This window comes from Thalia democratica, chromosome 1 (assembly GCF_965202585.1).
Source record: "Thalia democratica chromosome 1, ktThaDemo2.hap1.1, whole genome shotgun sequence".
NCBI lineage: Eukaryota > Metazoa > Chordata > Thaliacea > Salpida > Salpidae > Thalia > Thalia democratica.
This window is the reverse complement of record NC_139165.1, coordinates 90,456,020-90,528,108: the sequence shown is the minus strand read 5'-3', so window position 1 is coordinate 90,528,108 and position 72,089 is coordinate 90,456,020. Positions and strand designations below refer to the sequence as shown.

Genomic DNA, 72,089 nt, shown 5'->3' with positions numbered 1-72,089 from the left:
AATTTCAACCTATGCAAAATTGTTTTAGTGCAAAAGTGTCCATTCGTGCAAAGTTGACACCTATCTAGTTTAATAAGAACTTACACTTAGGTTGTTCGTTAAATAATTAGTAATTAGTAGTCATTTACTTTTATACATTTTTACTTTTTAATTTAAAAATTATTTTCAGTTTATTACCAGAAATGTAATAATTGCGGTCCGCAAGCAATTTTCAATATATAGTTTTTTGTAACTTTCAATTTATATCAACAAAATTAACAACTCTCTGTTTTAACAAACTTAGATCTTTTTCAAAGTACACAATAAACACATCAATTTCTAGAACAAGTATTTTTTAATTTCACTTAATATATAAAGGGCTGGTTTCGTTTCATTCAAACTAAAAGTATTTCTTTTTAATAAAAAATACGCTTCTTAATTCTTAAACAGTAGTTTATTCTGTTCAGTTTAGTTTCAAACCGTATTTCTAACTTTAACTTTTTCTTAATAAAATACCAGTATAATAAGCACAAATAACAAATAAATGTAACAAGTAATTTTACTAGTTGGTTGACAAATTTTGTTTTAATGCACACAACTCATCATAACATATTTATCAGAATTTCTAGAATTTCAGTATGGCATAAATCTAGCTGTTTTAAATGTTATTGTATTTTTGTAATGTTCGACCTTTAAGCGTAAAGAATTTTCAAGAATTAGCAGGCAAACTAATGACGAAAATCAATGAGTTGTAAAACAGCTAGATTTAGTGGCACTTTATCTATAACGTCACTGCTTGGATTAAAAATCTTAAAAATAAGGTCAAACGTACTGAAAACATTGCGTTGTTGGAGTGGAGTATGATAGTATTATAAAACATTATACACATTGTAGACCAAATGTGTTTTTTTTTTGATGTAAACATAATTTGTTTAAAAAGCAGAACACATGTAATTTAAATTGAGACATATATTTGAACCATATAAGGTCTATACCTAGTTAAGCAGCTAAAACGTTACAAAAGTTCTGAATAAATCATCACCATGTACAGATTATTAAAGTAGTAACTGAATAGGGAAATTTTTTAAAAGCTACATCAGTTATAGTAAAATGTTTAAACAAGTATGATTCAATTAGAACAGAGTTATCTAAACTGGACCAAGTTGCTCCCTAACTATCATAATCAAAGTAAAATATCTGAAAGATAACTTTCTGAAACAAATACTTTGTAATTTCACAGTATAAATAAAGAGCTAGTTTCGTTTTTTTTTATCTTAAAATTCATTAAAAAAAACATGCTTATCACTTAAACCGTAGTATATTTTATTCGGTTTAGCTTTAAACATCATGCTTTAGTTGATTTGACAATTTATTGTTTGAAAAATTAAGTTTGTTTTTAAATAACAACTAGTAGACACCTAATGACTCATAAACTAATAACCTTTGCGTTTTAAGTTCTATGAATATAATGGTTTACTTAACATAATCAGATAAACTGTTAACAAAAAGATTTAAAATATCAAATAATATTTGTTAAAGCTTAACTTTATAAAGTGTTTAACCTAGTTGAAAACATACTACAAAACTAAATTTTACAAACTTTTACAAAACTAATTACTACAAAACACTTTAAATTATAATTAATTTATTTATGGCTTTACTGATAAAATAAAAACTGTTTAATTTTGTTATACTTTTGTGTGTTAGTAGAAATGTTTAATATTCAAATAAAGTTTTCTACAAAATTTAATTTTAAGGTATTTTCAATTAACTTTAACTTAATATTTTGTTCAATAACTCGAAATTGTGACTAGGTTTTAAAAATTATGTCTCAGTGGTTTAATGGTATCCCTTCAGTTTTGTATGAAAATCGTTATTGTGATCAGAATGAGTTTGATATTATAATTAATGATCAACGTAAAGATTCTAAAAACAGTATTATTAAAATAGAAAGTGCCGATGTCAAAAGTAATCTGGTTTTGATTCCAATATCAGCCGATCGTTCTTATGCAAACACAGCTGTAATTGGTTCTGACATATTTTTTCTTGATGGATCTTACTTACAAGTAAGAAAAACTTCTTGTGTTAATATTAGTTCGAAAAGCACTTGGAAAAATTTGACGTTTATGCCTGACTCCAGAACGTATTTTTCTGTTTGTTCATTTATGAAAAGTATTTATTTAATAGGCGGGTACTTAGACTAATGTAGTTGTTCTAAAATATGTTATAAGTATGAGGTAAACCATAATAAATGGACTAAAATAGCAGATTTGAACATTGATAGAATATTTTCAGCTAATGCAATTTTCAAAGGTAAAATTGTTGCTACTGGCGGGCACAGGTACAGCGGAAGAATGAAATCTGGGTATCTTACGATCACCATGAAAACAAATGGAGCAATCTACCAGATATGATTAGTTCGAGATCTGATCATTCTTCATTCAGCATGGGTAACAAATTTTTTGTTATTGGTGGTTATAGCAATGTTGATGCTAAAGTATTTGACAGTACTTCAAGAAAATTTACTTTGCTCAATCTCAAGCTACCATGTAAATTTTCATGCAATTGTAAAACAGTAAGTATTTATAGAAAAATATTTGTTGTGTGTATCTGCGCCATAGATAGGAAACCGAAATTACATGTCTACAATTTAGACGAAAAAAATGGGTTTCTATAGCAACTGTTATAAATGTTCGTTTTAGAAAACCCATTGCTCTAAAAGTTCCAAAACAATAAAACTTTTTTTGAAAAATTTGTTTTTAATGTTGTCAGAGCAACAATCGAAACTGTTATTTTGCAGTTTGTCTTGAATTGTTATGAAAATGACTTATTTTTTATCTTCTTATAAACTTAGTTTTCTAATATTACTTGAAACTTAGTTATAACTGAACTGTATTATAAACTTGTATTTTATTGTAAAAAAATTTAAATATTCCTTAGCTACGTGTATGTATTTTATATATTGTACAAAATAGTTTTTGTCGAAAGTATAACAAACTATTTTGTATTATAACTAAAAATACAATAAGTATCAAAAACTATTAAATATGCCATTCTTTATTTAAATTCAAACAATTATTCATAGCATATTGATCATGATATTTACAATTTAAAAATGGTGTATATCTAAATGTTTTAAAAGTAATATTTTCTTAAAATTATATATTCAAGCGTCAAGTATTGACAAAATAATGACTAAAATAAAGTTGTTTTACTACTAGTTTTAGCGGAAATTTATCTATAACATCTCTGCTTGGATAAAAAGCTAAAATATTAGTAAAAAACATACTGTAAACATTGTATTGTGGGAATTATTATGATATTATAAAGTATTTTACATATTGTTGTTAAAATGTATATTTTATTGTAAACATAATTTTATTAATAGATAGAAAAAAAGGAATTTAAATTAAAAAATAAATTTTAGTTTGCAAACAAGATCATAAGCAAAGAACAATCTTGTACACACACTTTTATGATTTTAAAAAGCCATAAGACATAATTGTTAAAATGAATTGCTTTATATCCGTTCTGTATTTTTTTAACTACTTTTCATAACACAATCGGTAGTTATAAAGTTTTATCAAATCTAGCCTTTTTAAAACTTTACTTTTTTGTCAATAATTATTCGGAACCAGTTGCTTAACGATTAACGTTGTAGAAAGAATTGCATTTGTTACCACTGGACTGAAATTATACTCAAACTCTGGTAAAAGTAGCTTTAAATAATGTTATAACTATCATAGTTCTAAAAAAAAGTCAAAACAACTTATGAAAATATTTGCTTATTTTATAAGACTTGTATCCTTTGTTAGTTGTGTGTAAGTATAAAGGAAATCGCTGAAAAATCAAGATAATAATTATTGTGATCAGAATGATTTTGATATTATCATTAATGATGAAGGTAAAAAAAGCATAGATTATACAAACAGTGTTATTGAAACAGACAATGCTGATGTTAAATTAAATGTGGTTTTGGTTCCAATTTTATCTAACCGTTATTTTGCCAAAACAGCTGTAATTGGTTCTGATACATTTGTTTAACAAAAAATAGTTGAAAAACTTCCTGTGTTAATATTAGTTCAAGAAGCAAATGAACAAAGTCTGTTAATATTTGACAATTATGGCTGACTTCAGAATGTATTTCTCTGTTAGTTTATGAAAAGTATATATTTAATCGGCGGGTACTTAGACGACTATGGTACTTACTAAAAATGTTATAATATGAGACAAGCCATAACAAATGTACCAAAATAGCAGATTTGAACATTGATAGGTGTGATTCAGGTTGTACAGATTTTGTAAAATTGTTTTTACTGGAGGCGATAAGTACAGTGGAAAAACAAAAACCGCATCATCTTATGATCACCATGGAAACACATGGAGCAATCTACCTGATATAATTAGTTCGAGATATACTCACTGTTCATTTAGCATGGGTAACAAGATTTTTGTTATTGGTGGTTGTAGCAATGCTGACGCTGAAGTTTTTGACAGAACTTCAGGAAAATTTACTTTGTTTAATCTCAAGCTATCATGTAAAAAAAATCTTTATGCGATTGTGAACAGTAAACGTTTATAGAAAAATGTTTGTTTTTTGTTCCTACTCCACAAATAGGCAAAGTTACATGTATACAATATAAACGAAAAAAGATGGATTTATGAAGAAATTGTTAAAATTGTTTGTTTTAGAAAATCCCATATTCAAAAAGTTCAAAAACAATGAAATCTTTCACAAAAATGTGTTTTTTTGAATGTGTTATTGTTAAAGCAACAATTGAAAACTTAAAACAGTTACTTAGGAGGTTTTTTTAACTTTATTATCTTATTTTCTAAGGTTTTATATACTTTCTTGAAATTTTGTTACAACTAAGCTTAATTTTAAATTAGTTTTTCGTTGAGATTAGATAAAAACGTATTTATTTTGACAACAAAACATTTAGTTCTCCAACTTTTTAGTTTTATACAGACTATACAAATTTTTAAACTTCTTAGTTTAACTAAAGACGTCATACTGAAATGTTGAATAAAGTTTACAATAATTAAAGTTAAATTAACTAAAATGCATTATTTGCTTAGAAGTCAACAAAAAAAGTACTAAAGTAGTTCCTTAATGAAAAAGTAATGGTTTAGAATTCAGCATACATAAGTCATACACCTTGTAATCTAAACTTGTTTTTATCAAAAAAGACTAAATTCCTGTTTTTTTTTTGAGGGATTTCGAATATATACAATGACAATTTTGATAAAACATCATGGGTAATTTTTTAATTATAAACAGGTAAGATAAAAAAAGCGTTATCCATTTAAAAAGTGTTAATTAAGTGAAATAAAAATATTTTTTCTACAGTGACCGTTAGAAAAATGAAGGTTTTTTGGAATTAAATTTTGGCATATACGTACATATTATTTAAAACTAGAAATTAAAAAAAAATAAACACCTACCCTTAAAAAACAAAGCAAAGTAAATTAAAAAATAATAAAATTCTGGCTAAAATATCTGTTGGAGTATAAAAATGTCCAAAAAACATTTTGTTTTTAAGGGGCTCCACTCAAAAAGTCAAACCCTAATTCAACGGATTTTTTAAAACTGAAGTCAAAAAAGCGTTCTCTAGAAAAAATATTTTTAGCTTTTAAGATAAGGAAAATAATTGGTTCTAAAGTTTTTACATTTTTAAAAGTTTCAAAAAAGATGCTAATCGAGCTAAGTTAACGCTCAAATTTTTGCTTCGATATACCTGCTAACAGCACGAGCGTTAACTTGGCTTTCACGGCTTTTTTTTTGTAATTTTAGTTTTTAATCAAATTTTTAAATAAATTTTCTTATTTCTTTAATGCTAACTTGGAATTTTTTCTTTAATTCTAAAGAACGTTTTTTTGCTTAGCTTTTTACAATAATTTTCATTGAATTGGGGTTCTAGTTTTGTAGTGGGGCCCCTTTAAAAATTTAGTGTTTTTTAACATTTTTTACTTTGCAACGTTTTCTCCGAACTTATTTTTTTCCAAATTTTTATTATTATTATCATACTTAGTAAATTGAGTTTTAAGACGATATTAATTTTTCTTCAAAAGACTTTTATTTTTATTACATATGCTTTAATAAATATTTTAGAAAAATTCCACGGTTTTGGTTCATTTTTTACATGGTTTTACAGCAAAATGAATTTATTTTTGAAATAGTTTTTATCCTTAACAGACTTATATAATCAAGTTTTATAGCGTAATTATATATTTTACCAACTTACTATTATTTTTCAAATATGTGACCCGTTTAAGTTTTACCTAAACTCTTAGTAATTGATCAAGAAATCCCTCAAATTACGTAAACAAAAAATTCAGGTAAAACTTGTATAAGTCAAATATTTGTAAAATAATAATAAGCTTTTAAAAAACTTAATAACTTGATAAAACTTAATTATATAAGTCTGTTAAAATAAAAATTATTTAGAAAATAATTTACTTGTGCTATAAAACAATGTAAAGTATAAACCAAAGACGGGGATATTTGGAATTAAAAAAAAAATATATTTAAGCATATGTTATAAACAAAAAATTATTAAAAAAAAATAAGTAACGTTATTAAACTCAATTTAATAAGTATGATAATTATTTAAAAAATTATAAAAAAAAATTTTTGGAGAAAAATATTGCAAAGTAAAAAATGCTAAGAATATTAAACTTAAATCCATTACAAAACTAAGCCCCAATTCGATGAAAATTATTGTGAAAAATTAGCAAAAGAGCGTTCTTTAGAATTAAAAAAAAAGTTCCAAGTCAGCATTAAAGAAATAAAAAATAATTTGATTTAAAGTTTGATTGAAAAATAAAGAAAAATAAATTAAAATAAAATTATATTGAAGACAAATTAACGCTCGTAAATGTATTTACTGCTTAGAAGTTAACAAAATAAGTACTAAAGTAGTTTTTTTAGTATTTAGGTTTGTATCTAAGATCAAAAGCGATGAAGAAAAATATTTAAACATACATAAATAATTTTGAACAGTCATAAGACATAATTGCTAAAACGACTTGTTCTGTTCTGTCATTTTTTCCTATCTATTTTTTAAACACAACCCTTAGAAACAAAGCTCTATTTAATCTAGTTGTTTAAAAAGCTTTACCTTTCCGACAACAAATTAACAGTACTACTATACTTGTTTCTTAACGATTTGAGTTATAAAAATCATTTAATTTATAAATGCTAAACTTCAACTATACTCAATTTTGAAAAAAATATTTAAAAAATGTTATAGTTATCGTTATGCCTTTAACGCTACCATGGTAAAAGGCACCGCTTTGTTTACTCGAGTGAGAAATTACAAAGTTTTAAGTTTAAACTTTAAACAAACCAGAGTTTTAATGCTTCAGTGCTTAATCACCATAGTAACTATTATTAATTAAGTATTCGTTATCAGAAGTTGTCTTAATCAGGGTTTGTTCTAACGAAGGTTTACATGTTATAGTCTAAATTTGTTTTATTTACCGTTAACATAATTTTTTTTAAATGTAGTAAATAACGAACTTATATAAAAAAAGACATTTTAGTTCGCAAAGAAGATTAAAAACAAAGAACATTGTGGTAATACAAACTTGTATTATTTGGAAATGCCATATGACATATTTGCCAAAACAAATTGTTTTTAATCCATTCTGTCATTTTTTCTAACTCTTTTACAAAAAACAACCATTAAAAGAGTTACAATAAATCTATCTCTTTCAAAAGTTTAAGTTTTTTCACAATAACTTAGCAGTATTAGACTCTTAAAGATTTAAGTTATAAAAATCATTTCATTTCTTACTTCTAAATTTAAACTATATTCAAATTTTGGAAATAATTTTATTTAATGCTTTACTTAATACTGATTCAAAAGGGGGACAGGTGAAATCTGCACGATGACGATTTTTCATGAAAAGCCAAATTTGTACAAGGGCATTTTATCAAAAAGAGTCAATTTTGCACGAAAGGCCCTTTTTACGGTGACAGTTTTGCACAAAAGTATATAATGAACTAAAGATTAAAGAATTAATAAAAATAGTTACCGACTCAAAGTAAATGTTCGGGTTATAAGTGGTAGTGAAAAAAATGATAAAAATATATTTGATATAATATATTATTAAATAGAAAAAAGTTAATATTTAAGGGTAGAGGACAGGAGGGTCACATAAATAGTTTGAAAATAAAGTAAAACAAAAAAAATACTAAAGAAAAAATATGCAAAAGTAAGAAAGTTACCGACAAAAAGTAAAGGTTTGAGGTATCAATGATAATAGCAAAAATAAAGAATTAATAATAATAAATTAAAGTTTAAACAAAATATAATTTTTTAACCCGAGACAAAATAACTCTTCATGAAAAAATGACGTATTGCAAAATTTCCCTTCCTGTATATTTGTCACCAAGCCGTTCACAAGACAAAGACCAGAAGCGAGTAGAACAACTTAAAAAAAAATTCTTGGTTGAATTTATTACCAATGCTCATATTATTAATGTAGTAACTAAATAGGAAAGTTCTATAAAAACAACTACAGTACAAATTTCAAAGAAGTATGATACGTCTGAAAACATTTATAAGTTTTTTTTAACGTAGTGGTTTCCTAATAATTATAATTAAAGTAAAAACTTGACAAAATAAATTTCAAACAAGTATTTTGTATCACTGTTTATATAATGAACCAGTCTCGTTTTATTTAAACTAAAAAAAGTTTTTAATTGAAAAGAAGCTTACTTCTTGAACAATAATATATTATGTTTAGATATATTTCAAATTAAATTGCTTTAAAAATTTGTTATTCGAAAGCTCAAGATTCATTTTTATCAACAATTAGTAAAATACTAATTCTAAGTGCTCATAAACAAATAAGCCTTGTGTTGTGGATTGTATTAATTAACATTATTATTTGTGAGTTAACAAATTGACTTTAAATATCTTATAAGCGTTTAATTTAATTCTAACATTAAGAAATTTTAACTTCAAATGGCGCTTAAATATAAACAAATTGTTTCAATTTTAACAAATGCCTATACAACAATTGATTTTTTTAACATAATTGTTTTATAAATAGCTTCACTCTTAAAATTTTAACTAAAAATTTTTGTTATACATTTGAATGTTATTAGAATCGCTTATCATTTTTGAAAGCATTTAAAAAAAATATATTTGTGGTGTTTTTAAACTAACTAAATATTATGTTCAATTACTTATAATCGTAAACAGGTTTAAAAAAGTATGTCACAGCAGTTTCATGTTAGACCTTCAGTTTTGTATGAAAACCGTTATTGTGATCAGACTGACTTTGATGTTATCATTAATGATGAAGGTAAAGATCCTACAAACAGTTTTATTAAAGTAGAAAGTGCCGATGTCAAGTGTAATCTAGTTTTGATTCCAATGTTAGCCAATCATTATTATGCAAACACAGCTGTAATTGGTTCTGACATATTTCTTTTTAATGGGTCTAACAAAAAAGTAAGAAAAACTTCCCGTGTTAATATTAGTTCAAGAAGCACTTGGAAAAATTTGACGTTTATGCCTGACTCACGACTACATATCTGTGTTTGTTCATTTATGAAAAGTATATATTTAATAGGCGGGTACTTTTTAGAAGATTCTATCGATTCTAGAAGATGTTACAAGTATGAGATAAACCATAACAGATGGATTAAAATAGAAAATTTAAAAATTGATAGATGTGAATCAGCTTGTGCAGTTTTCGAAGGTAAAATTGTTGCAACTGGAGGCCACAAGCACAGTGGAAGATTAAAATCAACAGAATCTTATGATCACCATGAAAACGAATGGAGCAATCTGCCTGACATGATTGGTTGGAGAGATGGTCACTCTTCATTTAGCATGGGTAACAAGCTATTTGTTATTGGTGGTTGTTGCAATACTGACGCTGAAGTTTTTGACAGCACTTCAAGAAAATTTACTTTGTTAAATCTCAAAATACCTTGTAAAAAAAATATTTCATGTGATTGTAAAACAGTGAGTATTTGTAGTAAAATGTTTAATTTTTGTTCATGCTATAAGAAACCAAAGATTCATGTGTTTAATGTTTTCGAAAAAAGATGGGTACAACAAGAAATCGTTGAAAGTGTTTGTTTTAGAAGACCTATCATTCACAATGTTCCAAATCAATGAAATTTTTATTGAAAACATTTTTGTATGTATTAGAGCATAAATCAAATAGACAATTTCAATTTTCGTTTTGAATTTATAAATAAGTTACTTAGTTTTATTCCTTTAAATTGTCATATAGTTACTTGTAAATTTGTTATAACCAAGTTTAATTTTAATCTCGTATTATGTTGTAATAAAATAAAAATTACTTATAACTGTATATATTTTAACAATGAAGACTTCTAGTTCTTCAACTGTTAATTATTCTAAAAATGAAAGAATTTTTAAACTTCGAAGTATATTATTGTGTTCAAACTTCAAGTTGCTATTTAATTAAAAGATAATGATTTTTTATTATCTTCTAACTTCAAAAAAAACTTCATATAATATTTATTATAATTATAAAACTTCACGACTATAAACTTCGTTGTTTTTTAACTTAAAGATAATGATGTCTTTATTATCTTCTTTATTTAACAAAAAAACTATAAAATTCTTCATAGTTTTACTTCTTTGTTTTTTCTGTAAAAATAAACAATGTTACAGAATTTAAAAAACAGAAGTATAAAAAATTTATTTCTTTCATAAAAATTATTTTAGTCTTTTTGATACTAAACAAATACCAAAGTAGTTCTTTTATTTAAAAAAAAAGGTCTAAAATTCATTTTACATAAGTCATACAACTTCTGATCTACATTCATTTTGTCAGTCAAATAGACTTTATTGTTATTTGGTGGATTATAATATTAATGTTGTAGAAGCTAAAAGAATGTAGTTCAGTAGGTTTAGCTTAAATACTGTTTGATGTTATATATTTTAGCCAACTTTGTTTTTTAATGTCTACTTATAACAAGTCGGTTCTTAAATGTTAAAGTTATTTAAATACTTACAATTAAAATTGCTCTACTTATTTTTTCATGCACTTTAAGTATTTAAGGTTTTCTAAAACTGTAAATAATATTACATAAACGAGATTAATTTTTTGGTCAAAATTTTAAAACTATGTTAATGGATGTTTTTAAACGTAAAGAAAAACAGGCACTGCAAAACTGACTTAAAAAATGTTTTTTTTTATTACTATTTCTACTTATGGTTTACTTAGCATTCTATAAAGCAGAAATAGTTAAATATGTTTCTAAAAAGTGTAAAAATAATTTTATCATAGAATTAAGCTGTATTTTTGACCACGTCTATCAATTAAGTTGTTACGTATAGGTTTTTATTATAAAAAAATGAAAATGTACTTAATAAATAGAGCTAACAAATTATAATTACGTTATTTCAGACAAAGTACCCTTAATTCCATTTTTAGAAAACCAAACAGTCAATGAGTTCAGAAATAGGCGAACTATGGTTTAAGGGACAAACGCTTCCCACATATTTTGGATAAAGTAAAACAGGCACGTTAACAAATTTTCACGAATGGTCAATTATGCACGAAGGGTCAATGTTGCACGAGAAGCTACTTTTGTACGAAGTAAAATAAAATTCAAAATTATGAGTAAAACTTAACTTTATAAAATACCATAATAAAAAAAAGCTGACCAAGGGTAAGGGTTAAGAGCAAGAACAATAAAAGAAAAATAATTAAATAACATTAAAACAAAGAAACTAAGTTACCGACCCAAGGTAAGGGTTAAAAGTAACGGTGCTAGTTTACAAAAAAAGTAGGTAAAAAAGTTGAATCAGAAATTGATGAAAAAATATAAAAAAAGAAAAAACCTTCCCGGCTAAGGGTATAAGTTAGGGTTAACAATGATAGTAAAAATAAAAAAAAAATAATAACATTTTAACCTGTGCAAATGTGTCGTCGTGCAAAAGTGTCCTTTCGTGCATAGTTGACACATACCTAGTTTTAAAAGAACTTACACTTAGGTTATTTATTGAATATTTAGTAATTAGTAGTCATTAACTTTTCATACATTTTTACTTTTTTGTCTAAAAAATATTTTTTGTTTATTATTAGAAATAAAATAATCGCGGTTCGCATTTAATTTTTAATATGTAGTTTTTTCTAAATTTCAATTCATATCAACAAAATTGACAACTCTCTGTTGTAACAAATAAAGATCTTTTTCAAAGTAAACACATAAAAAGATAAATTTCTAAAAGAAGTATATTTTAACTTCACTATTTATATAAAGAACTAGTTTTGTTTTATTTAAACTGAAAATATTTCTTTTTAATAATAAAACGCTTACTTCATAAATAGTAGTTTATTTTATTCAGTTTAGTATCTAACTTTAACTTTTTGTTAACAAAACTAAGTAAAATAAGCACAAATAACAAATAAATGTAACAAGTAATTATACTAATTGGTTGACAAATTTTGTTTTAATGCACACAACTCTTCATAACATATTTATTAGGATTTCTAGAATTTCAGTATGGCATTAATCTAGCTGTTTTAAAAACTATTGTTTTTTTTAAAGTTCGCCCTTGAAGCGTTAAGAATTGTCTAGTATTGGCAGGCAAACAAATAAAAAAAAATCAAAACGGCTAGATTTAATGGATTTTTATCTATATCGTCACTGCTTAAATTAAAAACTATAAATATAAAGTCAAATGACATAACATGTACTGAAAATTGCGTTGTTGGAGTATGATGGTATTATAAAACATTATACACATTGTAGTCCAAATGTGTATTTTTTACAGTATTTTTACTGTAAATATTACCTTTTGAGTAAGCTAAACACATACAACTTAAATTAAAACGTATATTTGATTTTGTACATAAGATCAAAAGCAAGTTAGGTTAAAATTTATATACCCTAATATGATTTTAAACTCTCATAAGACAAAATTGCAAAAACTACAGGTTTACATGTATTTTTAACGGAAAATGTATTTTTATGTATGTGGTTTTATTAAATTATAATTAACTTATTTATATCTATACTAAAAAAATAAAAACTATTTAGTTTTGTTATAGTTTACTGTGTTAGTAGAAATGTTTAGTATTTAAATAAAGTTTTCTACAAAACTTAGTTTTGAGGTATTTCCAATTTAATTTTAACTTAATATTTTGCCGAACAACCCTGGAATTGTAAACAGGTTTAAAAAAGTACGTCTCAGCGGTTTAATGGTAGACCTTCAGTTTTGTATGAAAATCGTTATTGTGATCAGAATGAATTTGATATTATTATTAATGATTAAATTAAAGAAAGCGAGGATTCTACAAACAGTGTTATTAAAAAAGAAAGTGCTGATGTTAAGTTGAATGTGGTTTTGATTCCAATGTTAGCCAACCGTTGTTATGCCAAAACAGCTGTAATTGGTTCTGACATAATTCCTATTGGTACAACTGATAAAGAAATAAGAAAAACTTCCTGTGTTAATATTAGTTCGTAAAGCACCTGGAAAAATTTGAAGCCAATCCCTGACTCCATAGTATATTTCTCTGTTTGTTCATTTATGAAAAGTATAAATTTAAATGGCGGGTACTTTAACGACTGTGGTTATTCTAAAAGATATTATAAGTATGAGACAAACTATAACAATTGGTCCAAAGTAGCAGATTTAAACATTGCTAGAAGTAAATCAACTTGTGCAGTTTTTGAAGGTAAAATTGTTGCTACTGGAGGCTATAGGTACAGTTGTATGAATAGATTAAAATCTGGGTATCTTACGATCACCATGGAAATAAATGGAGCAATCTGCCTGATATGATTAGTTCGAGATCTGATTATTCTTCATTCAGCATGGGTAACAAATTTTTTTGTTATTGGTGGTTGTAGCAATGTTTACGCTGAAGTTTTTGACAGTTTTTAAGAAAATTTTCTTTGTTTAATTTTAAGTTACTATGTAAAAAGATATTTTCATGTGATTGTAAAACAGTGAATATTCGTAGTTAGTTTATTGTTCCTGCTACATAAATAGGCATTCGAATTTACATTAGTACATTGTAGACGAAAAAAGATGGGTTTCTGAAGAAATTGTTAGAAGTGTTAAATTTTCAAAAACTATCATTCTTAAAGTTCCAAAATACTAAAAACTTTAACGGAAAATGTGTTTTGATGTATGTGTATTTGTTAGAGCAACAGTCGAAAGTTCGAAACAGTTATTTTGAAAATTGTTTTTGAACTTCTGAGAAAATGACTTATTTAATCATCTTATGTTCCTAGTTTTAATTTATTTACCTAAATTTTGTTACAACAAAGCTTAATTTTAAACTTGTAAATTCCAGAGGCGTTGCGTGGGTTGTTGCACTGCCGCAATTGCACCACCTTAAAATTTTGTAAGAAAAAATTAAGAATCTATAACGTTTTCGTTATTTTTTAGAACAAAATCTCTTATTAAACTCCAATTTAGAAAACGACCATTTTGCTCACTTCACTGCCGCAAACTCTTAACTGACTGCCGCAAATGAACTCAAAATAGCAAAATTTCTTTAAGAATTACCGCAAAATCAATGTCTTGCAGTAAGTAAGCTAAGTTGAAAATTCCCTGAAACAGTAGAGGTTTAAGTATCATTCCACAAGTTATTGTAAACAAAAAATGAAAACAAATCTAAGCAGATCACAGGCAATTCAAGCAGAGGAAATTCGTGCAAAAGCATTTCAAGCAGAGGCAACTCGAAAAGAAGCAACTCGAGCAAAAGCATCTCAAGCAGAGGCAACTCGAGAAGAGGCAACTCGCGAAGGGGCAACTAGAGAAGAAGCAACTTGAGAAGAAGCAACTCGAGCAAAAGCATCTTAAGCAGAAGCAACTCGAGAAGAGGCAACTCGAGCAGAAGCAACTCGAGAAGAGGCAACTCGAGCAGAGGCCCCTTAAACAGTAACAACTCAAGTAGGGACAAATCGATCACTTTCAACTCGGATTTTTTTCTACACCACCTAAGAAAAATACCACGCGACGCCACTTGTACATACTATGTTGCAATAAAAAAAAAACTTATTTATTTCAACAACTCAGCATTTAGTTGTTTGACTGTTTAATTATAATTCTATACAAAGTGAACAATTTTTAAACTTCTAGTTTTAACCAAAGACGTCATAATGAATTGTTGAAAAACGTAAACAGTATAAATATTTTAGTAAAAATAACAACATGTTTAAATAACTAAAATGTTTTTACTGCTTAAAAGTAAAAAAAAATAAGTACCAAACTAATTCTTTAACTATTAAGAAATGGTTTATAATTCACCAACTTTGAATCCAAGTTTGTTTTTTTATTATTGAGTGTAATATAACACTATTAATATAGAAGCTTAAATAATGTAGTTTGCTATATTTAACTTAAATACTTCTCTAATGTTTTACATTTTAATCATTATGTTTTTTGATATTGCTTTACATTAAGTCGATCTTTAAGTTCTCAAAAACTTATTTCATAGCTTACAAATTTGTAGCTGAAACATTCTTCTTAATAAGTAGTGAATTTTTACTATTTAAATATTATTAAAAACAGTTAATATTATTACAAAAAAGAGATAATTTATTAAGTCAAGTTTTAATAGTTAAGTTAATCGATGTTTCTTACGTCTGGTTGATTAAGATTCCTATAAAGCAGAAGTAGTTAAATATGGTTTTATAATATGCATTAATCATTTCATTACAAAATGATTTTTATATCAATTCATTTAGCTAGTTAAATACAGGCAAGTTATTAATAAAAAAAAAATGCACATGATAAACAAAAAAAATAAATTTTACAAAGCTGTTACAGAAAAAGTACCCTTATTTTACAATATTCAATAATATTTGAGTAATAAAATTTGTTAATAAAAATAAGTACAATTACTAATAAGTATCAATAAAAAATAAATGAAGCAAATTATTTTATTATTTAGTCCACAAACATTTTTTTCAATGCTCACTACTCTTCATAACGGAAAACGGTAATGATCATGATAAGCCAATGAGAGAGTAACATTTGGATGTTTGAACTTATGTTCAAAGAAAATATACCATTTAAGTCTTTAATCGCTGCAACATTTTAATAACGAGGCTTGGCAGAATTCTTTTTTTATCGGTCAGTTAAAATGTGGAACAAACTCACAAATAAATTAGTTTCTTGCAAGTATTTAAAAAAATTCCGATTAAAGTTAAAAACGTTTCATCAGAACTATAATTGTGTTAGTAAAATTAATAAGTAATTTTTATCAACCGTTGATTTAATTTTGATAAGTTTAATTTAGCTTAGTTTATAATTCAATTTTGTTAGCAGCACTTTAACTCTATTAATAATGAGTCCTTTTTCAATGTATTTAATGATTATTCATCTGGTCAGTCTATTGTTAATGTCCTCGGAGCGTTAGATTTTTGTTTTTGTTGTTAGTCAATGCATTTAAACATTTAACGTTGATCGTTCTACATCAAAGCCTAAATAAGTATAAGTTTGTGGTTAAAATGTTGATTTTTATGTTAACCTATGAATTTTATATTAAATTATGTTTTTATCTTTGTTTTAAAAAAATAAACTTTTTGTGTTAATTTCATCTTTCTTTTTGTGTCTTTCAGTTTAAGTGGTCTAGGTTTTGATGTATAAGTCCATCATATGGGCAATAAACTTGTAACCGTATAATAAAATATATAAAAAGACATAGGTCTTGATTAATATATTAAAGTTTAAAATAAACTAGAACAATTTACTTACACTTAAAGTATATTTCTATCTTATTTTCTAAATAAATAAAATTTTTGTCCCTGGTATGAATCTTTTATAAATAATTTTATTTTATCTTTCCTTAGTTTGTTTTTAACATTAACTTTAACTGTTTAAGACTTAAAATCTTTCATTTTTTGCTTTTAATATAAGTATGTTATAAAGTTTTAGTTTTTAGTTTCTTTTTATGTTAAAAATTTGGTACTAGCTAATTTTTTTTTACCAAAACGCGAAATTGATGTTCCGTGGGAAAAAGTCATCGTGCCAAAATGTCGCTGTGCAAAAATTTCATCTTAAAAATTAGACGTTATGCAAAAGTATCGTTGTGCAACAATGCTACCGTAAAAAAATGTCGCCATGCAAAAATGACCCTGCGTGCAAAAGTGTCGCCGTGCTGAAGTGATCCTTTGTTCTAAAGTGTCATTTCGTGCTAAAGTGACGCTCGTGGAAAAGAGTCGCCGTGCAAAAGTGACCCTTCGTGCTGAAGTGATCCTTTGTTCTAAAGTGTCATTTTGTGCTAAAGTGACGCTCGTGCAAAAGAGTCGCCGTGCAAAATTGACCCTTCGTGCAAAAGTGACGCTCGTACAAAAGTGTCCGCTCGTGCAAAACTGACGCTCGTGCAAAAGTGACACCCACCCCTTTATAACATATTGATCACGATTGATCAACATAGAGGTTTAGTGGAACTTTATCTAAAACGTCTCTGCTATGATAGAAAAGCTAAAGGATAAAGTCAAAACGAACTGAAAACATTGCCTTGTGGAAAGTATGATGATATTATAAAACCTAATACATAATGTACTCAAAATTTGTTTCACTATTCTAAATATACTTTGAAAAAACAACGTAAAAACTTTTAAAAGATATATATTTTGTTTTGCAAACAAGATTAAAAGCAAAGAACGATGTTGTACACACACACTTGTATTATTTTAAAAGGCTATAAGACATGTTTGCCAAAACGAATTGTTTTTAATCCATTCTGTAATTTTTTCCTAACTCTTTTTCAAAACACAACCAAAGCAAAACAGAATTACATTGATCTATCTGTTTAAAAAGTTCACGTTTTTCGACAAAAATTTGAAGTAGTACTATCGGCTTAACGATTTAATTTATAAAAACGTTGCATTTGCTACCACTGGACTTAAACTATACTCAAATTTTGAAATTTATTTCATTAACAGCTGTACATACAACTAATCCATTTAGGAACACATTTATAGACAAAAATCAATTAAACTTTACCTAATAATGTTATCATAATACTGTTTATATAAGGAAAATACTGTGAAAATTAAAAGTATATGTATTGCTTTAGTAAAAATATCTGAAATAGCCGCTTATATGTACACAAGGGAAACTGGTCAAATGTGTACAAAGACACTTTTGCATAAAGGATGAAATATACACAAAAGCTTTTTATCATAAAGGATCAATTGTGCACGATGAAACTTTTGCACGAGAGTAAAAAATGAAAAAAAAAAAATTAACTTAGGGTTAAGGGTAACAGTGGTAGCAAAAACAAAGAGAAATAAAATTATAAAGCATATATATTTAAGATAAAAAGGTAATAAACTAAGCTAATAACTAAGGGTAAAGGTTAGGAGGGGTAACAGTACTAGTTAAAAAATATAATAAAATTAAAAATAAATTTCAAAATAATATCAAGAAAAATAATAATAAAAATAAAAAACTACCGACTAACAGAAGTGTTAGAGGTATTAGTTCTACAAATAGAATAAAAATAAGATAAAATAAGAATAATAACATAAATTAAAAGTATAAATTTGCACCCGTGAAAAACAACCTTTTTAAAAAAAACGTCGCGCAAAATTTCCCCTTGTCTAATTTTGTCACCTAGTTGTTGATAAGATTTTGACAAAAAGCGAATAAAACAATTAAAACTTTAAGAAAACTTTTGGTTGAACTATCACCAATGCTCATATTATTCATGTTTTAACTAAATAGGTAAGTTCTATAAAAGCTACTTTAGCTATAGTATAAATTTCAAAAAAATATGATAAATCTATGACAGGGTTTCAAAAACTAGGCAAAATGGTCATTTAAATATCATGTTCAAAGTAAAAACTTGACAAGATAATTTTCTAAAACAAGTATTTTGAAATTTTTCTGTTTGTTTAACGAGCAAGTCTCGTTTTATTTAAACTATTTTTTTTTTACAAAAAAAGAAGCTTACCTCGAAAACAATAATATAATTTATTTAGATAATTTTTAAACTGTATTGCTTTAAAAATTTGTTAATTGAAAGCTCAAGTTTATTTTCTATCACTAATAGGTAAAATACAAAGTACTCATAAATAAATAAGCTTTGTGTTGTTGGGTATATTAATAAACAAAGGTTTTAAATTAAAATTAATATTTAGTTACTTATCAAATTGACTTTTAAGATTAATGAAGTTTAATTTTATAAACTGTTTAATTAAATTTAAAACGTTAAAAATTTTTATTTTAAATGGTGCTCAAACAAAAACAAGTTGTTTCCATTTTTACAATGTCTATACAACAATTAAAATTATTAAATTCGGTTGCTTTATTAATACCTTTACTTATGATATAAAAACTAAAAGTTTTTGTTTTATTTTTGTGTGTTATTATAATCGCCCATCATTTTATAAAGTTTTTAAAAAATTCTATTTGAGGTGTTTTAAAATTAAATAAATATTTTGTTCAATAACTTGAAATCGTAAACAGGTTTTAAAGATATGTCTCAGCTGTTTGATGGTAAACATTCAGTTCTGTATGAAAATCGTTATTGTGATCAGAATGAGTTTGATATTATCATAATTGATGAAGGTAAAGATTCTACAAACAGTAATATTAACATAAAAAGTGCCGATGTCAAATGTAATATGGTTTTTAATCCAATGTTAGCTAATTGTTATTATGCGAAAACTGCTGTAATTAGTTCTGACATATTTCTTCTTAGTGGGTCTGACATAAGAGTAAGAAAAACTTCCTATGTTGATGTTAGTTCAAGAAGCACCTGGAAAAAATTGACGTATATGCCTGACTCAAGAAAAAGTTTCTCTATTTGTTCATTTATAAAAAGTATATACTTAGTAGGTGGGTACTTAGGCGATCACAATTATTCTAAAAGATGTTATAAGTATGAAACAAACTATAATAAGTGGACTAAAATAGCAGATTCAAACATTGGTAAAATACATTCAGCTACTGCAGTTATCGAAGGTAAAATTGTTGTTACTGGAGGCTACAGGTATATTGAAAGAACAAAATCTGCGGAATATTACGACCACCATGAAAACAAATGGAGAAATATGCCTGACATGATTGGTTCGAGAGCTGATCATTCTTTATTTAGTATGGGTAACAAGCTTTTGTTATTGGTGGTTATAGCAAAGTTAATGGTGAAGTTTTCAACAGTACTTCAAGAAAATTTACGTTGTTAAATCTCAAGCTACCATGTAAATTTTCATGCAATTGTGAAACAGTGAGTATTTGTTGAAAAATGTTTGTTTTGAGTAGCTGCTCTACACCGAAATTACATGTGTACACTGTAGACGAAAAAAGATGGGTTTCTATAGCAACTGTTATAAATGTTCGTTTTAGCGAACCAATTGCTCTAAAAGTTCCAAAACAATGAAACTTTTTATGAAAAAATTGTTTTTGATATTGTCAGAACAACAGTTGAAACTGTTATTTTGCAGTTTGTCTTGAACTTTTATAAAAATGTCTTAGTTTTATTATCTAACGAACTCAGTTTTTCTGTTATTACTCGAAATCTGGTTATAACCAAGCTGTATTTTACACTTGTATTATGTTGTATCAGAACTAATTTTTTTTTATTTACGTATTTTAAAAAATAATTATATATTTTTCAATTTTTTTTACGTGCAAATTAATGAATTTTTGTAAACTTCTCAGCCAAGAACATCGTAGTGTTTTGTAATAATATTTTATTAATGTTAAAAATCTTAAAATAAAAACAAAAGTTTTTTTATTGCATAATAATTAACAAAATAAATATAAAATAGTCGGTTATATAAAAAATGAATACTATTCATAAGTCTTCAACTGCTAATAAGTAGGTTTATAAAAATTCGAAATAATATAGAAGCATAAATGTTGTAGTTCGGTATATTTATGTTTTATAGGTATTTAGTGTTATACATATTAAAACTTTATATTTTTTAATACTTTTAAAACCAATATAATTAAAAAAATAAAATAGTTTTTTAACGTTTACAACTTAAATTTAAAATTGCTTATTTTTTTGTTCATTCTTGAACTTCTTGTATTCAAATTTTACTATAAACAGTAAATAATATTATAAATTAGGGATTTAATTATTCAATCAAATTTTAAAAATTAAATTGACGGATGTTTTCAAACGTCTGATTAAAAACAGCCACTGAAAAACAGACTGAAAATAAAATAGTTTTTTTCAATTATTATTTTTTATCACGGTTTGCTAAGCAGCTTATAAAGCAAATAATAGTAAAATATATTTTAAAATATAAAATGATCATTTAAATATTAAATTATACAAAGTGTTTATATTATTATTTTCTCAAGTTTATTACGTGTTACTACAAATTTTATAACATGTGCATAACAAACAGGTCAAACAAACTTTAATTAATATAACTCAGAAAAAATACCCTTTTTTTACATTGTTCTAAATGGTTTCGTTCAAAGATATATTAAACTATTTAGTAATATAACTACAAGTATGATAAGTATCAATAACTAATACTGTGACAAGTTTTTTTATTATTTAGCTGACAAATTTATATTTTAATTCCAACAATTCTTCATAACAGAGTGGTCATGATTTTTAAATTTCAATATGGCATACATCTAAATGTTTTAAATGTTATAGTATCTTAAAATTAGACGTTCAAGCTTTTAGTATTGACAAAATAATGACTAAAATTGAAAAGTTCTAAAACAATTAGATTTAGCGGAGATTTGTCTTTGCTTGCATAAAAAAGCTAAAAGATAAGGTCAAAGCTAACTGAAAACATTCTGTTGTGGTAAGCATAATGATATTATAAAACTTTCTAAAAATTGTTGTTAAATTTTTTTTTTGTAAATTTACTTTTAAAAAACATCGTAAGAACTTAAATTTAAAAATATATTTAACTTTGCAAACAAGATCAAAAGCAAAAAACAATGTGGCTCACCACACTTGTATTATTTTTAAATGCCATAAAACATAATTGTCAAAATGAATTGTTTCTAATCCATTCTGTAATTTTTTCTATCTCTTATCCATACACAACCGTTAAGACAGAGATGCATTAAATCTATCTGTTAAAAAAGTTTAATAAATTCGACAATAATTCAGTAGTAATACTAGAGGCTTAACGATTTAAGATAAGGACATAATTGCATTTGTTTCCTCTGAACTTAAACTATACTCAAATTTTGGAATCTATTTCATTAAATGTTGTACTTAATACTGATCCATTTAGAAACAGTAAAACTTTATCTAATACTGTTATTGTAATACTGTCTTATATAAGCATTATAATATTAAAAGTCAAAGCATATGTATTGCTTTAGCTAAAGATTCTGAAAAAGACCGCCGATATGTACAAAAGGGGGACAATTATGCACGAAGACACTTTTGCACTGTATAAATTTTACACGAGAGTAAAAATTGATCAAAAGATAAAAAATTGTTAAAAAATTAACGACTTATGATAAAGGTTAGGGGTATTAGTAGTAATAAAAAAAAAATAAGTATATATGCATGTAAGCATATAAAAAAAAGAAAAGTTATTTCATAACCAAAGGGAGGGATTAGGAGGGGTAACAGTACTATTTTAAAATAAAGTTTAATAAAAAATAGTTAAATAACAAATAATAAGAAAAAGATAAAAAAACTACCGCCAAAGATTAAGAGGTATTAGTGGTATTAATAAAACAAACAGATATATATATATTAAAAAGTAAAATATATAAATTTAAACCTGTGCAAAAACAGCACTTTGTAAAAAAAACGTCGTCAAAAATATCCCTTCGTGTATTTTTGACACTTAGCCGTTCACGAGTTCTAGACCTGGAGTAAGTAAAACAACTAAAACTTTTCATAAATTCTCGATTGAACTTTCACCCATGTTCAAATTATTCATAGTAACTGTATAGAGAAATGTTATATATTTTTCGTTTAAGTTTTGTTTTATTCAAGCTAAAAGTAGATTTTTTTTGAATCGCTTATTTTTTAAACAATAGTTTTTTTTTCGGTTTAGCTTATACCTATATTGGTTTAAGAAAGAATTAATGGTTTCAATGATTAATTTTGTTTTTAATTAACAGTTAGAATACTCGGTACTCATAAACAAACAACCTTTGTGTTGTTTGTTATATCAATGTGTAAATGTTTTAGATTAACATTAATTTGTAGTTAATAAACAAATTGACTTAAAATAACATATAAGTTTGACAAATATTTAGTTTTGTAAATAATTAAAATCAATTGAAAACATTAAGTAACTTTTAAATTTAAATGGCGCTTAAATATAAACTATTTGTTTCAATTCTTACAATAATTTATGAATCAATTAACAGTTTTAAAATACAATTACTTCATGTTTTGTTTAACTAATAAAATAAAATTAAATTTGACATTCTTCTACTTTTGGTAATTATCAGAACCGCCTAACATTTATTCAAAGTTTATGTTGAGTTGTTTTCTTTTAATATTATCTGAATATATTGTTCTAAAACTAAAAAAATTGTAACCAGGTTTAAAAAAGTATGTCTCAACGGTTTGATGATAGACCTTCAGTTTTGTATGAAAATTGTTATTGTAATCAGAATGAGTTTGAAATTATCATTAATGATGAAGGTAAAGAAACCAAAGATTTTACAAACAGTGTTATTAGAATATACAGTGCTGATGTTAAGTTAAATGTGGTTTTGATTCCAATGTTAGGCAACCGTTGTTATGCCAAAAGAGCTGTAATTGGTTTTGACATATTTCTTGTTGGGGGATGTGATATAAAAGTAAGAAAAACTTTTTGTGTTGATGTTAGTTCAAGAAGCAGCTGGAAAAATTGACGTATATGCCTGACTCCATAGAATATTTCTCTGTTTGTTCATTTATGAAGAGTATATTTGTAATAGGCGGGTACATAGACGACTGTAGTTATTGTAAAACATGTTTTAAGTATCACATAAACCATAACAAATGGACCAAAATTGCAGATTTAAACATTGATAGAATGTTTTCAGCTACTGCAGTTTTCGAAGGTAAAATTGTTGCTACTGGCGGGCACAGGTACAGCGGAAGAATAAAATCTGCGGAATATTACGATCACCATGAAAATAAATGGAGCAATCTGCCTGATATGATTAGTTCGAGAGATGATCATTCTTCATTTAGCATGGGTAACAAGTTTTTTGTTATTGGTGGTTGTAGCAATGTTGATGCTGAAGTATTTGACAGTATTTCAAGAAAATTTACTTTGTTCCATCTCAAGCTACCATGTGGAAATCAATTTTCATGCGATTGTGAAACAGTGAGTATTTGTAGAAAAATGTTTGTTTTTTGTTCCTGCTTCACAAATAGGCTACCGAAGTTACTTGTGTACAATATAGACGAAAAAAGATGGGTTTCTGAAGAAACTTTTTTAACTGCACGTTTTACCGAACCTATCATTCACAAAGTTCAAAAACAATAAAATTTTGTTTGTGTTTGAGTAAGATTAACGATCGAAACAGATATTTTGCTCTTCTTTTTTAATTTATAAGAAAATGACTTATTTATATTTTTTAATATGCTTAGTTTTCATTCTTCTTTTTAATTTTGTTATAACCAAGTTTTGTTTTTAACTTGTATAATTCTGTTAAACAATAAAATGACTGTTTACTGTACATACTTTGATACTTTAAACAAAAAGGATTGAATTATTTATAATTTAAAATCTAAAGAAATATTTATAATTCTCTTAGTTTAACTTAAAACGTCATGATTCAGTGCTAATCTGCATAAACGTATATTATATTGCAAAAAAAAAACGCGCTTTTGTTTCAATTTGTTAACAATTTTTAAAATTGTAGTGTTTAAAAACTTAAACAAACAAGATACCATTTAATTGTTAACATTTAACTCAACTCAGATCTAACTATCAAAACGCAGTGCTTTGCAAAAATATCTTTTATAAAGATACAGAATTCAAAATTTGAACGAATATAAGTTAAAAATTATTTTTTTGTCTTGTAAAAAACTCACTACAAGGTGAGGAAAATAAAATAGGTAGTGACAAGTTGAGCTTGATCTGGACAACTCGAGTAAGAGTAGTTCGAGTAGTAGTAACTCGTGCAGGGTTAACTCAAACAGGATTAACTTGAGCAGGGACAACTCGAGTAGAAACAAATCAAGCAGGGGCAACTCAACAGAAGCAACTCGATCAGGGGAAACTACAAAAGGAAAAAAATATATATATAGGTGTTAAGACAACTTTATTTTTTACATTAAGTTTTTTTAATGGCTACTTAAATTGTTTGGATTCATTAAAAAACAAAAATTTTGTTACGAACCGATGTAGTTGTAATGTTAAAAGGTCTTTAACTTAATCATAACTAAAGTATTTAGTTTAACTATTTTTTATCCACAGCTCCTAACAAAAAAAACCACGCGATGTCACTCGTGTGTAGCAACTTTTACTGACTTGTATACAGTTATTTCAAAAACTTAAAAATTATATTATTTTTTAAAGTTTAACATAATTGCATAATCTAATATGAAACACTATAGCACTAGAGGTAGTATGAATTACTTCCTACGTCATTATGCGTCATACCTGTGATTTTTTGTATTTTACAGATTCGTAACTTTTTCGAGCTAGCTACGTCCCTGGTTCAGTGTGTTGTTGTAAAATTATATCAATTATTAAATATATTAACAAAAGAAATATACTAAAATGTACTGATTGCTTAAAAGGTAACAAATAAAATAAAAACCGAGAGGGTTGTTAAACTAAGAAAAAAGTCAATTGTAAAGTAAATTGTAAAACTATAAGTTGATAAAAAAGACTTGTTATTGTGGAGTATGTTAAATTACTATTCGAACAAAATCTTAGATATATAAGTTTGGTAATCTAGCTTGATTACTTTTAAATTTAAAAAATATTAATCCTAGATGTTTTTTTTACATAATTTTAAAACAAGTCGGTTTATAAGTTCGAAAAAAAGAATTTTCAAATTTAAAATTTTGAAATAAAATTTGCTCTACTCATTTATTCGTGCATTTTATTATTTAAATGTTATTTAAAATAGAAAATATTTTTACAAAAAAAAACGACTGATTTTAAGTCAAACTTTAAAAATTAACTTATTGGATGTTTTTAAACATTTAGTTTAAAACATGCACTGCAAAGCTTACTAAAAAAGAGTAGTTTATTCTAATTAATATTTTTACTTATAGTTTATAAAGCAGTCTATAAGGAATAAATAGTCAAATACTTTTAAATATTTAAAATATAAACTTAATCTTTTGCTTATTGAAACAAGTTCACCGGAATATATTAAACGAGTACAGTACATACTCTTTCTTTGTTAAACTTACATATATTTCTGTGTGTTAACATATATTATAGGTTTCAACTTGTTAACACATAGAAACATGTGTTAGTTTAATTAAAAAAGGGTATTGTTTTAAAACGTTATTTTAAATATGTTTTAAAAGTATGTAAGAACAATTTTATTAGAAAATGATACTATAATTTTTACTTAAGTTTATCAGTTAGACAAGTTTTTATCATAAAAGAAAAACAGAACGTACATAACAAACAAACAAAATTTGACTGCGTTTTTTCAAACCCTAAAAATCATTATGTAGTTACCATTACCGAGTACCCTTAGTTTACATTGTTTAAAATGATTTATTTCAAAAATATACTTAACTGTCTAGTAATATAATTACAAGTATGATAAACATCAAAAAGTTATAGGTATAAAAAGTTTTTATTATTTAGTTGACAAACTTTTATTTGAAATTAAACCATTATTAATAACATACTGATCCTGAATCTTACAATTTCAGTGTATAACATAAATCAAGCTGTTTTAATGTTAAAGTTTATTTTAGGTTAGACCTTCAATCGTCAAATATTGGCAAACTAAGGACGAAAGTGAACAAGTAGATTCAGAAGAACTTTATAACGTCTTCTTTTTGTATAAAAAGGTAAAATATAAGGTCAAAACGAACAGAAAACATGTTTGTGGAAAGTATTATGATATTATAAAACATATACATATTTTACTCAAAATGTGTTTTTATTGTAATTATAGCTTTTTGAAAAAGCAGAACAAAGGCAACTTAGTTGAAAAAGTATATTTAAGTTTCAACACAAGATCGAAAGCGCAAAAAAAATATTGAGGTACACACTTTTATTACTTAACGCCATTGCATTAGACATACTTATAAAAATGAATTGTATTTGATCAGTTATTTAATTTTTTCTTTACTCTTTTTAAAAACACAACCGTTATAAACAGAGTTACAATAAATCTATCTATTTAAAAAGTTCAAGGTTTCCGACTATAATTGAGCAGTTAAAAATAGTTTCTCTAACTGCTGTACTTACTAATGATCCATTTAGAAACACAATTTTAGACAACGACCAAATAAACTTTACCTAATACTATCATTATAATACTGTCTTAGATAAGCATTATGCAGCTAAAATTAGAAGTATATGTGTTGCTTAAGCTGATAAATCTGTACTAACCGCTTATATGTACACAAGAGGGGACTGGTCAAGTATGCACATAGATACTTTTGCATGAAGGGAAATTATGCTCAAAGGCACTTTATCACGAGTAGTCAATTATGCTCGAAGGGTCACTTTGCACGATGAAACTTCTGCACGAGAATCTTCTGCACGAGAATAAAAAAATGAATTAAAAAAATGTTTTATCAATTTAGGGTAAATGTTCGGGGAGACAGTGGTAGCAAAAAAAAAAAGTAAAAATAAAATTAATATGTACATAATATAATATAAAGAAAACAAAGTTAACAACCAAGGGTAACGGTCAGGAGTCGTAACAGTTATAATTTAAAGTAAAGTGAATTATTAAAAATAAATAAGAAAAAATGATAGGAAAAATTAAATACTACCGAACAGAAGTAAAAGTCAGAGGTATTAGTTGTGATATTTGAAAAAGATTAAAAAAATATATATAAATTAAAATCCGTGCAAAAAAAAGCCTTTTTAAAAATTAACACGTCTTGCAAAATGTCCCTTCGTGTATTTTTGACACCAACCCGTTCACAAGATCTAGAACAGGAGTAAGTAAATCAAATAAACTTTTTTAAAAATTCTTGGTGGAACAATCACCATGCTCAAATTATTAATGTAGTAACTGGAGAGGGAAGTAAAAAGCTAAATAAGCAATAGTACTAAACTCAAACAAGTATGATTTATCTTTAACATGGTTTCCCAAACTGGGCCAAGTGGCTTTCTATTTATCATATTCATAGTAAAATTTTGACAAGATATATTTCTTAAACAAATGTTATGTAATTTGACTGTTTGTATAAAGATCTAGTTCCGTTTTAAACCAAATTTTTAGTAAAAAAATACACTCACTATTAAAAAATAGCTTGTTTTATTCGATTTAGCTTTAAACTAGAATCCTTAAAGCCGTAAAGTACGTAATAACAAAAATCTTTCAAATGAATATCTTTCTAAAAAACATTTTATTCACTATGCTATAAAAACTTTCAGTGTAATGTAAAACGACAAATATAAGCTACAAAACTAACCAAGTCAAACAAAACTATTGATAACTTTAAAACATAAACTACTCAATAAATGCAGTAGACTTCCGCCTGAGTTTCCACTTTGAACAAAATCAAAAAGTGTAAACTCAAAAATGCATTATCATTTTTTTTACAGAATGGTAAATTTTAATATATTATAATGCAATAATGTTATGAATAAACTTAAATCAACTAAATTAAAAAATAAACGTTCATTTAAAAAATAGATCTATACAAAATATTAAGAATTATAAAATTTTTGATTTATTAATACTTAGTTAGTTATATACTTTATTTAAGTTCAATTTAAAAAATATAAATTTCCACGTTTTTTTGGTAAAAAGTGCAAACTCAAAAGGAAGTCTACTGTAATTTTTATTCATTAGGCATTAAGCAAACCTGTAGTAGAACAAATAACTTAATAAAACTGTTATTATAAAAAGAATACTTAAATACAATACAAATCAGGTTAAAAAAAATAATATTTTAATAATAAAAAAAAAACATGCATAAGATAATGTCTGCTACTGAAGTCTAATTTAATGTGAAGAATGAGCTTCATGACTGCTTTTAAGTTTTTCTATATCTGGTTCTAAATGAGTCAAATAAAACCTTAAGTCACCTCTTTTACAACTATCTAGATTAGATCGTTTGCTCAAGATGTTGATAAATTATCTGAAAGCTTTCTCAACAACATAGCTAGAAGGAAAAGCTATAAACAACAATCTAACTTCTTCCTAAATGATTGTATACATTTGCCTTGCTTTTGTTGAGTCCAAAACCTTTCATATCGTTCTTTGGTAAAATTTACTTTAAGTTCAAGGTTAATTTGCAAGTCTGAGAAAGTTTCCTGTAAGTCAACGTTTACTTCTAAAAGATCTGCTTCGAAGGGATCCATAATCCACTTCGGGACGTTTAATTGAAAAACTTCAAAAAAATGTTTTTTTAATATCACGTTTAAGCTGTTTCAGATGAGTTGAAAATACTTCTACTTCACCTTGTAACCTACAGATGTAGGTACCTTTAATACTAAACTTAACTTATAATAAATAATGATACTAATAATACTTAGGCTACTCTATATAAAACTAGGCATGACATGAGTTAACATATTTTATATAAAGAACAATTGCAAACACTAACAAATATATAAAGAACATCAAATTTAGAAAATACTTTAAAATGTGGTCAAAACCTTTACACAAGATTTAATCTAGCAAGAATATACTTTAAGAATCTATAAAACAAAATACGATTTAACTACTTAGAATGTAAATAAGAAATACTTATAAAAATAGTACTAATCAAAAAAACACTTAATATAACACAAGAAAACAATATAAATGTCTATTCTTCATTATCACGTTTACTGCAGCAGGCTGTGGCTAGAATCTCCGTCTGTCTGTTGTATCAGCTTATATAACATTCCCTAACTCAATGTTGCATCAGGGTTTTTGGTCTGCACTTTATTTTCTCTTTTTGTCAACTGAATTAAACTTGCATCAGTATAAAACTTGACCTTGCGAGCTTTCTCTTAACGCTTGGATGAACTTTTAGCTCAAACTTCCAACCAAATCTAAACAGTAATCAAGTGCAACTTGATATCCTGTTACACTTCCTCTTCTCCACTGTTGAAAGAGAATCGTCACTCTACTTCTCCTCTGCCTGTTTGCTGGAAGATAGAAAACACCCTTTCTTCATAAACAAGAAAAAATTTACACATTTAAAAATTTGAATTGGTCTCAAAACTACTCATGTTTTTCATGCAAGATTAAAAGCAAATTAGAAAATAAAACAATTAAACAATTTTTAACAAATAGTAATTTAGTTCTTAAACTTTTATACTTTTGATAATCAAAAAAAAAGTTAATGTGTTTTACTAGCTTCAAAAATTTATTTAACTTCAAAAACAATATTAAACATGAGTCACATTCTACTATAAAGATTGCAGTATTCAAAAAAAGGTAAATTACAAAAATACAAAAAACCACTCAAATGTCATGCCTATGCAAACCCCTATAATACAAACTCCAAAAATTTTCAGCATGGTACTGGTCTTTGCTTTCTTATTTATTAATAAATATTTTCTTTTTTTATTGTGCTATTAAGATTTAAGAGCCTTAGATAAATCTAATATCACTCACTTTCAAATAAAATTGGTCACCACTTTTAAGACTTATTTAAACTTATACCTTGTTAGTTTTTTTTATTTTGACTTTTTGTACTAAAATTTGTCAGATCAACTTTGACTTTTTGGACAATAATTATGTCAGTTACATTTTGACTTCTTGTACTAAATTTTGTTAGACCTACTTTGACTGTTTGGAATAATATTTTGTCAGTTCAATTTTGACTTTTTGTTCATAATTTTGTCACAACTACTTTGACTTTTTGGACAATAATTTTGTCAGTGCAGTTTTGACTTTTTGTTCATAATTTTGTCACAACTACTTTGACTTTTTGGACAATAATTTTGTCAGTGCAGTTTTGACTTTTTGTTCATAATTTTATCACAACTACTTTGAATTTTTGGACAATAACTTTGTCAGTGCAGTTTTGACTTAGTTGACTCAAAATTTATCAGTTCTACTTTGAGTTTTTGGACTAAACTTTGTCAGTTCTATTTTGCCTTTTTGGACAATAATTTAGTCAGTTCAATTTTGACTTATTAGTTTTCCTAACCCCCTATTCATTCTGGTTATAGGTACAAACTCAAAGGCTTTTAAATGGGCATATGGTAAATGTAAGTATTGCTTCTTAAAAATTAAATGCACAATTTGTTGTAAAATTTCTCTAAATCTACTACTAAATTAAATGCAGTATATAAAAAAAATAACAAAAGTATAGGAATGTGAGATAAAATTGTTATAAATACTGCTTTCAAAATAAAAGGTAATACACTTATTGTTACCCAGACTAGGAGCCTCACTGGTTTCCTTCGCAATTGCCTCGGTTTCAGTCTCAACAATCTCATCGGATTCCAGGTTAGCAATAGTCTCGGAACAACTTATCTCGGTTCTGGACCGAGTCCTGGGTACCTTCAGGACTAATGCCTTTTTTAAGGGTTTTAAGGACATAATTATATAATTTATATTTAACTTTATTTATATTTATATATATTTGACTAAATATAATGAAACTAAATAATGTTGGTTTATTATGTACAAATACGCAATGACAGCTCACAATAAGTTTAGACACTTAATGTTAACAAATAGAAAGAACCGCGCTCCGGATTCCCCCTTTGGCGTGTCACTGGTCTCGTTCGCTCAGCTTCTGGCACTCGACGTTGGTCCGTCTCGTTTGCAGAATCTGGCTAGACGTAGCGTGGTCTGTTTCTTTTCCTTTCCGTAAGCAGAGCGGCGATAAAATACGATAAAAAATAAGCACGATGATATCAATATGTATAATTAATACAATACAAATACAATAGTGAATAAATGCGGTGATATAAATATATATAAATATTACAATGCAAATACAATAGTGAGTATATATGATAATATGAATATATAAACAATACGATAGAGTCAAACAGTATGAAACAACTTGTTCGTTGAAGTGTAGCTAAGGTTGGCGCCCAGTCTGTGTGGGTTTGCTTGCTGAGATGAATGTATACTTTAACTTGATTGAACGCTGTGACTCGATCGTTGAGTCCAACTTAGAGTGTTTGATGAAAGAGTACTACCAGTACTGAAATTCTCGATGCCACAGAATGCGTGGGCTTCTTCGATTAGATGGTTGTTGAAATCTTCTTGCTTGAAGATTGACGATGTTATTTCTTTTGCGGAGCAGAGTGTCGCTTCTTGCTTGTTTCGTGGTGGATTGCCCGCTTCATGCTCTGATTGAGCGTATTTATAGATTTTGAATTCTTTTTCTAGAATTTTCCATAAATCACGCGATCTCTCATTTGATTCTCTCATTTTCCTGGACTTTGGACTGTAGATCACTTGATCTCTCATTTTATTCTCTCATTTTCCCTTAGCCACACCCATGAACAGCAATTTCCAGTTTAATCAAGAAATCAAAGACAACAATCATTTTAACTAGCACTTATTTTGTTTGTGAAAAATAGTTTTTTTTATTTGAAAACAGTTTTACTATATTTATTCAATGTTTTCTTTTTTAAGGAAAAAAAAATATAATATCAAGTGAAAAACATTAATTCCTTTAAATTATAAAAATTTGGACACAAGGCAAAATAAGATTTTGCACAAGTGTCCTACATCGACTTATCTTTTTCTTTTTTTTATTTTTCTTTTACTAAAAAAATTTTTATTAACTTGTAAAAAAAAAAATTATGAGAAAAAACTATTATTAAGGGGACGAAAATTAACTTAAAATGTCTAAGTGTAAAATAATTTTGAAAGAAAAGAATAATAAGGAATTAGAGCGGGTTTATCATGCTTGAGAAAAAAAAAAAAATGTTCAAATTTATAACTTTAATCTTTCTAAAAAAAAAATGGTACATTATCAAGTTGTCGGAGGGTTGAGATGATAAATGCAAATAAATTTAAAGTACAAATAACAATTTTAACAATGTTTTTTGTTTTTCTATTTTGTTTAGTTAAGAAATATTAATATTTAATGGAAAAATGTATTATTAGAAAATCAAAGATTTACTGTAGAAACAAAACAGGTTTACAATGAAAAATTTTAAACAACGAAGGAGAGAAGAAAATTGAGTTTAACTTATAACTGTTTCAAATGATGTACTTGTTCAAACATTCAAAAAAAAAAAAAAATTAATTCGATAAGTATACAACGTTGTCATATTAAAATTTTGTATTTCAAAAGAATTACTCAGATAGATTTCGGTAATAAAATGTGTAAAGGTAACAACTCAAATAAACGTGTTGATAATAGATTTGAATTCTAGATTGCTTAAGGTTAAAAGTGAATAGATAGAAGCAAATCAATGTTAATATTATTTAATTACCTGGAGTTATTGTAGTTTATAAGGTCAAAGGTACACACAAAAAAAAAAAATCAGAAAAACAAATAATAATAATAAAAAATAAACACACATATATAGACAAATAAGTTGTTAACAAGTTGTTTTTTTTTTATTTTTTTTATTTTTTTATATATTTTTGTTTATAAATTTTTATTTTATAATTAATTTTTTTTTTTTTTTGATTTTTATTTTATTTATTTTTTTATTTATTATTTTTTTATTTTTTTATCGAAACAAAAATACTTGGGAAAAAACATCAAAAAAAACATGTTAATTTTTTTATGACTATTATAATTTTAAAAAAAAATCTTTTATTTAGTATAATGTTCACATACCTTTCCTTTAAAAGTCGCCCTCATACACTTCTTCAAAAACGTTATCTCCCAGTCTTTCGGCCTCTAACATCATTTCGATAAGGATTGTTAGAAGCTCGGGATCCAACATTCTTTCGTCATCCCTCAAACGGTGCCAATTCTGTTCGATGATTGGCACTGGTGGAGCTATTAGTGGAGCTTCTCTTTCTTCGGTATACTTATTTTCTTCGTCGCTTTCATATCCTAGATCCTTTTCAAACTCTTCTTCTTGTTGGATTGGCCGGAAGAAGTTTTCAACCATTTCATGATTTAATTCAGGTAGTTCTTCGTCCAACAGAAAGTCAAGGTCTTCTACTTGTAAAAGATTCATCTCTTTTTTTTTATTTTTTAATGACTGTTGACAATTCAAATGTTTTTTTTATAGTTACAGTAACAAAAAGAAAGCAAAAATAAATTATCAACGATTCATAAGTGTAGTAAGGATTGGTACTAAACTTGTTTATTGTAAAAAAAAACAAAAGAATTTTTGGCTATCTTTTTCTTTTTATCTAGACTTATGCAGAAAAATGAGAAAGAGGTCCTTCAAGTCAAGGATGGCAAAGATAGTGTTTAGAATAGAAAGATTGTTTTGTATAATTTTTCTTTTTTTATTGATATACCAAATAAAGACAAGAAAATAGAATAAAAGTAGCGAGCTTTTACATCAATCAAAAGAATTTGAAGAAGGAGAAGAAGAGAAAGAAATTGAGTATGAGCTACAGATTATAATGTCATTAACTCTGGTTTTCATTTTTATTATTTTTTGTTTTTGTTCTGGTAATCTTAATAATAGCTTTAAGTGTAAATCCACAAAAGATATACGTTATTAAGAGCGTAGTTAGAAAGGTGATTGTTAAAGATCCGAATAGAGCGATTTTTTTTATAATGTTAGAAACTTTGGGGCGGAAGAATTGTTTAATTTCTTTAATGAAGGACAGATGTTCATTTTTATTCATAGGGACAGTCAAATATTTATTTAACAGCTCCTTGTTTACCCCATTAGCTATAAGATGCTCAGAAGTGATTCCCAGTATGCTTTGCAGCATGTGGTTCATTGAACCCAAATTATTTGGGTCTGACGCAGTAGATAATTCATTTAACAGTATTCCTTCATCATAGTCTATAGAATCAGGAATAACAGAAGTAGGATGAAGCCCTAATTTATTTATCTCAGGCAGTTCATTTAAGAGAGACCCATTTTTAAACGCTATGGCGATTCCTTCTATTACAAATATGGTTACTTGTTCAGTTAAATGAGAGGTTAAGCCTTTGAGACCCCATCTTAAATAGCCCTCCGAAGTGTATTGTGCTATTTTTGACTCGTTTGCGAAATGAATCCTAAATAGAGGCCTTGGAGACATTTCATCGCCGATACGTAGAGTTGGTACTAAGGTTGCGTTTACTTTGGTGCACGAAATTTGTGCAAGTAACTCACCTATCATAGTTGCCTTAACTTTCCTGCCCAGCATGAGACTCAAAGTCTCACTGGGTTTGCGATATTGGGTGTTGCGCAAGTTGGTTATTGAGATTTCACCCAATTTGCACAGCACACTTGAGAACTCTTGGGCGAGCTTTTCTATGGCTGAATTTGTTTTAATGGCTAAAGATTGAATAGCTTGACTTAATATATTGTCTCGTGCACTTATATTATTATATTGGTTTAGTTTTATTTTTAAGTTATCATCTACTAGCGTCGAAATATTTGAAAAACTAAGGGCAAAATTTGTGGGTGTACACCTTATTTGTTTATTTTCATCGACTTCTCTAATGCATTTGTGTACATATTCAGGGCAAGGTATTAACCTATGAAACGCAAGGTCTAGTTCAGGAACCTGATAAAGGTTTCCATTTTTCATGTTGTATTTAAGTAAAGATAACCCTTTATATGGTTTCCAAGTTTTACATTTATTCTCAAAAGGAGTGAATAAGAATGTGTCAGTCTTGGAAATACATACCCCCTTTAAAACATTACATTCTAAGTCTGACGTGGTAAAATGGCTACCTGTTAGGGTTTGTCTATTAAAGATTAGGGTTGTTTCTAAAGTTTGTGCGTTTCTAACATTCTCAGTCACTCCCTGAAGATAATAAAAAATATTTTGTTTTTTGTTCAGTGTAACATAAGTATGAGGAGTTATTGAATGTTTAAATAGATCCCCAAGAATTGGGTCAGTTCTTTGCTTAACCCACCTTACACAGCGATCGCTTGCGACTGAAAAAGACCTTTTATTTATTAATGTAGACGTTTTTGTGAAAGTCCACCACATTATGTTTTTATACGTGGACACGACCTCTCTGCACGCTATTGCGTTTATGTGTATTGTCGTATCTGCAGGAGGGTATATATTAATATCTTTAATTATTTGGTAAGTTGTGTCCGGTTCAGCGCAACCTCCGATGGAAGGAGTTATAAAGTAAGTTTTTACAATATGCTTATCGAAGCATATGTCTACATTTTGAAATCTTAGGTCTAAGATTGTTTTATTAGATTGACAAAAAACGTTGTCTCCAAGAAAGAAAAGACAGGCAAACAGACTTATATTGAGAAAGAATAACTTCATAATTATTAAAAGCTAAATCTGGAAAATATTAGTTTGTTATTAGCTTTGTTAATAATGTTTTTATGCGATATGTGGCAAGGCAATTATGTATATAGTGTATTTGTATAAATGCATGTATAATCAACAAAATGTACGGCATAACGCCGAATATTAGTTCTTTTTAGTGTTTATTTAATAGTGATGATGACTGAAGGTTGCTAAGCTGAATTAATTGGATAGATTACACATGCATTTTGAATGCTGTTCTGAAATGTATTGGTCAGGAATTACATAAACAAATTATTATACTTATGGTTAATTGAGTTTGGTTTGATTAACTTGGTAGTCATTTTGAGATATCGTCTGATATTACGCGTATTTTGTTTGGTTATTGTTCAAAATATTCACTACGAGGTTTTATAATTATTATTGTATATTTATAGATATCTTTATTTTTGATAATTAATTATGTATTACTAATTTGATAATTTTTTATTTACTTAATTCCACAATTATTACTATTAAGTTTCTTTTTAAGGGTGTATAAATATATAATTCATGTTTTAAGTATTGTTTTTTTTTATGAAGATGGGACAATTGATTGGTGGAAAGCGGAAAGAAAGAAAAAAAAAGTTGTAGAGTAAATTAAAATTCAAATAGTCAGTGGATATATTTAATGTCAATTATAATCTGTGTTTGATAAACAAAGTGAAAAGAAAAAACGAAGACAAAAAGTAATAATGCATACCTTTAATAACGAAAATCAAAATAACATACATCTGGCAACTAATTTGATTATGATTAACACAACTATTAATTTCGAAAAAAGAATAAACACAGAATTATTTTTACAAAAATAAACTTTTGTTTATTTTAAAAAAATTAACAAACTAAGAAGCAAAAACACATAATCTAAACTTACAATTATAAGATTGAGTTACATATTCTAATGAAAGCTGTTCTAAATGAATACAAATCTGAAATAAATCTTGTTTCAGTGAATGAAAGTTATAACTCGAAAGAAAAAAAGATAAGAAACGTTTACCAATTTGTTCACAAGTGCTATTAAGTTTTAATTTTAGAATTAACGATAGTAACAAAGCGTTAAAGGGAGTCTTTAAGCCCTTCTGATTTTATTGACACGTGCATCAATGTAACGAAGCACGTGTAGCGATTCAAATTGGGAAACGTTTAATAAAATTTAAAGCGAGTTCATTCGAAAGAATTTAACCCTAATAGTTAAGTTTGTTTTGCAGGTGTGTCGTAAACATGATTCCCTTGTTTAGCTACTAAATTTATCTATAATAACACAAAAATGTCAATTTAAAATTAATTACAGGTGCACGGGAAAGATAAAAATAACAGAAGTGAAGCTAAATAGAGAAAAAATAGAAAAACGATTTTTCTTTACATTTAGTATGTACACACTAAGTTTACTGCATTTAGTCATTCGCTTTAGATGGAGTAGTACCAATATGCATTGAGAAAAAGTAAAAGCGTGTTTGTACATAAATTTTGGTGTTAGTTTAAGAATTCAGATATATTTTATATATAATATATATTTATATTTAGATATATATATTTTTTTTTTTTTTGTTCTTTTTGTTGTTTATTATTTTTAATACTTTTTATTTAAATTATTTAGTTTTATGTTTATATATTTTTTTTAAACATAGTTTTATACATAAAGTTTTTGATTGTTAAAAAAAATGCTATTAGTTAATTTATCGATATAATCTTAATTGTACGAAGCAAAGTGTAAATGATCGTTATGACTGTTAAGTGTGATGTTTTGGATTCCTTTATTTATTAGTTTCCAACCCGTATTGTTATATTAAGCCTTTGTTTTATCATGTCTTTCAATTAAGTTAAAAAAAAAAAAAACAAAAACAAAAAAAAAACGAATTAATTAGTTAATAAATAATTATTATCAATTAAATAAAAGCTAATTAAAAGAATCTATTTGAATTTTAAAACGTTGATATTAGCTATTTATTATATTTTTTTATTTTTAAAAAAAAAACTTTTTTACGTTTGTTGTGAAAACCAACCATGATTTGCTTAATATTTCGCTGTAAAATATTGGTGAAGCGGTCCTGTTCTAGTTGAGTTCTGAGTTGGATATAGTTCCAAAAAGTTTTGCAACATGTTTTTTTTATTATGCATTAAATCGTTGTTATTATATTTTTGGTCTCTTGGGTTAAATTTCTTTCGAACTTTCTTTGTCAAGAGGTTTTTAAGACCTTCTTGCTTACTTTGATATTTTTCCATTCTTGTAACTTCAACTGTTTCCTTTATTGATTCTTTCATTTTTGGTATTGTTATTTTGCTATCATTTTTAGAGCGATCTGTCCTAAGATCTAATGGTTTTTCTTGCATTTTTTCAATATGGTTTCTTTCTATTTCTATTCTGATTGGCGAATCGTTGCCATTGACATGAAAAATCGCGTTTGCAGCTATAGCAATAACGATATTCCATTGATTTATGAAATCTAGTCCCAGAATTGCAAAATTGTGCCCATTGGGAAAAACTGAAAATTCGTAGGAGTATAGTTTGGGAATACCGATGTTAATGTTAGCTTGAGTTATCCCTAGTGCTCTTTCAGTTTGACCAGAGAAACTCTTTATTTCATCAGTTTTGGCGCAATTTATGTAATTAGTTAGATGTGCAGGCATGATGGAAACATCTGAGCCTGAATCAATTAAATATAGTAGCCCATTAGATTTGTCTCTGATTAATGGACGTTGAACATATTTTAGTTTGTTTTCGCTCATCATGCTGAATTTTGTATTAATTTTGAGTTTGTTTCTCGCTCTCAAATTATAGTTAGTATTTTCAGATCTGTCCCTACTTGCAGTTGGATATCTAGGAAAATATGCTTTCAAATTTCCAATAGCAATTTTTTTAAATTCTGATCCTTGGTCAATTATGAAAGAATGCGGACCTCGTTCTATTACATTAAAAGGGCCTTTGTACAAATGATCTAGTGAATGTCTTGTGTGATTTTTTACTAGAACTTGTTTTGCTTCATGTAGATGTTTTTCGATATATGTTGTAGCTTCGTCTGGGTTTCTCCACTCTCTAGTAAATTCTTTCATATTTTTTATAAATATCTCTGTTTCAAATAATGAAGGAGGTTCGAATGTGTTTGTGTTCGGAAAGAATAACTTTCCAGGAATATTTAAGGGTGTTCCAAAAGTATATTGAGCAGGGCTAAATCCTTTACGACCAATGCTCTGATTGTTTAGAGCTAGAGTGATAATAGGAAGATGTTGCACCCAGTTAAGTTTATTCTTCAATGTCCTTAAGGCCGTTTTTAACTCTCTATGTTGTCTTTCTACCATTCCGTTGGTTTCAGGGTGGTATGGCGCGGTGAGATTATGTTTGATAGATAGATCCGAACACATAGTTTCGAAATGATGGTTAAAGAATTCTTTGCCATTATCTGTAACTATTGTACATGGTATTCCATAATGACCAATCCAATTTTGGAGAAATGCGTTCTTTACGGTCTCTGCCATTTTGTTGGGTAAGGGACATGATGCAAAAAGACCAGTATACCGTTCTTTAATGGTAAGTATATATTTCATGTTTTGAGATTCAACCAACGGTCCTACCAAGTCTGCATGAACATAGTCAAATCTTCCAAGTGAATTTGGGTAACAACCTAATTTAGGTCTGTTATATTTCCTTACCTTCACTTTTTGACATGTTATACAAGTTTTTACAAAGAGTTCAACATCTTTTTTCATTTTTGGCCACCAGAAATTAGATCCTACTGCTGTTAAAGTTTTATCAATTCCTTGGTGTAAGATGTTATGATTTTGATTTAGGATATTAGATCTTAATTTGGGCGGAACCCATATACGAAAACTATGGGTTTTTGTTTCAATGATACCTTGTACTACACAATTATCTATCAATCTAGACTCAAAAATGATCTGGTTTTGTTGCTTTTGAGAGTTTGCTATGACGGTAGGTAAATGTACATTGGCTTGACTTTGCGTTTCTGAAATTATCTGAATATTTAAGGGAATAAATTGATTAGATTCTGATTCATCTTGTGTGATATCCTGGTCTAAATCATAATTTGTGTAAGAATTTATTGTTTTATCGTTAACATCAATTTCTCCACTGTTTTCTTCCTCTTCTTCTGAGTTTTTATCGTTGTATGCAACGAGTACCGGACGGCTTAATAAGTCAGCTGTTGTATTTTGATCGCCCGGAATAAATTCCATCAAGGGGGCATATTCTTTTATTATAGCAATATATTTTTCTTCTTTTGGTGAATGATTTCCCGTAGCATTGTTAATAGCATCTACCAAGGCTCTATGGTCTGTTCTTACCCGAAGCTGTCTTCCTATGATTCTGACCTTAAAATGTTTAATACTCAGGTAAAGACCTGTGAGTTCTCTGAAAAATACGGATCTTACTGATTTAAGGACTGGTAGTTTTTTTGAAAAAAATGCCAAGGGTTTATAAATTCCTGGTTCATGCTTTTGTTCTAGGACGGCTCCAATATGAGTAGAGGATGCGTCTGTAGAAAGAATTAGTTCTTTTTTTGGGTCTTCATAAGAAAGATGAGTGGCCGAAACTAGTGTTTGTATAGCTTTTTCAAATGCTGCTTGGTGTTCAGTTTCCCAGATTAACTTTTTTCTAGAATTTTTTGGCTCTCCTGTTGTTAATTTATATAATGGTTGTAGTATTTCTGCCAGTTTCGGAGCGAATTTGTTGTAGTAGTTTAGACAGCCAAGAAAGGACCGCAAATGTTTGATGGTTCGTGGGGTTTGGAAGTTTTCGATAGCTTCAACTTTACTTTGTTGCATATAAAAACCTTTGCTACTCAGTATGTGTCCAAGGTATTGAACTTCTTCAGCGGCGAATTTACATTTTTCCCTATTGATATGCAATCCAAATTTGTTAAGTTGAAACAATACTTCAAACAGATGTTGCATGTGTTCTTCCATTGATTTCGAATAAATTATAATGTCATCTATGTATGTAAAGCTGAAATTATGGCATGGAGCCATTATGTCATCCATAAGCCTTTGGAATGCCATTGGGGCATTCTTAAGGCCGAAGGTTGTTCTTAACGGCAAAAATGTGCCATATTGAGAAATCATGGCTGCTACTTTTTGTGCTCGGTAAGTTAAGGGAAGATTCAAATATGCTTCTCTCAGGTCAAGTGTTGAAAAAACTCTAGAGTTGACTGGTATAATAGAAGAAAGATCGTCAATATTTGGTAAAGGGTAGCTCATTATTTTAGTGTATTGGTTAATATATTGGTAATCCACACATACCCTTGGCTTTCCGTTCTTTTTTCTGACTACAGTTAAAGGTGAGACTATTTCAGAAATGCCTCTTATTACCGCCCCTTGTTTGAGTAATTTATCAAAATTATCTTCTATTTCCTTTGAAACAGTTTTGTTAGTTTTCCTTGCTCTTTGGTGTCGGGGTGAAAATTCTTTTTCAAGTTTTATATCTAAGACATGGTTGTGCTTGGGCTTTTCTTTGTAGTTTGGTTCTTTGTCGATTTCAGGAAAAAGATTTAGGAGATTTTCTACTTCTATTTTCGTTTCTGTTTCAGGAGTAGTTAGCTGTTTTAATTTCAGTTTAACTCCTGAATCACCTTGTACAATAGTTTTTTCTTGTGGTATTATTGTTAATTTATGTTTAATTATGAAATCTAAACCTAGAATTGCGAAAGGAATATCTGTGTCTATTACGTAGAAAGAATGTGGCAGGTCCGGTTTCAGGCCAATTTTAACGTACTTCATTGAATAACCTAATGCTTTAGATGTTTTGCCATTTATGTCGCATATATTAGGCGCTGACTTGTCCTTTTCATATGTTTCAACCATGGATTTGGGTATAATCGAAACTTCTGCACCCGTATCGAAAAGATATTGTACAGAGGTTTCATTGTCGGCAATTATTAATAGTTCAGTATTGTTTTTTAGTTTTGTTTCATAAGGCAATTTCCTTGTAATGAATTTATCATCTATTTTGTTTGTTTCTTGTTTAATTTCCTCATTTTTTCTGTCGTTAGTAATGCATTCATCTACTTTATTACTGTTTGTTAGTTTGTCTTGAGTGGAATTTTCACTTTGTTCAGCATTCGAAATATCTTGTATTATTGACATGTTAACTGCTGCAGGTTTATTTTTGAGAAAGCTCAATTTTTTCTCTAAAAATTTTTGGTACATATCGCATTGTTGGCCTTCACAATTATTAGATTTTTCACCGAACCTAACGTGATAACTACACCTGTTATTATTTTTATTATCAAACTGGTTAAGATTTGGTCTATAGTTTTGTGCTTGATTGTATCTGTTCTGGTTATAATTTGAAAAGTTTTGGTTTTGTTGTTGATTGAATGCGTTGTGAAATTTGTCATTAAAATTATACTGGTTGTTTGATTTTCGATTATTGTAATTTGTTTTCAAATCAATTGGGCCTTGTTCAAGAGTCCACATAACCCGACCTTTGAATTTATCAATTTGTAATTCAAGGTCTTTTTTTAGAATGTTACTAGCCCATTTCGGGCAATAAATCAGTGCCAAATGTTTGTAAAGGTCATCTTGAGAGCATGTAAGACCTTTTGATATTAGTTGATGGATATCTTTAAAGGTTGGAGTGCTGCTCCAGATGGGTGGAGGTTTAAGTATGTCTGGCAAACATGGGGTCATACTTAAGATTTCTTGTTTAAAACAGATATAACTAGATGGTTTGCCAGCTTTTACATAAGAAAGTACGTCATTAATTGGCCAGATTCCGATAATAATCTCAAATTGTGTTTGATCATCAAAAATTCCTTGGCTTTTACATTGAACCTCGAAGAGGCTCAACTCCTCTCTTGGTCTTTCCCCTGAAATTTTTCTGAATGCTTTATCAGAAATGCTATTTGATAGCCTCGAATTAACTGTTTGCTGGAAGTGTTGATTTCTGGGTATCGGATCGTGGTTGCCAAAAATGTGGTTGGTGTTAGGTTGGGTTGTTACACGTTCGTGGACAGGATTTTGGTTTATTGTCTTTTGGATGTTGTCAATTTGCCTTTGTAACTGTGCAATCGACTGGTTATTATCTTGTGGTTGACTTCCATTTCTTTCGTTTGACTGGTCAACGTTTAAAATTGAATTGTAATTGCTTGGTATTGTGCAAGATTTGGAAGCATGGCTTGATAATGGAATTGGTGTCTGGATTTTGTTGGTAGGTAATGTTGATACCGCCTCTGTTGTCATTGTTGGTTGTATTTTTTCAGGATCTGTTAAATTCATATGTGAGTTAAGATTATTTATTGTACTTACCTCGGTATTTGTAGGGATATTCGATGATTGAGAGTTCTGTATAGAAATTGTTTTTAAAATAGTATTAAATTTATCTTCTATTAGTTTGTTACTATTTTCTACTAATTTAGTTAATTCGATAATTTTTTTAGTGTTGTCTTCTGTGGTCGGCGGATGTTCGCTTCGGAGGACGCCATTATTGTTACCCAGACTAGGAGCCTCACTGGTTTCCTTCGCAATTGCCTCGGTTTCAGTCTCAACAATCTCATCGGATTCCAGGTTAGCAATAGTCTCGGAACAACTTATCTCGGTTCTGGACCGAGTCCTGGGTACCTTCAGGACTAATGCCTTTTTTAAGGGTTTTAAGGACATAATTATATAATTTATATTTAACTTTATTTATATTTATATATATTTGACTAAATATAATGAAACTAAATAATGTTGGTTTATTATGTACAAATACGCAATGACAGCTCACAATAAGTTTAGACACTTAATGTTAACAAATAGAAAGAACCGCGCTCCGGATTCCCCCTTTGGCGTGTCACTGGTCTCGTTCGCTCAGCTTCTGGCACTCGACGTTGGTCCGTCTCGTTTGCAGAATCTGGCTAGACGTAGCGTGGTCTGTTTCTTTTCCTTTCCGTAAGCAGAGCGGCGATAAAATACGATAAAAAATAAGCACGATGATATCAATATGTATAATTAATACAATACAAATACAATAGTGAATAAATGCGGTGATATAAATATATATAAATATTACAATGCAAATACAATAGTGAGTATATATGATAATATGAATATATAAACAATACGATAGAGTCAAACAGTATGAAACAACTTGTTCGTTGAAGTGTAGCTAAGGTTGGCGCCCAGTCTGTGTGGGTTTGCTTGCTGAGATGAATGTATACTTTAACTTGATTGAACGCTGTGACTCGATCGTTGAGTCCAACTTAGAGTGTTTGATGAAAGAGTACTACCAGTACTGAAATTCTCGATGCCACAGAATGCGTGGGCTTCTTCGATTAGATGGTTGTTGAAATCTTCTTGCTTGAAGATTGACGATGTTATTTCTTTTGCGGAGCAGAGTGTCGCTTCTTGCTTGTTTCGTGGTGGATTGCCCGCTTCATGCTCTGATTGAGCGTATTTATAGATTTTGAATTCTTTTTCTAGAATTTTCCATAAATCACGCGATCTCTCATTTGATTCTCTCATTTTCCTGGACTTTGGACTGTAGATCACTTGATCTCTCATTTTATTCTCTCATTTTCCCTTAGCCACACCCATGAACAGCAATTTCCAGTTTAATCAAGAAATCAAAGACAACAATCATTTTAACTAGCACTTATTTTGTTTGTGAAAAATAGTTTTTTTTATTTGAAAACAGTTTTACTATATTTATTCAATGTTTTCTTTTTTAAGGAAAAAAAAATATAATATCAAGTGAAAAACATTAATTCCTTTAAATTATAAAAATTTGGACACAAGGCAAAATAAGATTTTGCACAAGTGTCCTACACACTAATAAAACTTATTTGGGTAAAATAGTGTCTTGGTAATATTTAACTGTTATTTAAAAGACTGGTTATTCTTTACACGAGGACGCCAATTGTAACCTACAGATGTAGGTACCTTTAATACTAAACTTAACTTATAATAAATAATGATACTAATAATACTTAGGCTACTCTATATAAAACTAGGCATGACATGAGTTAACATATTTTATATAAAGAACAATTGCAAACACTAACAAATATATAAAGAACATCAAATTTAGAAAATACTTTAAAATGTGGTCAAAACTTTACACAAGATTTAATCTAGCAAGAATATACATTAAGAATCTATAAAACAAAATACGATTTAACTACTTAGAATGTAAATAAGAAATACTTATATATTATAGTACTAATCAAAAAAACACTTAATATAACACAAGAAAACAATATAAATGTCTATTCTTCATTATCACGTTTACTGCAGCAGGCTGTGGCTAGAATCTCCGTCTGTCTGTTGTATCAGCTTATATAACATTCCCTAACTCAATGTTGCATCAGGGTTTTTGGTCTGCACTTTATTTTCTCTTTTTGTCAACTGAATTAAACTTGCATCAGTATAAAACTTGACCTTGCGAGCTTTCTCTTAACGCTTGGATGAACTTTTAGCTCAAACTTCCAACCAAATCTAAACAGTAATCAAGTGCAACTTGATATCCTGTTACAACCTTTTAAGTTTTCCAAATTTTTAAACTGTGAAAACGGATTATTTTTGAATTTTTTTCATTCAGTTCAAGTTAGTTTCTGAAATTGGTTATTTTACTTTTGTTTTTCACAAGATTCAAGTTTTTACCTTGTAAAGTTTTGTTCAGATTGTTGGTGTTAACATATAAGTCTGACATGTAAGCAATGTCTATTTTTCTTTTAACAAAATTGTCTGCCAATACCTTATGCTTTTTAGGAAAAAAACAATAACTGAATTAAAAACAGCCAAAAACTTTCTAGACAGTTTCCTTTTGATAGCCATCTCACTTCTGTATGCATTATCAACTTATTAAAAAACTCATCATTGTCATTGCACAGCTGTTTAAACAGACAACTTTGTAAAGCATGCCTTTTTGTTTTATTGACAGATTTTATAACAAAGTTTAATGAGTCATTAAACGTACCTCAAACTTTTTGCAACTAAATGTTGGCGATGTAAAAAGCAATGAATAGTAAATATATCAGGGTTTTACTCTGATATATGTAATATGTGATTAATCCACGATACTTTCCTATGATAGACGGAGCACCGTCTGTTGCAATTCCTATAAGATATTTTGGAGGTATTTTATTTAATTCAAAATATTTTTTTTTCAAACACAAGCCTTCTTGTGCTATGCGATCCATTAGTTGGGAGGACGCTAGTTCTTCGTATGTTGTATCATCAACTATTAAACACACACAAACAAGAAAAAGACATTTGTTCTCCGGGAATGTAGACTTGTCAACCTGCATCGAAAAAAAAATTATTGCACATCATTCAAACTAACTTTTGTTCAACACATTCTGACATTTCATATACACCTCTTTTTACAGAATTGTTGCGTAAAGGAATAGAACGTAAAACATTACTGGTGTTTTTATAATAAATGGATCTTCAAGAACTGTTTTTAAGACAGGAATAAACGTTTTTTCCCCAATGGTGTGAGGCAGTCCTTGTTTAGCAACTATGAGAGACAGATAATAAGAAGCTAATTGTCAATTTTCAATACTTTGTGTAGATTTCTTGAACATGTTTGTGATTTTACACTGTTTATTTTTCTCATCTTGACGTTTTCTAAAAACTCTACATCCTTATCTACATGTTCTGAATGAAATCTATATTTTACGTAAACAAAATGGAATTTTATGTTTAAGTTTACTCGAGGGTCAAATACCTAATAGCAAGCTAAAAATAATAAAATAGCAGAGTATAAAGTAAAAGTATTACGACTGCCCAAAAGTTTAAAATCGCCCCCCCCCCCCCAATTCGCCCCCTTGCTAGTTATGGTCCCCCCATTTCGCCCCTCTATTAAACTTTGCCCCCGCCCCCCCCGACTTACTAAAATCGCCCCCAGGGGAGCGATATCGCCCACTTTGGGAAACCCTAGGTTAGAGTTAACAGTACTAGTAAAAATTTAATTAATTTAAAAAAAAACATAGTTAAAAACCAAGAGTAAGGGTTAGGAGAGTTAACAATGATAGTTAAAAAATGAAACAATATTAAAATAACGAAAAAAAACCGAGTAAGAGTACGGGTTAAACGTATCAGTATTAATACTTAAGAAAAAGAAAAAAATAATAATTAAAACACAAAGTAAAATTAAAAATAAATATAGACCCGTGTAAAAATAACCCTCGGTTAAAAAATGAAGTCGTGCAAAATGTCCGTTCTTGTATTTTTTTTACCTAATAATTCACAAGATCTAGACTAGAAGCTAGTAAATCGAATAAAAAATTGTTAAAATTCTTGATAGAAATATTACTATGTTCAAATTATTAATGAAGTAATTAGATAAGGAAGTTGTATAAAAGCTATATCAGCAATAGTACAAAACAAAAACAAGTTTGATTTATCTATAACATGGTTTCCCAAACTGGGCCAAGTGGCTTTCTATTTATAACATTCATAGTAAAATTTTTACTAGCTATATTTCTAAAACAGAATTTATCTAATTTCACTGTTTATATAAAGATCTAGTTCCGTTTTATTAGAACTAGAAACATATTTAAAAAAAAAAATTACTATTAGTAAGGAGCTTGTTTTATTCGATTTAGCTTTAAACTACACTCCTTAAAGAATTTTTCATTTGAAAGCTGAAATTTATTTTAAATTAACAGTTATCAGAATAGTAAGTAATTATAAACAAATAACCTTTGTGTAGTTGGTTATAGTAATGAATGAAGGTTTAACATAAAATAAATAGTAAGTTAACAAATTGACTTTATACACTATAAAAGATCAAAAGTAGTTTATTTTTTTTTATTGTTGAAAATAATTTAAAACTATAATTGTTTTATATTTCATATGGCGTAAAAAACATAAACAAACTGTTTTAAATTTTTATAATGTCTATATTTAAATTAAATATCTTTAAACATAATTACTTAATTTACAGCATTACTAAAATTTAAATTTATTTAATATAAATTTATATAGTTTTGTGTGTTAGTGGAATCGCCTACCATTTAAATAAATTTTTTAACCAAGTTTTATGTTGAGGTATTTTAAATTTACTTTTACTTAGTATTTTGTTCTAAAACTCAAAATTGTGAACAGGTTCAAAAAAGTATGTCTCAGCAGTTTGAAAGTAGACTTTCAGTTTTGTATGAAAATCTTTATTGTGATCAGAATGAGTTTGATATTATCATTCATGATGAATGTACAAAAGACAACAATTCTATAAATAGTATTATTAAACTAAAAACCAACAATGGTGAAACTGACGTCGTTTTGATTCCATTGTTCGAACCACTATATGAAATCAAAACAGCTGTAATTGGTTCTGACATATTTGTTCTTGGAAAATCTGATCAATTAGTAGGAAAAACTACTTTTGTTGATGTTAGTTCGAAAAGCACCTGGAAAAAATTAAATCCAATCCCTGATTCAAGAATAGATTTCTCTGTTTGTTCATTTATGGAAAGCATATATTTGACAGGCGGGCACTTAAACTATTGTCGTTATTCTAAAGGATGTTATAAGTATGAGATAAACCATAATAAATGGACTAAAATAGCAGATTTAAACATTGGTAGAAGTGATTCAGCTGGTGCAGTTTTCGAAGGTAAAATTGTTGCTACTGGAGGCTATAGGTATAGCTGTATGGATAGATTACAATCTGTAGAATCTTATGATCACCATGGAAACAAATGGAGCAATCTGCCTGACATGATTGGTTGGAGATCTGATCATTCTTCATTTAGCATGGGTAACAAGCTATTTGTTATCGGCGGTTGTAGCAATGTTGACGCTGAAGTTTTTGACAGTATTTCAAGAAAGTTTACTTTTTTTATTCTCACGCTAGTGTGTAGAAACCAATCTTCATGCAAATGTCAAACAGTTAGTATTTGTAGAAATATGTTTGTTTTTTGTTAATGCTATAAGCAACCAAAGATTCATGTATACAATGTTGACAAAAAAGATGGGTTTCTAAAGAAACTGTCAAAAGTGTTTGTTTTAGAGAATCTGTTATTTACAAAAATCCAAAACAATAAAGTTATTATTGAAAACATTTTTGTGTGTTTTTATTACAGTAACTATCGAAATAGACAAGCTTATATATTGAGCTTATAAACAAACATAAATAATTTAGTTTTGTTCCCTTAAGTTTTTAGTTGTCATATATTTACTTGTAAATTTGTTATAACCAAGTTTTATTTTAATCTTGTATCATGTTCTAATAAAACAAAATTACTTATAACTGTATATATTCTAACAATAAAGACATCTAGTTCTTCAACTGTTAAATATTCTAAAAACCAAAAAAAATCTAACTTAAATTTAAATATAAACTTCGAAGTATATTAGTTTGTATTAACTTCAAGTTGATATTTAATTAAAAGAAAATGTTGTTTTTATTATCTTCTAACTTTTACAAAAAACTTCATTGTTTTTACTCTAAAAATAAACAATATTACAGGTTATAAAAAACAGAAATATACAAAAATTTTTTTTTTCATAAAAAATATTTTAGTCCTTGCTTAATACTAAATAAATACCAAAGTAGTTCTTTTGTTAGAAAAAAGGGTTTAAATTTAACTATACGTTAGTCATACAACTTCTAATCTACTTCCATTTTGTCAGTCAAAGAGACTTATTATTTGGTGGGTTAAAATACTAATGTTTTAGAAGATGAAAAAATTTTGTTCAGGGTGTATAGCTTAAATACTATTTAATGCTAAATATTTTAGACAATTACGTTTTTTAATGTCTATATAAAACAAGTCGGTTCATAAGTTTTAAAATTATTAGAATACTTAAAATTATAATTGCTCTACTTGTTTGTTCATGCACTTTTAGTATTTAATTTTTTTTTACACAGTAAATACTATTACATAAACGAAATAAATTTGTCAGTCAAAATTTTTAGATTATATAAATGGATGTTTTTAAATATAAAAAAAAACAGGCACTGCAAAGCCGACTTAACAAAAGATTTTATTTTTATTACTATTTTTACTTATGGTTTACTAAGCATCCTATAAATCAGAAGTAGTTAAATATGCTATTAAAAAGTGTAATAACAATTTCATTATAAAATTATATTTTAGACCAAGTCTATCAATTAGTTTTTATGTACAGTTTTTTATCACAAAAAAAGAAAATATATTAAATAAACAAAACAAAAAAATTTAATTACGTTATTTCAGAAAAGGTACCCTTAGTATACATATTTAGAAAATCATACAGTCGATGCATAGTTCAGGAAAACTTTGGCTTAAGGGACAAACGCTGACCACATATTTTAGTGAAATATGCAAGAAGAAAATTTTGCACGAAGGTTAATTTTTGCACGAGAGTAAAAGTAAAAAAAAATTGAAAATTAAATTTTTTAAATTTCCATACTAAAAAAGAGCTGACCAAGGGTAAGGATTACGAGCAACAACGATATAAACAAAAAAAATAAGTAAATTAAATAACATTATAACAAAAAAATCAAAGTTACCGACCCAAAGTAAGGGATAAAAGTAACAGTGTTAATTTAGAAAAAACAAGTAATAAATTTGAATCAGAAATTGATGAAAAATTATAAAAAAAGAATACATCTTGCCGGCCAAAAGTAAAAGTTAGGGGTAACAGTGATAGTAAAATTAAAATAAAAAATAATTAAATTTTAACATGTGAAAAATTTTCTTAGTGTAAAAGTGTCTATTCGTGCACAGTTGACACCTACCTAACTTTAAAAAAATTTACACTTAGGTTATTTATTAAATAATTAGTAATTATTAGTCATTTACTTTTCATACTTTTTTTCTTTTTCTTTTATGAAATATTCTTAATTTATTATTAAAAGTATAATTTTTGCGATCCGCAAGCAATCTTTAATATATAGTTTTTCTCTAACTTTTAATTTATATCAACAAAATTGACAACTCTTTGTTTTAACAAATATCTTTTTTAAAAGAAACACTTAACAAGATAAATTTCTAAAAAAAGTATTTTTTAACTTCACTATTTATATAAAGAACTAGTTTCGTTTTATTTAAACTAAATCTATTTCGTTTTTAAAAAAAATACGCTTACTTCTTACACAGTAATATATTTTATTCAATTTAGTTTCAAACCATATTTCTAATTTTAACTTTTTGTTAATAAATTTACAAGTAAAATAAGCACAAATAACATATGTAACAAGTAATTTTACTAGTTTGTTTAAAAATTTTGTTTTAATGCACACAACTCATCATAACATATTTATCAAGATTTTTAGAAATTCAGTATGGCATAAATCTAGCTGTTTTAAATGTTGTTGTTTTTTTTAAAGTTCGACACTTAAGCGTAAAGAATAGTCAAGTATTGGCAGGTAAATGACGAAAATGAATGAATGTAAAACAGCTATATTTAGTTTGACTTTATCTGTAACGTTACTGCTTTAATCAGAAATCTAAAATATAAGTACTGAAAACATTGCATTATTGGAGTATGATAGTATTATAAAACTTGATACACATTGTAATCCAAATGTGTTTTTTTATTGTAAACATAATTTTTTGAAAAAGCAGAAGACATGTAACTTAAATTGAAACGTATTTGATTTTGTACACAAGATCAAAAGCAAATAAGATTGAAATTTATACACCCTAATATGATTTTGAACACTAATAAGACATAATTGCCAAAACGACTGTTTTTAATCCGTTCTGTATTTTTTTTATAATTCTTTTTCGTAACATAACCATAAAAAATAAAATCTTTAAAATCTAGCCGTTTTAAAACTTTTACTTTTTCAACAAAAATCTAGCAGTACTAGATACTTAAAGATTTAAGTTCAAGAAAGCATTGCATTTGTTACTACTGGACTTAACTATAAACAAATTCTAGAAAGTATTAGTTTAAATACTTACTAAAAAAATCAAAACAACTTCATGGACGTTCTAGCTCTTTTTATAAGATCTAAATCCTTTGCTAATAATGTATAAGTAGAAATGAAAAAACTCCAAAATCAAGATAATATTTTTTAATAAAAAAAGTGTATTAAGTATAAAAACTTTTTCTTTTACTATATATATTTATTTTTTCTAAACAAATGGTTTAGGTTTAAAATTACTTTGTATATACATATATTTCGTGTAGAGCCTAACATTTTTTAGCATCGATTTTTCATCTTCTTTATCCTGTTACTGATTTATTTAGAAACAAATTTTCAGACAAAACCAAATATAGTTTACCTGACACTATCATCCATATTAGCAACAAATAACTAAAATATAAAGAGTATGTATTCATTTACCAAAAAATCTTAACTAATGTGTTCACAAGTGGCACTGCCCAATTTGAACTAAGACACTTTTACATGAAAAACTGTTTTTGCAAGAGACCAAAAAAGTATAGCAATATCGGCCAATGATAAGGGTTAGATTCGACAGTCGTAGTAGAAAAAAAAAGGTAAAAAAAAAATCAACCCGTGTGAAAGTGATCCCTCTTGCGAAAGTGACGTCTTGAAAAAAGTGACCCTTTGTGCATGTTTGACACCTACCTGTACACAGGGTCTAGACCTAGTAAAACAAATAAAACGTTATAAAAGTTCTGAAATGAATTATCACCATGTACAAAATATTAGCGTAGTAACTTGTTAGGGAAATTTAAAAAAAAACTTTTTTAGTTATAGTACAAAATTCAAGCAAATATGATTCATTTATAACACGTTTTCCCTAACTAGGCCAAGTTGCTTCCTAAACATCATATTAAATCTAAAGTGTATGACAAGATAAATTTCTGAAACAAGTATTTTGTAATTTCACTGTTAATATAAATAGATAGTTTCGTTTAATTTTATCCTAAAATTCATTTAAAAAATAGATGCTTGTCACTTAAAATTTTGGTTCTTTGACTGTTTAGTTTTATACAATATGAACAATTTCAAACTTCTCGTTTTAACCAAAGACGTCATAATGAATTGTTGAAAAACATATACAGTATTAATATTTTAATAAAAATAACATTATTTTTACTGCTTAAAAGTATACAAATTAAGTACCAAAATAATTATTTAATTATTAAGAAATGGTTTATAATTCACCAACTTCCAATCCAAATTTGTTTTATTATTAAAAGAGTCTTCGTTATTATGGAGTGTAATAAAACACTATTTATATAGAAGCTTATATATTGTAGTTAGCTATATTTAACTTAATTATTTTATTTAAGTTCTACGTTTTAATCCTTTTGTTTTTTAATATTTATTTAAATTAATTCGGTTTATAAGTTTTAAAAAACTTTTTTCAAAGCCTACAAATTTGTAGTTAAAATATTCTTCTTAATTAGTGGTGAACTTAATTTTTACTACTTAAATTTTAATTTTCTAATAAAAATAACTAAAACACTACTTAAATTTTAATATTTAAATAGAAATAACTTAAATGTTTTTACTGCTTAAAAATAAACAAAATAAGTACCAAAATAATTCTTTACTCATTAAGAAATGGTTTATAATTCACCAACTCCTAATCCAAATTTGTTTTGTTATTAAAAGAGTCTTCATTATTTTTGAGTGTAATATAACACTATTTTTATAGAAGCTTAAATAATGTAGTTAGCTATATTTAGCTTAATTACTTTTTTTTTGTTTTAAATTTCAATCTTTATGTTTTTTAATATTTATTAAAATTAAGTCGGTTTATAAATTATATTAAACAAATTTCAAAGCTTACAAATTTGTAGTTGAAATATTCTTCTTCATTAGTAGTGAATTTTTACTACTTAGATTTTATTAAAAGCAGTGAATATTATTACAAAAAAGTATTAATTATTAAGTCTAGTTTCAAAAGTTTAGTTAATCGATGTTTTTTAAAGTCTGGTTTATTAAGATTCCTATAAAGCAGAAGTACTTATATATTGTAAACTTATACATCAAATTTTAAAATGATATTATATCAAGTTATTTAGGTGGTTATATACGTGTAAGTAAGTAACATAACAAAAAAAATGCACATTATAAACAAAACAAATATATTTTATAAAAGGGTTCCAAAAAAAGGTGCCCTTATTTTACAATGACCAGTTTTATTTGAGTAAAAAGTATGCTATTTGTTTGTTAATAAAAATAAGTACAATAACTTATAAATATCAATAAAAAATAAATTAGTTATCATTTAGTTCACAAACTTTTTTTTCAATGCACACAACTCTTCGTAAAATATTTATCACGATTGATCAACATAAAGGTTTAGTGGTACTTTATGTATAACGTCTCTGCTATGACGGAAAAGCTAAAGGATAAAGTCAAAACTAACTGAAAACACTGCCTTGTTGAAAGTAAGATGAAATTATAAAACTTAAAACCTATTACACTCAAAATTTGATTATCATTTTAAATATAATTAAAAAAAAAACAACGTAAAAGCTTAAATAAAAAATCTATTTAACTTTCCAAACAAGATCATAAGCAAAGAACAATGTAGTACACTATACTTGTATTATTTTGAAAAGTTATAAGAAATGTTTGTCAAAACAAACTATTTTTAATTAACTCTGTCATTTTTTCTATCTCTTATCCATACACAACCGTTAAGACAGAGTTACATCAAATCTTTTGTGAAAAAAATTAAAAAATTTGACAAAAGTTCAGTAGTAATACTAGAGGCTTAAAAATTTAAGTTAAAGACATAATTACATTTGTTACCTCTGAACTTAAACTATACTCAAGTTCTGGAATTTATTTCATGAAATGCTGTATTTAATACTGATCCATTTAGAAACAAATAAACTTTACTTATAACTGTTATTACAATACTGTCTTATATAAGCATCATAAAATTAAAATTCGAAGTATATGTATTGTTTTAGCTAAAAAAATAAAAAAGACCGCTTAAATATACAGAAGGGGGGCTCGTCAATTATGCACAAGACAATTTTGCACTATATAACTTTTGCACAAGAGTAGAAAATTAAGTAAAGATAAAAAAATTGATAAAAAAATTAACGACTTAGGGTAAAGGTTAGGGGTATTAGTAACGATTAAAAAATGGTATATATATGCATATAAATATATAATAAAAAGAAAAGTTAGTTACTAACCAATAACCAATGGTAGGGGTTATGAGGGGTAACGTACTAGTTTAAAAATAAAGTATAATAAAACATAATTAACAAAAAATAATAAGAAAGATATAAAAAAAACTACCACCCAAGATTAAAAGTTAAAGATATTAGTGGTAGTAATAAAATAAACAAAGATAAAATAAAAAGTAAAATATATAAATTTAAACCCGTGCAAAAACAGCCTTTTGTAAAAAAGACGTCGTCTAAAATATCCCTTCGTGTATTTTTGTAACTTAGCCGTTCACGAGATCTAGACCTGGAGTAAGTAAAACAACTAAACCTTTTCATAAATTCTCGATCGAACTACCAACCATGCTCAAATTATTCATAGTAACTGATAGTGAAGTTTTAGAAAAGCCACTTAAGTTATAGTACAAATCTAAAACAAGCCAATTGACTTCCTATAATTCATATTTAAAATAAAAACTTTATAAGATAAGTTTCTGAAACAAGTATTATTAAACTTCACTGTTATTATTAAGAGCTACTTTTGTTTTCTTCAAACTAAAAATGTATTTTTATTTGAAAAAAAGCTTACTTTTTAAACAGTATTTTTTTTCAGTAAAGCTTATTATAACTATATTGTTTTAAAAAAGAATTAATGGTATCAATGATCAAGTTTGCTTTCAATTAACAAATAGAATACTAAGTACTCATAAACAAATAACCTTTGTGTTGTTTGTTATATAAGTTAGTAAATGTTTAAGATCAACACTAATTTGTAGTTAATAAACAAATTGACTTTAAGTAATAAAGAAGTTTGACAAAAGTTTAGTTTTATAAATAACTTAAATTAATTGAAAACATTAAGTTATTTTTTGGCGCTTAAATTCAAATGGCGCTTAAATATAAACAAATTGTTTCAGTTCTTACTATAATCTATGAAACAATTAAAAATTTTAATATACAATTACTTTATTTTTAGTTTAATTAATAAAATAAAATTTAATTTTTATATTCTTCTACTTAAAAAATTAGTTGAACCGATAACATTTTATTATTGTTTTTGTTGAGGTGTTTTCTATTAATATTGTCTGAATATATTGTTCTAAAACTATAAATTTGACCAGGTTTAAAAAAGTATGTCTCAGCGGTTTGATGGTAGATCGTCAGTTTTGTATGAAAATCGTTATTGTGATCAGAATGAGTTTGATATTATCATTAATGATGAAGGTAAAGAAAACATAGATTCTACAAACAGTTTTATTAAAATAGACCGTGTCGATGTTAAGTTAAATGTGGTTTTGATTCCAATATTACGCCACCGTTGTTATGCCAAAACAGCTGTTATTGGTTCTGACATATTTCTTCTTGGTAGATCCGATACAAAAGTAAGAAAAACATCTTGTGTTAATATTAGTTCGAAAAGCACCTGGAAAAAATGTACATATATGCCTGACTCAAGAATAGATTTCTCTATTTGTTCATTTATGAAAAGTATATATTTAGTAGGCGGGTACTTAGACGACTGTGGTTATTCTAAAGCAAGTTATAAGTATGAGATAAACCATAATAAATGGACCAAAATAGAATCCTTAAACATTGATAGATTTAAATCAGCTTGTGCAGTTTTCGAAGGTAAAATTTTTGCAACTGGAGGCCACAGTTATAGCGGAAGAACAAAATCTGCGGAATCCTACGATCACCATAGAGGCAAATGGAGCAGTCTACCAGACATGATTGGTTGGAGAGATGATCATTCTTCATTTAGCATGGGTAACAAGCTTTTTGTTATCGGTGGATTTAGCAATGTTGACGCTGAAATATTTGACAGTATTTCAAGAAAATTTACTTTATTCAATCTCAAGCTACCATGTAATGAAACCTTTTCATGCGATTGCGAAACAATGAATATTTGTAGAAAACTGTTTGTTTTTTGTTCCTGCTCCATCAATAGGCAACCAAAGTTACATGTTTACATTGTAGACGAAAAAAAATGGGTTTCTAAAATTGTTGAAATCGTTGATGGTGCTAAATTTTCAAAACCTATCCTTCACAAAGTTCCAAAATTCTGAACTTTTCACAGAAAATGTATTTTCATGTAAGTGCTTTTGATAGGGCAACTATCGAAAATTTGAAATAGTTATTTTGTAGATTGGTTATGAATTTATTAGGAAATGATTTAGTTTTAGTATCAAATGTTCCTAGTTTCATATATTGAATTTTTGTTACAACCTAGATTAATTTATAATTGTATTATGTTGCAATGAAATAAAGTTTTTATTATATTTTTCAACTCTTTATTATTCAAACTTTTTTGTAAAACCAAAAACATCATAGTTTATTAATGTTAAAAATATTGAGTATAAAAAAATAAAAATATTAAATGTTAAAATTGCATAATAGTTAACATAAAAATAAGTACTAAAAGAGTTGTTTAACAAAAAAGCTTTGAAAATAAACCATACACAATGTATAAAATACACAATGTAAAAAAATGTTTTAGTGCACACAATTCTTTATAACATATTGATTATTATTTCCTGAATTTCGATATGGAATACATCTAAGCTGTTTAAAATGTTATAGTTATCTTAAATGTGACCTTCAATCGCCATGTTTTGGCAAGTTAACGTCTAAAATAAAAAAAAATAAAACAACTAATTTAGTGGAAGTTTATCTATAACGCCTGTGCTTTGATGAAAGGGATGTCAAAACAAAGTGAAAACATTGCCTTGTAGTAAGTATGATGATATCGTGAAACATTAAATTATTGTTAGAATGTGTTTTTTTAATGTGAACATAAATTTTTGAAAAAAAGAGCAAAGGCAACTTAAATGAAAATAATTTTCGAAAACAAATAACATTGAGGTTTATACACACTTATATGAATTTGAACAGTAATAAGACAAAATTAAAAACATGAATTGTTTTTAATTTGTTTTATAATTTTCCAACTCTTTTTAACAACACAACCGTTTAAAATAAAGTTCCTTAAATCTATCTGTTTAAAAAATTAACTTTTTTGACTATATATTAGCAGAACAAGATACTTATCGATTTACATTATGGAAAAAAACTGCATAATTTACCGCTGGACTTAAAGTATACTCAAGAGATGTAACTATTTCTTTAAATGCTGTTGTAAATAGCTATCACAGTTTTAACAAAAATCAAAACAACTTCATTAACATCTTCGCTTATTTATAAGATTTAAACCCTTTGCTAATAGTACGTAATTAAAAAATATAATTGTTTCAGAATTCAGATAATAGTTTTTAGTAAATAATATAACAAAAATGTTTTCACCTCGTACATATGCTTTTATTTTTTACACATGGATTAGTATTTAATAACTTTATACATATTTGTTTTCGGTGCCGAGCTCGAAAAATAAAAAGTCTTTTTACTTCTAAGCTTTTGACTAACTATTTTTAGCATTAAAGTTTTATCTTGTTTAACCTACTACTAATTTATTTAGAAACACTTTTTCAGATAACGACCAATTCAACTTTTCCTTATATATAAGGAATCAATGAATTTAAATTCAAAGTATTTATATTCTTTTAGCAAAAACCTAAAAGGTGTTCACAAGGGTGACTGGTCTACCATACACAAAGACACTTTTGCATAAAAAAAATCTTTTGAAAAAAAGTACCTAACAGTGGTAAGGATTAGGGGTGACAGTGTAAGTAAATGTACAAAAAATGTTATAGTTGTGTAAATAAATATTAAAACTAAAAAAAAATCAATCCGTGGGAAAGTGACCCTCGTGCAAAAGTGACGTCTTGAGTGACTTATCGTACATTAATGACACCCGTTCACAAAATCTGGACGTAGTAAAAGAAAAAGTTAGAAAGATTTTGGTTTGAAACATCACCATGTACAACTTATTAGCGTAGTAAATTAATAGGGATATTTTATAAAAGCTATTTCAGTTATAGTACAAAATTCAAACAAGTATAATTCATTTGTAACAAGTTTTCCCAAACTAGGCAAAGTTGTTTCCTAGTTATCATATTCAATCTAAAGTCTTTGACGAGATAAATTTCTGAAACAAGTATTTTGTAATTTCACTGTTTATATAATTATATAAATAGCTAGTTTCGTTTAATTTTATCTTGAAATTCACAAAAAAAAACATGTTTATAACTTAAACAGTAGTTTGTTTTATTCGGTTTGTTACTTTGAGAATTTAATATTTGAAAAATGAAGTTTGTTTTCAATAAACAATTGGTAAAAAACTAATAACTCATAAACAAATAACCTTTGTGTTTATCGTTATATTAATATATAATGGTTTTCTTAAAATAATCAAAAAATTAGCCAACAAATAGACTAATAATACCAAAAAAGGTTATAAAAACTTGATTTTATTAAATGTTTATTTTATTTCAAAACATACTAAAAAAATGCTGTTTAATTTTAAATGGTGCTTTACAATAAAAAAATTGTTTCGAGTTTTAAAAATGTCTATAAAATAGTTAAATGCTTTAAATTATAATAAAGTTATTTATAGCTCCACTGATAAAAAAAAATGTTTAATTTAAATATACTTTTGTGTGTTAGTAGAAATGTTTAACATTTAAATAAAGTTGTTTACGAAATTTAATATTAAGGTATTTTCAATTAATATTAAATAAATATTTTATTAAATAATTTAAAATTTGACCAGGTATAAAAAAGTATGCCTAAGTGGTTTGATGTTAGACGTTTGGTTTTGTATGAAAATCGTTATTGTGATCAGAATGAGTTTGATATTATAATCAATGACGAATGTATAGAAAGCAAGGATTCTACAAACAGTAATATTAAAGTAGACAGTGATGATGTTGAGTTAAATGTTATTTTGATTCCAATATTAACCAATTTTTATTATGCAAAAACAGCTGTAATTGGTTGTGATATATTTCTTGTTGGTAGATCTAATAAAAAAGTAAGAAAAACTTCATGTGTTAATATTAGTTCAAAAAGCACCTAGAAACTTTGACGTATATGCCTGACTCCATAGTATATTTCTCTGTTTGTACTTTTATAAAAAGTATATATTTAACTAGCGGGTACTTAGACGACTGTGGCTATTCTAAAAGATCTTATAAGTATGAGATAAACCATAACAAATGGGCCAAATTAGCAGATTTAAATACCGGTAGAAGTAAATCAACTTGTGCAGTTTTCGAAGGTAAAATTGTTGCTACTGGAGGCTATAGGTATAGCTGTATGAATAGATTAAAATCTGCGGAATCTTACGATCACCTTTGAAATAAATAAAGCAATTAACCTGATATGATTGGTTGCAAAGATAATCACTCTTTATTCAGCATGGGTAACAAGTTTTTTTGTTATTGGTGGTTATAGCAATGTTCACGCTGATGTTTTTGACAGTTTTTAAGAAAATTTACTTTTTTTAATCTCAAGTTACTATGTAAACAATAATTTTCATTTGATTGTAAAACAGTGAGAATTCGTAGAAAAATGTTAGTTTATTGTTCTTGCTACATAAATAGGCATCCGAATTTACATGTGTACATTATAGACGAAAAAAAAACTGTTTCTGAATAAATTGTTAGAAGTATCAAATTTTCAAAACTATCATTCTTAAAGTTCCGAAACACTGGAAATTTTAATGCAAAATGTGTTTATATGTATGTGTGTTTGTTAGAGCAACAGTCGAAAGTTGGAAACAATTATTTTGAAAATTGTTTTTGAACTTTTGATTTACCTGAATTTTGTTACAACAAAGCCTAATTTTAAACTTGTAAATACCAGAGGCGTCGCGTTGGGTGTTCCACCGCCGTAATTGCACTACCATAAAATTTTGTAAGAATAAATTAAATATCTATAATGTTTTCATTATTTTTTAGAACAAAATCTCTTATTAAAATCCAATTTAGAAAACGACCATTTTGCTCACTTCACTGCCGCAAACTCTTAGCTGACTGCCGCAAATGAACTCAGAACAGCAAAATTTCTTCAAGAATTACCGCAAAATCAATGTCTTGCAGTAAGTAAGCTATGTTGAAAATTCCCTGAAACAGTAGAGGTTTAAGTATCATTCTACAAGTTATTGTAAACAAAAAATGAAAACAAATCTAAGCAGATCACAGGCTATTCAAGCAGAAGCAACCCGAGCAAAAGCTTTTTAGGCAAAGGCAACTCGAGAAGAAGCAACTCGAGCAGAGGCAACTAGAGAAGAAGCAACTCGAGAAGAAACAACTCGAGCAAAACCATGTCAGGCAGAAGCAACTCGAGAAGAGGTAACACGAGCAGAAGCAACTCGAGCAAAAGCTACTCGAGCAAAAGCTACTCGAGCAGAGGCAACTCGAGCAGAGGCCACTTGAGCAGTAGCAACTCAAGTAGGGACAAATCGATCACCTTCAACTCGGATTTTTTTTTCTGCACCACCGAAGAAAAATACCACGCGACGCCACTGGTACATACTATGTTGCAATAAAATAAAACTTATTTATTTCAACAACTCAGCATTTAGTTCTTTGACTGTTTAATTATAATTTATACAAAGTGAACAGTTTTTAAACTTCTAGTTTTAACCAAAGACGTCATAACGAATTGTTGAAAAACTTAAACAGTATTAATATTTTAACAAAAATAACTTAAATGTTTGTACTGCTTAAAAGTAAAAATAATATGTACCAAAACAATTCTTTAATTATTAAGAAATGATTTACAATTCACTAACTTCTAATCCAAATTTGTTTTGTTATTAAAAGAGTCTTTTTATGATTGAGTATAACAAAACACTATAAATATAGAAGCTTAAATAGTGTAGTTTGCTATATTTAAGTTAATCATTTTTTTAATGTATTACATTTTAATCCTTATGTTGTTTAGTATTTGTTTAAATTTAATTATGAAATTTATAAAGAATTATTTCTAAGCCTTCAATTCAGTATTTGAAATATTCTTCTTAATTAGTAGTGAACTAAGTCAAAATTAAAAAATTTAGTCAATCGATGTTTAACGGCTGGTTTACTAAGGTTCCTATAAAGCAAAAGTATTTAAGTATGGTTTTAAAATATGCAATGATCATTTCATTATAAAATGATATTATATCAAGTTATTCAGCTAGTTAAATACGGGCAAGTTATTAATAAAAAAAATGCACATGATAAACAAACAAATAAATTTTATAAAGCTATTACAGAAAAAGTACCCTTATTTTACAATGTTCAATATGATTTGAGTAAAAAGTATGCTATTTGTATGTTAATAAAAATAAGTACACTTACTAATAAGTATCAATAAAAAATAAGTGAAACAAATTATTTTATTATTTGGTCCACAAACATTTTTTCAATGCTCACAACTCTTCATAACGGGAACGGAATGTTCATGATCAGCCAATGAGAGAGTAACATTTGGATGTTTGAACTTATGTTCAAAGAAAATATACCATTTAAGTCTTTAACCGTTGCAACATTTTAATAATGAGGCTTGGCTTAATTTTTTTTATCGGTCAGTTGAAATATGGAACAAACTCATAAATGAATTAGTTTCTTGCAAAAATTTTAAAAATTTCGATTGAAGTCAAAAAAGTTTCATCAGAACTATATTTGTGTTAGTAAAATTGATAAGTAATTTTTATCAACCGTTGAATTAATTTTAATAATTTTAATTTAGCTTAGTTCATAATTCAATTTTGTTATCAGCACTTTTACTCTATTAATAATGAGTCCTTTTTAATGTATTTAATGATTATTCTTATTTTTGTTGTTAGTCAGTGCATTTAAATATTTAACGTTGATCGTTCTACATCAAAGCGTAAATAAGTATAAGTTTGTGGTTAAAATTTTGCTATTTTTTAACCTATGAATTTTATATCAAATTATGTTTTTATCTTTGTTTTAAAGAATAAACTTTTTGTGTTAATTTCATTTTTTCTTTATGTGTCTTTCAGTTTAAGTGGTCTAGGTTTTGATGTATAAGTCCATCATATGGACAATAAACTTGTAACCGTATAGTAAAATATATAAAAAGACATAGTTGTTGATTAATATGTTAAAGTTTAAAATAAACTAGAACAATTTACTTACACTTAAAGTATTTTTCTATCTTATTTTCTAAATAAATTAAATTTTGTCCCTGGTATGAATCTTTTATAAATTATATTATTTTATCTTTCCTTAGTTTGTTTCTATCATTAACTTTTACTGTTTAAGATTTTAAATCTTTCATTTTTTGCCTTTGATACAAGTATGGTATAAAATTTTAGTTTTTAGTTTTTTTTTATGTTAAAAATTTGGTACTAGCTAAACATTTTTTTACCAAACTGCGAAATTGATGTTTCGTGGGAAAAAGACATCGTGCCAAAATGTCGCTGTGCAAAAATTTCATCTTAAAAATAAGACGTTGTGCAAAAGTATCGTTGTGCAACAAGTCTACCGTAAAAATATGTCGATGTGCAAAAATTACCCTGCGTGCAAAAGTGACGCTGTGCAAAAGTGTCCCTTCGTGCAAAATTGATCCTCTGTGCTAAAGTGACGCCGTGCAAAAGTGTCCCCACGTGCTAAAGAAGTGACGCTCGTGCAAAAGTGTCCCCTCGTATAAAAGTGACCCTGCGTGCAAAAGTGACCCTTCGTGCTAAAGTGTCCCTTCGTGCTAAAGTGACGCTCGTGCAAAAGAGTCACCTTGCAAAAGTGTCCCCTCGTGCAAAAGTGACCCTTCGTGCAAAAGTGACGCTCGTACAAAAGTGTCTCCTCGTGCAAAAGTGACGCTCGTGCAAAATTGACCCTTCATGCAAAAGTAACCCTTCGTGCTAAAGTGTCCCTTCGTGCTTAAGTGACGCTCGTGCAAAAGAGTCACCGTGCAAAAGTATCCCCTCGTGCAAATGTGACCCTGCGTGCAAAAGTGACCCTTCGTGCCAAAGTGTCCCTTCGTGCTAAAGTGACGTTCGTGCAAAAGAGTCGACGTGCAAAAGTGTCCCATCGTGCAAAAGTAACCCTTCGTGCAAAAATTACGCTCGTACAAAAGTGTTCCCTCGTGCAAAAGTGACGCTTGTGCAAAAGTGACGCTCGTGCAAAAGTGACACCCACCTCTTCATAACATATTGATCACGATTGATCAACATAAAAGTTTAGTGGAACTTTATCTAAAACGTCTCTGCTACAATGGAAAAGCTAAATGATAAAGTCAAAACGAACTGAAAACATTGCCTTGTGGGAAGTATGATGATATTATAAAACCTAATACATAATGTACTCTGATTTTTGTTTTGTTATTCTAAATATACTTAAAAAAAAAACAACGTAAAAGCCTTTAAAACATATATATTTTATTTTGCAAAAAAAATGAAAAGCAAATAACGATGTTGTACACACACACTTGTATTACTTTAAAAGGCCATAAAACATGTTTGCCAAACCGAGTTGTTTTTAACCCATTCTGTCATTTTTTTTCTAACTCTTTTTCAAAACAAATCCGTTAAAAACAGAATTACATTAATCTATCTGTTTAAAAAGTTTAAGTTTTTCGACAATAAATTGAAGTAGTACTATCGGCTTAACGATTTAAGTTATAGAAAACGTTGCATTTGCTACCACTGGACTTAAACATACTCAAGTTTTGAAATTTATTTCATTAACAGCTGTTCTTACGACTGTACATTTAGAAACACAATTATAGACAAAAATCAATTAAACTTTACCTAATACTGCTATCATAATACTGTTTATATAAGCAAAATACTATGAAAATTAAAAGTATATGTATTGCTTTAGCAAAATTATCTGAAATAGCCGCTTATATTTACACAAGGTAAACTGGTCAATTGTGTACAAAGACACTTTTGCATAAAATATGCACGATGAAACTTTTGCACGAGAGTAAAAAATGAAAAAAAAAATATTAACTTAGGGTTAAGGTTAAGGGTAACAGTGGTAGCAAAAAAAGAAAAATAAAATTAAAAAGCAAATATATTTAAAATAAAAAGGAAACAAAGCTAATAACCAAGGGTAAAAGTTAGGAGGGGTAACAGTACTAGTTAAAAAATATATTAAAATTTAAAATAAATTTCAAAAAAATATCAAGAAAATAATGAAAAAATAAAAAAACTACCGACTAACAGAAGTGTTATAGGTATTATTTCTACAAATAGAATAAAAATAAGAATAATAACATAAAATAAAAATATAAAATATTAATGTACACCCGTGCAAAACAACCTTTTGTAAAAAAACGTCGCGAAAAATCTTCCCTCGCGTATTTTTGTCACCTAGTTGTTCATAAGATTTTAACAAAAAGCGAGTAAAACAATTAAAACTTTAAGAAAATTTTTGGTTGACCTATCACCCATGCTCAAATTATTCATGTTTTAACTAAATAGGGAAGTTCTATAAAAGCTACATCAGCTACAGTACAAAGTTCAAACAAGTATGATTCATTTATAACAGAATTTTCTCAAATAGACCAAAAGGATTCCTAATAATCATATTCAAAGTAAAAACTTGTCAAGATAAGTTTCTAAAACAAGTAATTTGAAATTTTACTGTTTATAAAATGAGCAAGTCTTCTTTTATTTAGACTAAAAGCTTATTTTTTACAAAAAAAAAAAAAGAAGCATACCTCTTAAACAATAATATTTTATGTATGGATAATTTTTAAACTATGTTGCTATTTGAAATTTGTTAATTGAAAGCTCAAGTTTTCTATTAAAAATTAGTAAAACACTAAGTTCTCATAAACAAGTAAACCTTGTGTTGATGGTTATAATAATAAAAAAGGTTTTAACTTAACAGTAATATATAGCTAGCTTACAAATTGACTTAAGATATCATGTAAAATTAATAAAAGTTTTATCTTGTAAGCGTTGAATTTAATTCGAAACATTAAATAAATTTAACTATAAATGGTGCTTGAATATAAACAATTGTTTCAATTTTTACAAATGTCATATAACAATTATTTATTACATATATTTTTGTTTTATTTTTGTGTGTTATCATAATAACCTATCGTTTTAAAAAGTATTAAAAAAATTTCTATTTGAGGTGTTTTCAAATTAACAAAATATTTTGTTCTAAAACTCAAAATTGTGAGTAGGTATAAAAAAAAATGTCTCAGCAGTTTGATGGTAGACGTTCAGTTTTGTATGAAAATCGTTATTGTGATCAGAATGAGTTTGATATTATCATTAGTGAAAAACATAAAGAAGCCAAAGGTTTAACAAACAGTGTTATTAAAATAGAAAGTGCCGATGTCAAGTGTAATCTAGTTTTAACTCCAATGTTAGCTAATTGTTATTATGCGAAAACAGCTGTAATTGGTTCTGACATATTTCTTCTTGGAAGTTCTGATAAAAAAGTAAGAAAAACTTCTCGTGTTAATATTAGTTCAAGAAGCACTTGGAAAAATTTGACGTATATGCCTGAATCCAGAATGTATTTTTCTGTCTGTTCATTTATGAAAAGTATTTATTTAATTGGTGGGTACTTAAAAAACTACATTAATTCTAAAGAATGTTACAAGTATGAAGTAAACAATAATAAATGGACCAAAATAGCAGATTTAAATATTGATAGGTGTGATTCAGCTTGTGCAGTTTTCGAAGGTAAAATTGTTGCTACTGGAGGCTATAGGTACAGCGATTTAACAAAATCTGCGGAGTCTTACGATCACCATGGAAACAAATGGAGCAATCTGTCTGATATGATTGGTTGGAGATCTGATCACTCTTCATTTAGCATGGGTAACAAGTTTTTTGTTATTGGTGGATATAGCAATGTTGACGCTGAAGTTTTTGACAGTATTTCAAGAAAATTTACGTTGTTCAATCTCAAAATTCTATGTAGAAGAGAGTTTTTATGCTATTGTGATACAGTGAATTTTTGTAGAAAAATATTTATTTTTTGTTCTTGCTCTAAAAATAGGCTATCGAAGGTACATGCGTACAATGCAGACGAATATATATGGGTTTCCAAGGAAGCTTTTATAAGTATTCGTTTTACACAACTTATTATTCACAAAGTTCCTAAACAGTAAAAATTTTATTTGTTTGTGACTTAGTAAGAGCAACGACTTAGCAAATGATTTAGTTTTATATTCTAATGTGCTTTGTTTTCATTTGTCTACTTTAAACTTTGTTTTATAAGTTGTTATTCTAAATTTATACTATGTTGTTATGCAATAAAATAACTTCTAACTGGGCATATTTAAACAGTTTGAACATCAAGGTTTTTTATTGTTTATGCATCAAAAAATTAACGAAACACTTAAAAATATATTAGTTCAACCTAAAATGTTATAGTTCAGTGCTAATCAGCATAAACGCATATAATTTTGCGCTTTTGTTTCAATTCTTAAGCTTTAAAAGACCCTGCTTTATGACATTTGATATCTTTTATACTAAATTATGCCCTTCTAATAGAAGATTTTAAAATATAATGTTTTTTAGTACTTCTATTGTTTAAAACATTGAACAAATTAAATACATTTAGTTTGTTTACATTTAACTCGAATTAGATTCTATTAAAACGCAAAGCGTTGTAAAAAATCTATTTAAAAGTCACAAGTTTTTCAACTCGGACGAATTTCAATTAAAAATCATGAACTTGACTTGTAAAGAATTCATTACAACGTGAGAAAAATAAGACATGTAGCGACAAGTTAAGCTCTATCAGGGATTTTTTGAGCAGAGACAACGGGATCTGGTACAACTCGAGCAGGACTTACTCGAGCAGGGGCAACTTGATCAGAGACAAATCGAGTAGGAGCAACTCGAGCAGGGACAATTCGAGCCGTAAAAACTAAACATAGATAACTCAAGCAAGAGCAACTTGAGCAGGGGAAACTCAAGCAGGAACATAATAGTTTGAAAAAAATATAATTATAAGTATTTATAAAACGTAGTTATTTTTTACTACAACTGTATATACTAACATTTAACGTAACAGTAGTTTCTTTATTAACTTTTTTTATTATTAGTTAATGTTTTACTTATGTACAGAATAGTCATCGTGCACAATAATCTTTTGTGCATAATTGATCCTTCATGCAAAATTGTCTTTGTGTACATTTGATCCTTCTTGCAAAATTGTCTTTGTGCACTTTTGACCCTTCATGCAAAACTGTCTTTGTGCATATTTGACCAGTCCTCCTTGGTTGCATATAAGCAGCTTGTTGCATTAGTAAGCGGTTTTAACATTAAAATAATCTGAAACTAAATAATCTGAACTAGCCGCTAATGTGTTCAAAAGGGAGACTGGTCAAATATGCGCAAAGACACTTATGCACAAAAAAAAATTTTTGCACGAGACTAAATGGTAAGGGTTAAAGGTAACAGTGGAAGTAGAAAAGTAAAGGTAAAAAAATTAAAATGAAAAAAAACATATAAATTTTTAACCCGTGCAAAAGTGATCTCATCGTGCGAAATTGACGATTTGAAAAAAGTTACCTTTCGTGCAATTTTGACACCTACCTATTCAGAAGAACTAGACCTAGTAAAACAACTAAAACAAGTATCAATAAAAAATTAATTTAACAAGTCATTTTATTAGTTAGCTAGAAAACTTTTGTTTTAATGCACACATTTCTTTATAACATATTGATCATATGCATAAATCTAGCTGTTTAAAATGAATTTTTTTTTTTTAATTTCACCTTCAATCAAGTATTGGCAATTTAATGACTAAAATGAAGAAATTTTATAATAACTAGATTTATTTAAATTTTATATGAACTCCTCTGCCTTGACGAAATGCTAAAAGATAAGGTGAAACGAACTAAAATTATATCATTGTGGTTATGATGATGATAACAAACATTAAACATGTTATTGTCAGATTGATTTTATAGTTGTAAACATAATGTTTTTAAAAAGTAGAACAAAAATAACTTAAATGAAAAAGTTTATTAAGTCTGCAGAAAAGATCAAAAGCATATAACAATAAGGTACATACACACTTATATGACTTTGAAGAGCCATGAAACATAATTTTAAAAACAACTATTTTTAATCCGTTCTGTAGTTTTTTCTTAGCTTTTTTTCACAACACAACTGTTAAAAACAAGCTTCTTTAAATTTAGCTGTTTTAAAACTTTTACTATTTTGGCAACAAATTAGCAGTACTAAATGCTTAATGATTTAAGTTATAGAAAGCATTGCATTTGTTACCGGTGGACTTCAACTATACTCGAATTCTGGAAACTTTTACTTTAAAGGTTGTTGTTATAAGTATTGTAGATTTTAAAATAAAAAATTGAAACAACTTTATAGACATTCTAGCTCTTTTTAAGATTTAAATCGTTTGAAAATTGTTTTTAACTGGAAGTAAAAATGTTAAATAATTCAGATGATAGTTATTAATAAAAGGTTAAAAAATGAAAAGATGTTTCCGTTATTACATATATTTTTGTTTTTAATCAATGGATTAGTTTTAAAATAGCTTAATATAAATATTTTAAGTGTTAAGCTCCATATTTGAAAAGTATTTTACAATTGAAGTCGTTCAACCGAAACTTTTTTGCATTGATTTTTTATCTTGAATAAACTACTAATGATTCATTTAGAAACAGATTTTCAGACAACGACCAATAAAACTTTTATGCAAAAAACTAAATATAAAATAAATAGAGTTACCGACCAATGGTAAGGTTTAGGGAGGACATAAGGAATAAAAAATTGAATAAAAAAAGTGAATCCGTGCAAAAGTGAACTCTTGTGCAAAAAATTACGTCTTGAAAAATTCGAAACTTAGTTTATTTTTGAAATTTACCAGTTCACAAGAATTAAATCAAGCATTTAGCAAGTAAACAACTAAAACATTAAAAATTCTAGAATGAATCATCACCATGAAAACAATATTAATGTAGTAATTAAATAAGAAAGTTTTTTAAAAGCAACTTAAGCTATACTACAAAATTCAAGCAAGTATGATTCATTTATAACAGGATTTCCCAAACTAGGCCAAGTTGCTTCCTAATCATCATATTCGATCTAAAGTGTTTGACAAGATAAACTTCTGAAAAAAGTATTTTGTAATTTCACTGTTTTAATTAAGAACTAGTTTCGTTTTATTAAAACAACTTTTTTATTCATAAGAGTATTTTGTTTTATTCGGTTTAGGTGAAAACTTTATTATTTTAAGAGTTTTTTATTAACCTCGAACTTGTTTTCATTCAATAATTAGTAAATTACTAAAATTAATTCAAACTCAAAAGTACTAAGTACTTAAAATTCGTTTCATTATAATTTTTTCTACAAATAGGATTTTCAGTTAAATGTTCTAAATCGAAGATGTATTTATTACATTAAGTTTGCTATACTAATCACCTTTGGCTAGTGTGTTAACATGTTCTCTTACACACTTTGAGATGTGCTCTTAAATGCTAATTTCTATCTTAACTATGAATAAAATGTTTCGAGTTCTACAAATATCTTTATAACAATTATAGAATTAAAAAATATAATTAATTTATTTATACCCTCACTTATAAAATAAAATTTTTTAAATTTTCTCACACTTAAGTGTGTTAGTAGAACCGCCTATCATTTCAATAAAGTTTTAGACAAAACATTGGTGGCTGAAGCTATGTTGACGCTGAAGTTTTTGACAGTATTTCAAATAAATTTACTTTGTTCAATCTCAAGCTACTGTATATAAAACAATTTTCATACGATTGTGAAACCGTGACCATTTGCAAAAACATGTTTTTTTTTGCACTCGCTACATAAATAGGCAACCAAAGTTTCTCATGTTCAATGTAAACGAAGAAAGTTTCTAAACATACTATTAAAAGTGTTCGTTTTAGTAAACCTATTATTCACAAAGTTGCAAAGCAATAAAATTTTCCATGAATAAACTATGTATGGGTTTTTGTTAGAGCAACAATTAAAATAGTTTTTTTTTTTTTTTTTTGAATTTAAAAAAAAAATACTGAGTACTAACTTCTAATGTTCTGACTTGTCATATATAACTTTACTATAACCAAGCTGTATTTTAATCTTGTATTATGTTATGATAAAATAAAAATTACTTTTAACTGTAAATATTTTAACAATTAAAGTATCAAGTTCTTAAACTGTTTAGTTCTCTAAATTTAAATAACTTTTATAAACTTATTACGTTAGTTTAACTAAAGACGTCGTAGTTTAGGAAAATATTTTAAAAGTTATTACGAAAATAAATATAATGTATTAAAATTGTAGTTTTATTTAAACAAAGGGTTTATAATTGACTATATAAAAGTTATATTAACTTCTAATATAACTAATATAACTGATATAATAACTAATAATATAATATCTAATATATTTTGTTATCAAAAGACTTTACTACCATTGAGTGTATAAAATACTATCAATAAAGAAGCTTAAATGTTTTAGTTCTGTATTTTTAACATAGTTACCTTTTCAAAGTTACAAATTTTTATCCTCAATGATTTTTTGATATTTATTTAAAACAAGTCGGCTCATAAGTTCAACTTTTTTATTCGTGTATTTTTACTATTTAAATTTTATAAAAGACGGATTATAAATTATAGTTAAGGGATAAAATTTTCAGTCAATTTTTGACTGAATATTGAAACAATCGACAGTAAACCGATGTTTATAAACATCTGGTTAAAAACAAGCACTGCAAAACTGACTAAAAATAAAATAAATTATTCTTGTTATTTCTACTTCTGATTATTCAAGGAGCTTAGAAAACAGCAGCATATGTTATAAAATTTTGTTATGATCATTACATTATAAAATGATAAGAATTATTTTTATAAGCTTATCATTAATTCTGTACGTGCAAT

The 72,089-nt window shown here is 27.2% G+C and overlaps 1 protein-coding gene across 1 annotated transcript; it reads left to right on the top strand.

Moving 5' to 3' along the window:
• Positions 1-48,419: 48,419 nt before the first annotated feature.
• LOC145840972 (kelch-like protein 25) lies at positions 48,420-57,406 on the top strand. The gene is made up of 3 exons (XM_082948334.1): positions 48,420-49,116; positions 56,952-57,164; positions 57,318-57,406. Exons 1-3 carry the CDS (start codon positions 48,420-48,422, stop codon positions 57,404-57,406), a joined length of 999 nt encoding a protein of 332 aa, XP_082804460.1.
• Positions 57,407-72,089: the final 14,683 nt, after the last annotated feature.

Excerpts from the sequence above, each read along its gene's own strand:
- LOC145840972 (XM_082948334.1), top strand. The coding sequence starts at position 48,420 with ATGTCTCAGCAGTTTGAAAGTAGACTTTCAGTTTTGTATGAAAATCTT. Across the intron at positions 49,117-56,951 it reads TGACGCTGAAGTTTTTGACA|CTTGTGCAGTTTTCGAAGGT; the intron begins GTATTTCAAGAA and ends GATTTAAATCAG. Across the intron at positions 57,165-57,317 it reads TGACGCTGAAATATTTGACA|ACGAAAAAAAATGGGTTTCT; the intron begins GTATTTCAAGAA and ends TTTACATTGTAG.